Genomic DNA, 72,089 nt, shown 5'->3' with positions numbered 1-72,089 from the left:
AATTAAATCCTAGCAGGTGTTTGTCCCAGGAAGTCTTAACTTATAGACAAATTTTTGAATAAAGAAAAAAGTTTAGTTGGAATTTACTCCTGCTTATAATCACTTCAAATACAAACCATCTAACAAAACTAAGCCTGTGATCCTAATGCTTCTGTTTTTGTGTTTGTTGGTTGGTTGGTTTTTTGTTTGTTTTGTTTGTTTGTTTTTCTTTTTAGAAAGAAAAGCAATGTTCATCTTTAAATATTTAATAGTCACAAAATATTCATTTAAAATCTATAAATGTGCAAAGTGTAATGCCTTTATGGATCTGTACACACCAAGTAACATTAAACAAACAATGAAACAGTATCTGACATGTATGAATATGTGAGAGTATGTGTGTGCATGGTGTATGGAGAGTATGGTGCTGAACTCCATGATCATCCATGTCAAATCATGGTAATTACTATTAAGTATCCAATTATCCTGATCTGAGAGAGTGGCATAGATTAGTTTGATCTAGGTCCCATTTTGACTCTGTGAAAAAAGGCATAATATTTTTCCTTTTTTATGCTTACTCTACACATCAAACTTCAAAACTTTAGCTAAAATATTAAAAAGAATGCATTTTATTTTCCCTTACCTTTCCACTAAATTCACATCACTTTATAGAAATACTATAAGTTTTCTATAGAGACTGGACTCCCACTGCCCAAATTGGAGCTCCACTGCTTTGTTTGGAGTAGTTCTCTGTTAAGTATCTTAATGTCCTTTGCCTATGGTTTCTTATGTATGTAAAGGAAATGTTTAGAGATAAACAGGTTGGTCTGGAAAGGTTGAGATCAATGCATTATATAAGAACTAGCACATTAATAGAACATAAGTTGTCTTGTAAGTCAACTAATATAAATGAGTAATATCAAAATATATTTTTAACTATAGGAGAATAATAATGCAAAATAGTAGGCCAATAAGATGTCCCCAGTAGTGATAAGGATTCTTTGCTTGGCCAAACATTAATAATAGGTGATTAGTCTTCAGAAACTTCTTGTAGTCCCATCTCTGAACATTTTATGAAATCCAAGTTAAGCAAAGAATTCTGATGTATAAATTTAACGAGAACCTTCTTTATCATTGATATAAGATCACCTTCAGGATCTGATCAGATTCCTCATTCTCTTCTACCAAATATATAATGTCTAAATACTTGGGTTGTTTTTGGCAGGAATACTGTTAGGTCAGTTTAGACAGAATCCATCTAACCCTTGCCCTTGTTTCTCAGTAATTTCCTAACCACTGAATCCCTGATCCATCTCCTTATCTGTAAATTCCCACTTGCCTTAATTGTGTTTGGAAGTTGATCCCAATCTCTCCTCCTCACTCTAAGAGTCTGTTATAGTGGTCCCTGTATTTATTTCATTGGTGCTGGATAAATTCTTGATATGCCTTAACAAATAAAATCAGATGATTTTTCTTCAGTAGTAATGTTGAATAATTATTTAAAGACACTGAATCTGAGTCTATTTTTTAGGTTAAATACCATCTTCTTTTCCTACGCATACTGTGTGTGATACCAATGTTATGAGACATTTGTGAAAATAATATAAAAAATGCTGACCAAGATTGAAACCAAGGATTTCCCTGGGCAGAAATTGATACAAGCATCAAATTGCACAATACATTTATAATCAAAGTTCTATTTAGTCTTTATTTGTTTCCAAAAATAAATCTTGTCTTGCTATTTTAAGTTAGGATGGACATACTTGTTCCAGGTTAATTAATAAAATTTGTTTGGATTAATGGGGAAAAGCAATTGTAGGAGAAAGAGGAGAATGAGAAGAAGAAGTTTTCATAGGAAAGAAAGTTTCACAGAACCTGGAAATCAAAGCTCTATATCTATAGTAGATCTAAGGATCTCAGAAATAATCCTTTATGGAAATTCATCCTAATTCAGTATTCAAGTTATTGAATGTTAGTTATTATTCAGTTTCTTTCAACACTTTCATCTGGTTAGCAAAGAAACAGTAAACATTTGAAATGAAAAGAATGCTACAGCCTGAGTGACTGAATAAAAATATATACATATATTTATATATATATATATTTACTAAAAGGACTTTTTGTATGTGAAGATTTATTATACAGAATGGCAGTTTTATTGTGTCATATTCACATATACATAAAAGTAAAATTTAATAAAAATATTGAAATCATACTGTGAAAATAAAAGATGTTGTGTTTTGAGATATTGTATGTTATTAATTTTAAAAATGCATTACCATTTAATATTATGACTGTCAAATAATATAATCTTTATATATCAAACATTATAAGTTATACATTGAAATTAGTTATAGAATATTATTACTTATTCTACAAAATATCAAATAACTGAATTTCTGGGTTTTTTTGCTTTTTTTTTTATTGTTGGCTGTTCAAAACATTACATAGTTCTTGATATATCATATTTCACAATTTGATTCAAGTGGGTTATGAGCTCCCATTTTTACCCCATATACAGATTGCAGAATCACATCAGTTACACATCCATTGATTTACATATTGCCATACTAGTGTCTGTTGTATTCTGCTGCCTTTCCTATCCTCTACTATCCCCCCTCCCCTCCCCTCCCCTCCCCTCTTCTCTCTCTGCCCCCTCTACTGACATTCGTTTGTCCCCCTTGTATTATTTTTCCCCTTCCCCTCACTTCCTCTTGTATGTACTTTTGTATAACTCTGAGGGTCTCCTTCCATTTCCATGCATTTTCCCTTCTCTCTCCCTTTCCCTCCCACCTCTCATCCCTGTTTAATGTTAATCTTCTTCTCATGCTCTTCGTCCCTACTCTGTTCTTAGTTACTCTCCTTATATCAAAGAAGACATTTGGCATTTGTTTTTTAGGGATTGGCTAGCTTCACTTAGCATAATCTGCTCTAATGCCATCCATTTCCCTGTAAATTCTATGATTTTGTCATTTTTTAATGCAGAGTAATACTCCATTGTGTATAAATGCCACATTTTTTTTATCCATTCATCCATTGAAGGGCATAACTGAATTTCTTTATTTCACTAGAAATTTCTAGAGAGCTTCTACATAAATAGACTATCTGACAATTTCTTGATTTAAAAAATGGCATTTTATTTTTCAGAATATTATGGCACAAGAAAGGAAATTCTTCTCCAATATTGAGTTTGACTCTCGAGAAAATGTCTGCTAACATGGCAGTGACCTAAGTACAGAAGAGCAAGAGTGGCATAAGAGTAAAAGTCAATTTCCTGTATTTTTAAGGTAGAGTGGAGGAACTTCACCTTAGAATCACAGAAGCAGGATTTTAAAACTTGAGAAATAAGTTCAATTTTGAGAACATATGTAGTGTCTCCCAAATTGTGTATATCTTAACAACTGAAATCTTACTGTTCATTAGATGAACAATGAAAATAAAAGAAAAATTTATAAAAAATAATTATTTTGCTTAAGACAATGTTCACAGATTGTAGGGATAATATATCAAAATTATACTAACAAATATAGTTAACACTGATTGAGTTCTTACTCTGAGGTATTTTTAAAGCACTTTATAGATATAAATACATTTAAAATTCACAGAAATAATACTGAGGTAGATAATAATAATAGCCTCCATTTGCAAAAGGGAAAAATGAGTTAGAGGTAGTTTAATCAAGTTTTCCATAATTAAGAAATTAGAAAAATAAAGATATAATTTTCAAACTTAGAGCCTGTACTCTTACAATAGAGAAATATATGAAAAATCTTTAATTACATCCTGTACCTTCAGTGTTAAGGAGTTATTTATATCAGAACTAAAGAACAAGTTCTCTTTTCATTCTTATGTTCTGTGTATTTCACATTTCTTATGATTAAAAGGACAGTGATATGCCTATATTTTCCTTACTTCTTTTACTAAGAATTAAGTACTGTTACAAGATGACTATCTTCTTTTAAAAATCATAAGCACATGTTAAAATACTTAGAAATAATTTATTTTTGGAAAATATCTTTAAAAATTCTTGTGAGAATAATGTAGAAACTTAAGTAATATTTATTCTTCCTGGAGAAAATATTAACGAAGTTTACAGATTGATGAAGTGATGATTTATAGGACTGAAACTTCTAGTGTCAAGAAATAATTTGCCCAACTTTAAAATAACAGTTCAATCTTTTCTCAGATTATTCTACAAGAGTTTATTTAAAACAAGAGCATACTTCTGAATTGTAAGCATCTTGTAATGTAACTTCCAAAATCTGGAAATACCTTATAAATATACTCTTAATAAGCATTTTGTGAATAAGGACAGAGTAAGTAGGTGCATGTACTATAGTTAAAAAATAAATTTGAGTGGGCATTTGCCTGTAATCCAAACTAATCAAGAGGTTGAGGGAGGAGTCTCTCAAGTTCAAGGACTGCCTGGACAGTTTAATAAAATCCTATCTTAAAATAAAAAAAAAAAAATTAGAGAGAACTATATATGTAACTTAGAGATAATTTATCCCTGGATTCAATCTCAATTACTTTAAATAATAGCAAGAATAAGAAGGAGAAGAAAAATAAGTAGTTTGAGATAATCATTCAATTATTATAACTGGGGCTAGGGTTCTATCTCAGTAGTAGAGCACTTGCCTAGCATGGGTGAGGCACTGAGTTAGATCCTCAGCACCGCATAAAAATAAAAAAAAAAATAAAAATAAATGTATTGTGTCTGTCTACAACTAAAAAAATTAATTTTGTGTAACTGAAGTCAATTTTATTTAACTGCTAAGCCCTCTTTACCATTTTACCATACCAAATACTATTAGACTAATAGTATTAACAGGATTTAGAATAAAATATTGAAAGCATGTCTTTCAAAATTGTAAGTTTACAACAAAAAATTACAAGAGATAAATGAACTACTTGCTTGCAAACTCAATACTCACAATTTTTGAATATTTTTGCAAATTTACCCAAGTTGATGTTAAATTTCATGTAATATTATATGTAATATCTTGAGATATAATTGACCTACAACAAATGACATCTGTTTAAAATACACAAGTAAAAGAGTTCTAAAATATGTATATATTTGTGTAAACACAATTATATTTATAAAGCAAAACATGTCAATCTTTCCTGTTTCTTCTATATCCTTTTAAGTTTGGCCTCTTTCATTTAGCATAATGATTTTCAGATTCATTATCCATATTCCTTGTGTTATAAGTGGATATATATTTATTATCAATAGTTTTTTATTAAATGTCTATTCCATGCCTATAATCCCAGAGGCTCAGGAGGCTGAGGGCAAGAGGATCATGTGTTCAAAGACAGCCTCAGCAAAAGTGAGGTGATAAGCAACTCAGTGAGCCCCTGTCTCTAAATAAAATACAAAATAGGGATGGGAATGTGACTTAGTGGCCGAGTGCCCCTGAGTTCAATCCCTGGCACCCCCCTCCAAAAATGTCTATTCCTTAATTTGGTTATTATTTTATTTTTAACAAATATATGGTGCCGCAGTCTGGCTGGGCACAAAATCACGAGCCACTCAAGCAGGAACAAAGTTTATTTTTTGAAACTGCCGCCAATGTCCGGTACCGCCCGGGAAGATTTTTTCCACCCACGCGGCCTCCTCTCGGACCGCCGAGCGAGCTCCTCCCCCGGAACTCCCTCCTACTGTACTTCCCCAACCAATGGGAACTCTCCAGGAGTCCCGTAGCCGGCCTAGGTGAACAGCAGGAGTCCAATATCCATATGAATGCAAATCTTAACATAATCATATCATCTCAATGGCTAGCTGGCGTCACCTTTCAACCAAAAATGCCATGCATCATATACTTGGCTCTTAGCAATATGGGGTGTTGGAAGGTTTTATCAACTATGAATAAAATTATATAAAAATTTAAGTGAATATGAGTTGTCATTTCCCATAGGTCATTTGGGCCACATGGCAACTATATATCAACTTTTTGGAAACTGTCAAAACATTTTTCAAAATAAGTGAGCTATTTAGATGATAAAGTATAAGAATTTCAGTTTCTTTACATCATCATAAGCATTTACTAAAATTGATAATAATTTTAAACTTATATTTATATGCAGAATCTCTCTTCACTGTGAGCCCCCTTTACCACAATGGTGCATTCCTTAAAGTCAATGAACTATAGAACCACCTAATCCATAGTTTACAATAATGTTCATTCTTGGTGCTGTATATTGTACAAGTTTTTGTCAAATGTATAATGACATGTATCCACCATTGTAGAATTGTACAAAATTGTTTCCCTGCCCTAAAAAATCTTCTGTACTTAATTTGCTGAATCTAATGTAATTTCAATTTTGCACTTTCCTAATGATAACACTGAATATCTCTTTGTATCACTTATTTGTCAACTGTAAATCTTTAGTGAGGTGTTGCTCAGATCTTTTTCCCATTTTCTTTAATCTAATAGTTCATTTATGTTTTGTTGAGTTCTAAGTGTTCTGTGTATGTTTTGCATAACAGTCCTTATCAGACATGCCTCTCTGAAATATTTTCTGTTTATTTTTGGCTTTTCTCCCCGTTCTATTGACAGTGAACATAAGTCTTTAATTTTAATGAAGCCCAGGTTTCCAATTATTTCTTTCACAGATCATAACTTTGCTATTATATTCACAAAATCACTGCTATGTCGAAGTTCACCTAGGAATTTTTCTGTACTATTTTCTAGAATTTTTATAGTTTTGCATTTTTCACTTAGATTTATGGTTCATTTTGAGTTAATTTCAGTGAGAAATATAAGTATCATATCTATTTTTTTGGCATTGAATAGGCTACATTTGCTCTATATTTTTGCCTTTCTATAAATTAGTTGACCTCATTTACTTGCATTTATTTCTATCTACTCTACATTCTGTTTCATTTGTATCAGTCTAACTTTTTGCCAATGCCACACTTTCTAATTACAGTAGCATTATAGTAAGTTGTGATGCAGGGTAGTGGCTGTTGTCTAACTTTGTTATTAAATACTAAGTGATCTATTTGAGGTCTTTTCTTCCTCCATGTAAAACTATAGAATGTTTGTCAATGTCTACATTATAAATTGCTTGAGTTTTGACTGAGATTGCTCTGAAACTATAAATGAAGAAAGGAGAAATTGACATCTTGACAAAAATCTTCCTATCTGTGAGAATGAGAAATCTTTACTTTTACTTATTCTAAATAATGATGTTGTTTTTCATCAGATTTTTATAGTTTTCTACATGTAGATGTTCTATATATTTTCTCACTTATACATGAAAGTATATTTTGACATTTATACAAACATGAAGTATGTCTTATTCTAATTTCTAACTCCATTTTTTCATTGATGATAAGAATAATTGACTCTTCTATATTAACTTTTATTCTGCAGCCTTACTATGATCACTAATAGAAGAGATTTTTTTGTTGTTGATTTTTGTTGCTTTTTTTTTCACATTTTCTACATGTTCATATCATTGGTGACCAAAGGAAGTTTTATTTATTCCTTCCCTGTTTGTTGAGAGCCACCGCCAGGTCAAGATGGTGCCTGGCATTTTGCCGGAAGGAGTGGTTCCTGCTGCCTTAGGTTCCCGCTATTTTTGAGTTCTCAAGGAGTTCCTAGAGAGTTCGCGTGGGTGGAGTTCTTGGGTTGAGTTCTGATTGAGTGCTCTGCAGAGTTCCTGAAGTTCTGGTGGAGCTCTGGGAGAGTTCCTAGAGAGTTCAGGTGGAAGCCTGGGGCATGGGTTCTAAAAATAAAGTTAGTTCCTGCTTGAATCTTCAAGTGGCTCCTGATTTGTGCCCAGCCAGACTGCAGCATGTCAATGTAATTGTTGTCAAAATTATAGTATTTTATAGGACTTCTGGTATGATGTTGAGAAGCAGTGGTAAAAGATAGCACCCTGTCTTATTCCTGATTTTTTTTTTTTTTGCTTCCCCAGAGCTAGTTCTTTTTTTAAAATTATTTTTAAATTTATATATGACAGTGGAGTGTATTACAATTCTTATTACACATATAGAGCACAATTTCTCATATCTTTGGTTGTATACACAGTATATTCACACCAATTTGTGTCTTTATACATGTACTTTGGATAATAATGCCCATCACAGTCCACCAACATCTAAAACCATGCCCCGTCCCTTCAATCCCACCTCTTAACAGGAAAACCTCTGGTTTCTCACTATTAAATATGATATTTAATGTAATTTTTGTAAGTGTTCTTTATCAAGTTGAGAAATCTCTACTATACTACTAATTTGCTAAGAATTTTAGCATGAATGGTTCTTGAAATTTTCTCCATCAACACTTATTTTATATTATTTTTAAGTAGACATATGATTTTATTTTAGCCTGTTGATGTGGAGAATAAAAAAAATTAATAACAAAACCATAGGTATTGTAAGAAAATACAGAGAAATATCTCTCAAAAATAAAGATGTGACCCTACTCAACAAATCAGTAGCAAATGAAATCCCACTATATGAAAAATTAAGCACCATGAATAAGTAGTATTTAGACCAAGTATGTAAGGCTAGTTCAAAATTTGGAAATCAACATAATTCTGGCCTTATGAAATGAGTGAAGGAGCATGCCTAGTTCTTCCATAGTTTGGAAGAGATAGTAAATGATTGGTGTACTTTCTTTTTTAAATGTTTGATGGAATTTTCCAGAAGTTACCAACAGGTTCATCTGTGATTATTTCTTTTTTGTAATACTATTAAATATTGACTCATTGTCTTTAATACGCATATTTCTATTCAGACTGTCTACTTCTTCCATGTGAGTTTTAGATTCATCTTACAAAGAATTAGATCATTTAATCTTGCTGATCAAATTTATGGACATACAATTGTTCATAATATTTCTTTATTTTTTCCTTTAGTATTCGTGAGAAATTTATTGATGAACACTTTTTCATGTATGACAATATTATTTTTGTTTCTCTTTTTCTTTTCTTCCTTATCCTGGCTAGAGATTTATATATTTCATTCACGTTTTCAAAGTATGAGAGTTTTGTCTGCTTGGTTTTCATTTATGGTTTCCTGTTTATCTTTGATTTCTGTGCTATTTTTTACCTATTTTATTATACTCACTTTGGAATTACGTTGTTGCTATTTTACTAGTTTTCTAAGTGCAATATTAGATTACTAGTTTTGGACATTTCTTCATTTCTAATATATGCATTCAATGCTATAAATTTCACATAGCATTGCTTTCAAGGATTCCTATATATTTCTGAATAGTTGTGTTTTGAAAAGTAGTGTCTTCATTTTCATATGGTTAGAAAACTTTTAAACTTTTTTTTAAATTTTTATTGTTGGTTGTTCAAAACATTACATAGTTCTTGATATATCATATTTCACACTTTGATTCAAGTGGGTTATGAACTCCCATTTTTACCCCATTTAACACTTATTGTTGTTTGTATTCTTGGTAATTGCCATTCTGACTGTAGTGAAATGGAATCACAGTGTAGTTTTGATTTGCATTTTTCTAAATGCTAAAGTTGTTGAACATGTTTTTATATATTTGTTGACTATTCATGTTTATTTTTCTGTGAACTGTCCAGTTCCTTAGCCCATTTATTTATTAGGTTATTTGTGTGTGTGTGTGTGTGTGTGTGTGTTTCTTTTTTTTTTTCCTTTCTTTCTTTCTCTCTTTTTTTTTTTTTTTGGTGTTAAGTTTTGAGTTTTTTTGTTTGTTTGTTATTTCTTTAATTTTTATTGTTGGTTGTTCAAAACATTACATAGTTCTTGACAAATCATATTTCACACTTTGATTCAAGTGGGTTATGAACTCCCATTTTTACCCCGATACAGATTGCAGCATCACATCGGTTACACATCCACTGTTTTACATATTGCCATACTAGTGTCTGTTGTATTCTGCTGCCTTTCCTATCCTCTACTATCTCCCATCCCCTCCCCTCCCATTTCTCTCTCTACCCCATCTACTGTAATTCATTTCTCCCCCTTGTTTTTTTTTCCCCTTTCCCCTCACTTCTTCTTGTATGTAATTTTGTATAACCATGAGGGTCTCCTTCCATTTCCATGCAATTTCCCTTCTCTTTCCTTTTCCCTCCCACCTCTCACCCCTGTTTAATGTTAATCTTCTTCTCATGCTCTTCCTCCCAACTCTGTTCTTAGTTACTCTCCTTATATCAAAGAAGACATTTGGCATTTGTTTTTTAGGAATTGGCTAGCTTCACTTAGCATAATCTGCTCTAATGCCATCCATTTCCCTGCAAATTCTATGATTTTGTCATTTTTTTAATGCAGAGTAATACTCCATTGTGTATAAATGCCACATTTTTTTTATCCATTCGTCTATTGAAGGGCATCTAGGTTGGTTCCACAGTCTTGTTATTGTGAATTGTGCTGCTATGAACATTGATGTAGCAGTGTCCCTGTAGCATGCTCTTTTTAGGTCTTTAGGGAATAGACCGAGAAGGGGAATAGCTGGGTCAACTTGTGGTTCCATTCCCAGCTTTCCAATAAATCTCCATACTGCTTTCCAAATTGGCTGCACCAATTTGCAGTCCCACCAGCAATGTACAAGTGTACCCTTTTCCCCACATCCTCGCCAGCACTTGTTGTTGTTTGACTTCATAATGGCTGCCAGTCTTACTGGAGTGAGATGGTATCTTAGGGTGGTTTTGATTTGCATTTCTCTGACTGCTAGAGATGGTGAGCATTTTTTCATGTATTTATTGATTGATTGTATGTCCTCCTCTGAGAAGTGTCTGTTCAGGTCCTTGGCCCATTTGTTGATTGGGTTATTTGTTACCAACTGATGCATCTTTTTTTTTTCTTTAATTTTTATTGTTGGTTGTTCAAAACATTACATAGTTCTTGACAAATCATATTTCACACTTTGATTCAAGTGGGTTATGTACTCCCATTTTACACCGGGGTAAAACTTTTAAACTTTTTATTGAGATTTCATCTTTGACACTTATTATTTAGAAGTGCATCATTTATTTCCAATTTATCTTCAATCTCTAATTTATCTTTCATGTATTAATTTTTAGTTTAGTTCCATTATAAGATGAGAATAGCATGTTTTCTGTATTTTTAAATTTGTTAGTATGTGTCCCGCTTCCCAGAATGTGGTCTATCTTGCTGAATGTTCCATGTGAGTAGCCTGCTAGGTTTGGATTAAGCAGGGTATAGATGTTAATTATATTCATTTGATTCATAATGTTGTATAGTTCAACTATGCCTTTAAGATCTTCTCTCTGATGAAACTAGGTCTGATAAAGGAGAGTTAAAGTCTCCATGTATAATAATACATTTATCTGTTTCTCCTTGAAGTCCTAGAGAATTTTACCTGACCCAGTTTGACACTCTATTATTAAGCACATAAGTTGGTTACATAGAAATTTATAACAAAAATGGTAGTTATCATAGGCTGAGGGGAAAATGGGTAAAGAGAAAGAGAGAGATGGGAAAAGATTACTCAGTGGTTAAAAATTTACAGTTAAGTAGAACCAAGAATATCTGGTGTGCTATTGTCTAGTAGGATGACTATACACAGTAATAATATACTAAACATTTCACACTTAAGAAGAAAGGATTTTAAAGGTGTTATCCATAAAGAAAAGATAATTATTTTTGAAGGTAGATATGTTTAATCTGATAGGAACATTACACAATGTATACTTGTATTCAAACATCACAGGATGCCCCATCAGTCTATAAAATTTTTATGTTTTATGTGTAAGTTAAAAATAAATTTAATTAAAATTGTTATGTCTTCTTGCAATATTCAGCTCATTATCAATATTTATTCCCTTTCTTTATCTTTGTTAAGTATCATTCCTCTATTTGCCATCTGAAATTTATATTCTTACTTTAGGTTTCTTTTTTTTTTTAATTTTTTATGGGAAAGGGAAAAATAATACAAGGGGGAGAAATGAATGACAGTAGAGGGGGTAGAGAGAGAAGAGGGGAGGGGAGGGGGGATAGTAGAGGATAGGAAAGGCAGCAGAACACAACAGACACTAGTATGGCAATAGGTTTCTTTTGATTAGTGTTAGCATGGTATAACTTTTTCCATATCTACATTTAATTCATATATTTCTATATATTTAAAGTAGGTTTCTTATGAATGACACATATTCTGTTCTTGTTTTTTATACATTGTGACAATATTTATCTTTTAATTGGTGTATCTATGTCATTGAGATTGTAATTTTTATGTAATTGAATTGATATCTACCTTATTTATTCCTGCTTTCTCTTTTTTGTCCTTTTTCTTTGTTTTTATTTTTGTCTTTTGCACTATTTCACATTTTATGGTTATAATATTTTAGCATTTTTAAGATTTATTTTCTCTATTTTTATTATATATATATATCTATATATATATCTATATATCTATATATATATATATATATATATATATTGTGTGTGTGTGTGTATATATATATATAGAGAGAGAGTAATATATTTATGTATACACATGTATGATATGAATAAAACATTCTAAGGTGCTATCACACAGTAGGTTAACTATGCATAACAATAATGTCCTGGACATTTCAAATATCTAGAAGAAAAAACTTTCAACAAAAAAGAAGTGATAAATGTTTGAGGAGACAAATATGTTTACTCTTATAAAACATTATAAAATGTATACATGTATTAAAACACTACCTGTTACCCCATTAATATGTGCAGTTTTGATATTTTTGTACACCGTTCAAAATAAATTTAAATTACAAAGTCATTTAAAGTAAATTAAATCTATGTCAGGAAATTTGAATTAAAATAAAACTATTACCTTATAATTAAAAATATCATATAATTTACTACATTTGGGGGATTATTATATTGTATGAACTGCTCTGTAGGTTAAATTAGGTATGAGAAAAATTAAAAAAAATATTTAGCTTCATTTAATCCAATATTCTTCTGTATGGTATATATGTATCACAGCTTCTAACCTTTGTAATTGTCCTTCTCTTTAAAAAAATCCTTTTATTTAGGTTTACAAAATTATAATTTGCAAAGTTAAAATTATATATGTTTAAAATTATATGTTTAAAGTGTACAATCTGTATACTCATACAGTGTGAAATGATTCAATCAAGTTAATTAACATATCAATCACTTAACCCAGTTACTATTTTTGTATGTTTATGCAAATACTATATGTACATATTTTTATAGGGCACTACAGATACATAAAATTTCATTTTGCAATTTGAAATATGATATTAAATCAATCATTTTAAAATAAAGTGAAATAATATTCTCTTTTTAAAGGAAAATCTTATCTTCAGTTTAGCTAATTGCAATTAAATACTATAAAATATGTATGTTTTTGCATTCAAAGTTATGAAGAATTATACATTGTTCTAAGCCAAGCCATCTTATGAGAGTAAGGAAATAAAAGGATGAATTGACAGGCTGGCAATTAGCTCATTTCAAAGTAGGCAGGTGGAGAACTTGCCCTTTTGCAGGGTCTCTGTGGTTTTTCAGGGCTGTGGGTAAAGAAAAGAGATAATAATCAATTCCCATTTACCCTTTTCCTCATCTCTTTGCAGCTAAAGATCACAATTCTTTCTAAAATGTTTCTGAATATATTTGATATTTATAAATGCCAATATAATATTCTGAAACAATAAATACATACAAATATACTCAGAAAATATCTTAAGTATCAGTTAAGTTTTTTGATTTTGTCTTGTGAAAGTAATTTAGATTTTCTTTCAGCACTCTTAATACACCAGTAAAGAATCGGGTGGGCAGATGCAATCTTAGGATATTTTCTGAGAGTAGGGTAAAATATTACTAAAAGAGTAGGGATACTGCTGTGGCAAATTCCCCTAAGCAAATAATTATACTCTGGTTCTTCTCACTATGATGAACTCAAAACCTGTTATCAATTAAATCTATGCCTCTATAAAATTGAACCAAATGCCATTCTTATATATTTGGCAACTCCCTCTAAGATTATTTTGTCAATCATTTTAAAGTGATAGTGAAGTATTTCAGACAGAAATATAATTTTTTAAAATTATTATAGTTCACATAATGATCATTATATAGCATAGCTGCTTGGTATTCACTTGTGACTTTTTTAAAATTGAACTTCCAACATAGCAAAAATGTAATGATAATTGGTAATTAGTTAACTTCTTAACATTAATTCTCTTAATCCCTAAATGCTATATAATTATAGTAGCATATTCCATGGGAGTAAAGCCACAGACCCATTTGTCCTAAACCTTGATGACTCAATCATATTTCACTGTTTGTAATGTCCTTTATTGCAACCCATTTTCTACTTCTAGCACTTGCCTTTACCTTGACATTTAATTGCATTTAGCACTCTCTACAATAATATGTAACATGTGATGAATGGGAATATGAAAGACATGTTTACCTCAACATTGAGAAGTAAAGGAAAAGTTCAAAACATGTCAGCAAAACAAAAACTTCTGGAAAAAACAAGGAAGTAGAAAAGAGGAGTGTTTTCCAGGCATCTTTTAGCATGTTTCTATAAAGAGCTAAAAGTCGAGGTTCCCTTCTTTTGCTTCAAGAAATATGATATGTCAAGAGCTATGTAATGTTTTGAACAATTAATAATAAAAAAGAAGACATTTGATCTATATGGCTTTGTTCACTTAACAACATGCAAAGGAACCCCATGATAAAAAGTAAGAAAACATTGCATAAAACCTGGATACTTGAAAAAAGTTGTTATTTTTTGTTTGGTAATTTTAGGGAGTTTAATTAACTTTAAAAGTTGCTTTCCCATGCTCTTAACCTTAACACTGTCAATGTTGGAAGCAAACTATGGAAGCATTTATAAGAACACAGGTATCCAGCTAATACCCAGTAGTATCTGTTATTTAGTGCTCTCTTATCACTTCCAGGCACCATTATAAGTGATGCAAGCACATCTTCAGATTCCCTTATCATTTACAACTGAATGATGTTGGTATTTTATACTAATTTTACAATGGAAAGACTGGGTTTTAGAAAATTAAGGAATATTAGGAAATATGCCCCAGGTGATTTACAAATAACTGGCAGAGATGCAGCATTCTGAAGCTAGAGCCAGTTATCATAATCTCTCTTTCCTTTTGGGAGTTCAAAATAGAGAACCTTTGAAGAATAATTTGCATTGCTGAAGTTCATATTGAATAATATTATGGACTATCAGGATATTCATCTATGTATGTATATATAAACACACATAAAAATTTAAAACAGTATTTGGCATAATTATTTCTCCAATGATTTAGCCACATTCCAAATGGAAAATACACTGGTAAAAATCAAAACTATATTTCACATCCATATCCTCAGGCACCAAACATGTACCAGTTGCTTAAAAAGCTACTTTAGAATAAAAATGCATAAGTGAATGTAATAAAGAAAGAAATAGAACACATCAGTACTCAAAAACACTAACAATGTGCTAGCACTAATTGATGGTAGGTATTCTGGACAGAGGTGACTCAGGAGTGCCAACTGTCCTGAAATAACACAAATTTTCATAGGACAAATAAAGCAGGACTAATTCTCCTGTCTGAAAGGAAAGGTGATTATTTACCTCCTTCTTAAGAAATATGAAAACATTTACTGACAGTACTGTAGATATATATGGCAAATTCAGATGCATTAAGAATTAGCTCATGCAAAAGCATAAGTAGCAAATGATCTGGAAAAGGAGGAATCTAAGAATTTACCAGATAATGAACACATCAGAGACCATATATGTTTAACAAAATTTTTCCATTTGTCACCTTGTGTATTTTTATACAGTTGGAATTCCTGCTTAATAGCAAAGCAATACTACAGAAGCTTTAAAAATAAGAAGGAAAACAAAGGCTATGGCAGCTAAGGACATGGACAAGGACAATGCCTGGAGGTGGAATAATTTTCTTACCAAAGGTGGTATTTCAAGAATAGTTTTAGGTATATATAAATAAAAAGATAGACAGGTAGAAAATTGTAAGAGCTTTCTAGAATGAGAGAAATATAAAGGTTTCAGGAATATGTCCAGGAAAGCAATAGAACCATGAACACATGGAAGAAAGAAATTTCCTTATGTAAATTTTAAGTAGCTTCATGTGTATAAAAATAACATGACTTAATCATCAAAGCATTTACAACATATTTATTTGAGCCAAGCTAGGTGGCACATGCCTGTAATCCCAGTGGCTTGAGAGACAGAGGCAGAAGGATCACAAGTTCAAGACCAGCTTCAGCAACTTAATGAAGTCCTAAATAACTTAGGTAGACCCTGTCTCAAAAGAAAAAAGAAAAAGTACTGGCGAGGTGGTTCAGTGGTTAAGCACCTCTGGTTCAATCCCCAGTACAAATAGATAGATAGATAGATAGATAGATAGATAGATAGATAGATAGATAGATTAGATAGACAGATACAGATATAGGTAGATATAGATAGATATAGATATAGATTTAGATATAGATATAGATAGATATACATGCATACACACACATATGTTAGATAATTTGAAGGATAGTTTCTTCATGTGATTTTGGCAAGACTTTTTTTTCATTAAGTTTCATGCAATAAAAAATTAGTGGGTCCAATTTGTAGGCCTTTTATCTTTCTTTAATAATTAGAATTATAATATTAGTACAAGTGTGTTTTGAAAGTATTGAATAAATGAATTTTGAGGAAAAGATTTAAAGAACAAAAAAAAAGATCGTTACTTGCCACAGTTGAAATGAAGAATGTATCGATAAGTATGTTTTGGAATCCAATTAAAAATTATGACTTGTTTATGCCCAGTCAACTGAAAATATTGCAAAGAACAATGAGAACGACTTTCATGATACAATAGATGAATAAAGGATTACCTGGTTAAAATGATATATTAAGTGGAAAAATTAACTTTTACAAATGTGTCACAAACTGAAAAATTAATAAATTTGACTCTGATGTGAGAAGTCAATGATCCTCTCCATAGAGGTTTAAAATCCAGAGACATTCAGAACTAAGCTGTAACTTAAATGGCAAATGTCTATGAGAGAAAAAATTCGGGAAGTGATTATGGTAATTGACACAGCCCTGTCTTTATAGAAGCTCTTGGCAGTTCCTGGAATGATTTAACAGATGAAAGGGAAGTTATAAAATATGACATAGTTCTTGTGTCAAGAGTGGTATTCCTGTATTAGGAGAAAGGAAAACTGGCAAAAAAAAAAAATGATAAGTGATAAAGTTGTTCTCACTCACAGAAAAAATTATCCTGTTTGGCATTTTGCCTGATATGGTAAGTTAGCAGCACTGAAGCTATAATAAATCAGATATGCATATCAAGGAGAGGGTATAGATGAAACATTCATTGAAGTTCCCCTCAGTATTCACATAAGTGATATATACTCTTTAAAGTTTAAATAAAATCAAAAGTTTATACATAAATTGAAATTAAATGTTCCTGAGTAAAAGACTCATGAGGAATGGCAATAGCACTGTTTTTAGGATAGAAGCACCTGCTTCATATGATCTTGCCAATCACTAGGGCTATTTATCTCCTTGCATAGGTCTGTGTCCATTCGGTATTGCATTACATTGTCAATCTGTACCAGGACTTTCATTCTTAGGAATCTCTAACTTAAAAAAAAAATACACACTATAAAAACCATAAAATAAATCAGAACTAACAAGGGAATAGATTTGGGGAAGATCTAATACATGTAACATGGTAATACCTAAATTAATGTACTTCCTCCACAATACAGAGAATTGGGGGAAAAGCTATAATTGCCTTAGTATTGTGTGACTTCATAACCACCAGATTTTATCTTTTTTCTCACACTGCTATGTAAAATTGTTGTCAACTTGTTTCTTCCTTTTTTGTGTTTATAGACTGCACATATTTTGTTCTCTAGCCCTGATCATTCTTTATTTTATTCTTTACCTTCAGCTTTTCATGTTTTTCCTTGTCCAAAATATGGTTCCTTAAAGGGATTTAGTTCTGTTCTTCAACATTTTTTGTTGTTGTTGTTGTTAACATCCTTTACTGAAGTGCTTTCAAGTGCTTTCTTTATCAACAAAACTAAAATGGTCCTGTCCAGTTCAGACATTTTTCTTTTGTTCTAGAAACTTATTTTCAAATGTCAGTTTGTAAGTATATCTTTGTTCCCTGACCTTGACCAGCCAGCCTATCAATCAATACCCACTTCCTCCCTTTGATAGTAATATTGCCAACTTCTGAGTTTACCACCATCTTCTGTTAAAACCTTTGCACAATTTTTCAATTTCTTTTTCTTTTACTTCTCACCAAATCATGTTGTATATGTGTGTTTGTGTGTGTATGTGTGTGTGTGGGGGGGGTATGTGTGTGTGTGTGTGTGTGTGTGTGAGAGAGAGAGAGAGAGAGAGAGAGAGAGAGAGAGAGAAAGAGAAAGAGCCATTCATTATGGTAATAACTTCCTACATTTTCTCTGCCTCAATCTTCACATATTCAATCCATTCTTTAACTGATCCTAGATATTTGTTGTCCTAAGCCAAACACATTCCTATTCAAATGCCCTTTGTTCAACCTCACAGACTAATGAATATATTTCTAACAGTAATATTATAATATGGAGGAATTTCATATTGTTTCCAACTTTCCTTTTCAGACTTAACATCCTTAAACCAAATTCAAAGAAAACAGAATCTTTGATGTTTCCTGACAATATTATTTTTATGTTCAAACTATTTCTAGATCTTGAAATACACTGACATACCAAGTTGGTCTCCAGCTTAGGGATTACTTCAAGAAGCATAGTGTATAAATATACTTTAATTTCTCATCAGTGCTCCAACTGCTAAAAATTATGTTTTTATCACATTCTTCTTTCTCTTACTCACCTAGTCACAGGGATAGACCTGGAGTGTAATAAACCAGAGCTGTGGATGTAAAGAAGCAAGGAGGTGTTCATTCAGAACTTTGGCTTGCCAGGAAATGATATTGTGACTGGTCTAAGGAAAGTGGAATATATTCCAAATGAGACACCCCTTTTGGGGGGGCTGGATTAGAAAGGGACTTAGCTAGGTATGGAGTTCTCCCATTAAGTGAGGATGGCTTGATTATTGGGTATCTGTCCTTGTAAAACAAATGACAAACACACAAAGAGGGGTTTGGAGAAGATTGCTAAGACAGCAGTAATGCCAGAAAGGAAGTCATTATGATATGATTGTGGGAGGCACAATGTCCCTGGTTAACTGAACAGCTGCCATTTTCTGTGTGTGCCCATCTTTTTTCCCCATCCTAGACCTGTTTGCTCAGAAGGATGTATGTCTTTCTCAGAACAACCTCATGTTTGCTTTTGAGAGCATTTAGCATTGGCTCATGTGTGTGTGCTATTTCCTTTTCTAATTGAGGGCAAGGACATTAGTTTTCAAGGGAAATGGTATAATGAATTGGTCAAGAGGCAGTTGTTGGTTCTAGTCCTGAGTTACGTGGGTTCCATTTTTTAAAAATAATTTTATATGAGTAGGCTGTTTTTTCAGAAAAAAAATAATGGTATAAAATATCTTATTATTGTAATGAATAATGAAAGTAATAACTGATAAGTTGTTTTGCATGGTGATTAGGCTTTACAAGTCCTCAAAAAGCATTAGGTTATATTTCAATATTCCCAATATTACCAAAAAGCATTAGGTTAAATTTTAATATTTCAATTTCCTGGTAAAGAGACCTATTTTAATAGACTTTTATAATCTCAGAACAATAAAAATACACTCTGTTATCAAAACTCAATGACTACTACTATTTTATTGTGATTTAGTTACTTTCACATATATGATCAGATATGGTTTTCATATTATTTCTTTATAAAATTAAGTTAAAAGCATTTATGCTGAAAATGTTGCTTCTTTTTTCTATTTAAGATAATTTTAGGGGAATTTTTTTAGTAGTGAAATCATGTATGTGTATGTTTAAGTCACATAAAAGTGCCTTGTTCGGGATTATGTTTGGCTTTGTTTTTATTAACACAGTCCAAATTTATGAGGAAAATTAAACACATCAAGATAAATGAAATTGTTGGGCATGGGGATGCACACCTGTAATCCCACCAGTTTGGATGCTGAGGCACGAGGATCATGAGTTCAAAGACAGCCTAGGCAATGATGAGGTGCTAAGCAACTTAGTGAGACCCTGTTTCTAAATAAAATACAAAATAGGGCTGGGGATATGGCTCAGTGGTCAAGTATCCTGAGTTCAGTCCTTAGTACCCTCCCCCCCAAAAAAAGATAAATGAAATGAAAACTTGTATGCTTTTTAAATGAATTCAACTTGATGATTTTTAAAAATGTAATTATTTAAATATGTATATATGTTCTAACTGTTGTAGATTTTTTAAAAAATCTATTATTTAAAATATATATTACAATTACCATATATTTTTATATTTCTTAAACTTTGCCAGAATACTGATTTGGTACATGATTGGTGCAATCAGGTAATAAATATCATTTGAATAAGTAACTGAAAAAATGTACCACTGCCTTCAAAATGCAGTGAAATTTAGCAAGACTCCCCAGAGCTGATAAATAGTAGGCCTTCTATGATGAACTGGAGTACGAGATGAAATCATAGATCATTTTATAGAAGTTCCAAATTTTGTCAACAAACAAGAACACATCACATAACGTATTATCCCTAAATGTTTCAAACCCTTTCAAATTAATAAAGTTGTATCTAAAACAAGAAGAGAGTGAGAATGTGAGACTGTGTATGTGTGTGTGAAAGAGACAGAGAGAAGTGCATTCTCACCTTGGCAAGAACTTCATGGGAGTATGATCAATTGTATACTCAACTGATTATTTCTCAAATATTTCTTACTTCTGAATCATACATTTTACCTGATTTGCTAATTTTATTACAGTAATCCATGCACTATGAGATGGGGATTTACTCCTTTCTTATTTTCTTGCCTCACAAGGAAATATGAAAAAAAAGCTAGAACAACCTTGCCACCTATTACTATTGTTTTGAATATCTGAGGAAAGCAGATATGATATAATACTGATTTATTACCAATATCACAATTAAAATAAGTTTGAAAAACTGAAAATAAATAGAAACAAATCAACTTGAAACAACACCAATTTTTATTATAATGAAATCATTTTATTTTTTAAGGCAAGCAGTACTTCATATTAAGAGATTTGGATAAAAATGACTGAGTTTGAATACCAACAATCATGTCTACTACATCTACCAAAAGGAAATTATCATTTTTGACATACATCATTATTTTACATCATCCCCAAGACACACACGACCTCCATAAATGCCTAGTGTGATACTGTTGACTTCAACAAGTACATGGAGATCACAGATACTATGAGAAAATACAATTAAGTTGATGAAATATGGCGGTGGACATAAAAAATTACTTCATCTACACAAAACTGAGTTTCTTAATTTCAACAAAGAGTTAATAAAGTACCCATCTATTTAAACTAGTTTGGTGATTGAATCACAAAACTCATACAAAACACTTAGAAAAATTCATGACACATGTTAAACTTATTTCCTGGAATTAAAACTTCAACCAGTATTGTATGTTTTAAAAAGCAACATTATAAATTAAAGGAAGCAAATAAGCATATTTTTTACATGACAATTTTTCTGGAAGGTAGAAGTCAACTGCTGCGAATAACAGACATGGCACACAGTGGTTCTCAAAGTAGGATTCCATTAACAAGAAAGAAAAAGAGAACAGAGAGAAGTACCAATCTCATAGACCCAGACTCAATATGGCACACCTTCATGCAGTTCCCCAAGGGAAAATTTAATCATATAAGGTTATGTGTACCTGCAACATCGACTGAGAAATGAGTTCTCTAGCTTGATGTCTCATGCCTAAAATAAACCCTATTCCTATGTAAAAAATAAGAGAATGAAGTAAGTATAAAGCTAAAAATATTCTGCCAGTACATGTGCACATTCAATAAATGTCATTTATCATTATTACTTTAGAAACAACAGAGAAGACTGAAGAAAAAAAAATCTTGCATTAGCTTAAAAAAATTATACAATACAGAAGTATCATTCCTTCCTAAAATATAGAAAAATCAAAGTTACATTTGTGATGTTTTAAATGTAATGTGCTTTCAGGAATTTATTTCTAAATAATTAATGTAATGATGAGATCACTGTAATTGCATTCTTTTAAACCCCTACATGATAAGAATAAGTTACATGTTCACAGGATTATTTGGTCTCTTTCATGGACAGTCATCTAAAAGTAGGACATTATGCCTCTTAAATTTTCCATAAATTATTAGGAATACATTAGAAAATTTTCAGTAATATTCTTTGTGGTTAAAATTCATCTTACCTATACATTTTATATAAATAGTATGGTCATGATAATTTAATAACAATGGAATCATAACATATTTATTTAATTAACAAATAAACTCTTCCTTTTACAGATATAGGACTCTTTCTCTGTTTCTGTCTTTGAGACCTCACAGAAAATTGGAGCAGCCACTTTACCAAGTTTCTATAAAATAATATTTTAAATACTTAAAGAATTACTTCCTTGCATTGCAGGTGATTATCAGCAAATACCTTTTGAAATCCTGTTTCTCTGCATGTAGTTTACATTTTCGTTAATCAGTGGCATCTAATACTTAATTGAACCTGAACTTTATGCTTTGCTGAGCTTAGACTCATCGTCAATCCTGAGTAATTAATTTTATATACATCACCAATTCCAGTTCTCAAGCAGGTTCTTCTTAGTAAGTCTGTCAACCAAAATAATCTGTGTAGAACATAGTAAGTTGTGTAAAAACAGATGCACAAAAAATAAAATACCATTGGCAAGAAATACAGTGTATTTTACAAAAAAAAAAAAAAGAAAAACACTAGACAATATTGGCTTCTAGATCATTCTCATTCTTTGTTCTTACTCTTTTTAGCAGTATAAGACATGTCAGTTAAATGTATCTGATTTCTCACAGTACAGAGGACGAAAGTCCTCTAATGATAGGACCATGCCCAATAAAAGATTTTGTACATAAAGCAAACCATTAAAAACAGATCATTTCTCATAGTTCCTTACCTCACTGAATAAATGTATCCAAATTGCAAAGGTAAAATGGGTTTCGATTCCAAGGTCACCACCTTTCTTCTAATCTTGTAATTTATACCTTCATTGCTTACTTTCAGAAAAAAGTGGCTTTTCACTAATGACAGCAGTTTCAAGCATTGTTAAAGTAAGAAAAAAATGAGGAGGTATACTGAGTCAGTTTAAGAAATATACAAAGAGAATAAGAAATAGCATAGTGAGAAGAGCAGTTATACAAATACTTAATCCAAAAACTCTCTCTGGGTATGATTTTGCTATTTTGTTCATGAAAAATGGTTGGACTAGATAAAGAATCATACCAGGGCTTACGTTTGTCTTTCAGCAAATGATATCCATGTTTCTATGGTACAGAATCAGAAAAGTATTTTTATATAGTTTCACTAAACTGCTGTGTATAAAATAATTTACAACAGGAATCAAAGACCAGTGATTTTTTTGTTTGTTTGTTTGTTTAAAGAAAGAGTCCTGTATCCTGAAGATGGGGAGGTGGCAATTAATCATATAATTAAATGTAGATTAATACCAGAATAAATACACAAAGATATAGATTTTTCTAAATAAGAGTCATAAAGCTAAAAATCTTATGAATCTATTTATCTGTCTTGAAATGTATTTATATGTAAACATATTATTATACAATAAATTATTCCTCTTTGTTCTCTATATACATAAAATGAATTATACATAATTAAATTTAAAGTTATACATGTACTTTTACTAGAATATGTATTACACATAAAAATGTGAAAGTAGAATGTACTTGAGGTTAAATCAAGATAAAATCAACATATTGGCCAACTCTGGGGTCTGACTAATTTGCGCTTTGAACCCATGATTCTTCTGAGTCAGCCTTCTAAGACACTGGGATTTATTTGATTCATAATTCTTAAGGAGTATGACAAACTTAATATGGAATGTTAATATTTATGTCATGTATATGCAGTTAACCCACAGCTAAAAAATAAACAAATCCAGAAAATTTCCCCAAATAATACATTAGGTAAGTCATTAAATTTCCAATGCTTGAAATGGTTTAATAATTTTATATAATAAGTCTGAAGGAAGAAAGACAAACAGTGTATTTTTGTTTGTTTGTTTTTTGTTTTTTTTTTTTTCCCTAACTGGGATTTAAGAAATGACTTGAGGGAAAAACACCATATTCAGATATTTATTGCAATATTGTATCCATCTGTAGGAAAATGTGCACTTAACTCATACCCTGTTAATGTTGTAATTCATTACAAACCAATGGGATTGTTAAGTAATATTATGTCATGATCGATTTTTTCATGAGACTTACTTTCATAGTTAATCATTAAATATGGTTTATGTTCACATGTATGATTTACTAGATTAAAATCATTCACCTAGGTTGAAACACATCATGCTTAAAAGGAACAAAAGATAAATATTAAATATTGTTTTTTTTTCAATTTTTTCAAGAGATTCTATTTGACTTTGTACTCATGGGTACACTGCTTATAGGAAGGCTCCTTTTTTCTCATTCAAGATTTTTTTTTCCATATTTTAAACCACGGCTCCATTCATACATATTAAATTAACCTAAAACTAAAGACAGCTTTCTGAATAAACTAAAATGTTTTTGTAATTTAGCTTACTCTGAAACTGGCAATTAAACTCATAATCTGTTCAGGAATTAAAGTCAATATGAATCTTTTAGTTTCCTTGTTACTTAATTTTCTGTTCATTTTTGTTTTTATAACATTTTCATTTCCTCTAGTGAAATTAATAAAATCCATGCATGGTGGAGCATTTGTACTCTGTTGGGCTAATTAATTTTGAACTTTAAAGTATGGAAGTAAATGAGTACTTTTATTGTACTCTAAGTAATTGTATTTTTATTCTAAAAAAATCCTCTTGATCTTTAATAGTAAAATTTTACACCGTTATGTTTTTAATCAATGCAAAATAATTGGCTTGTCAGTCAGGCTAGAAATCAACTGTTTTGAAATAATTGTCAAATAAAAAAAATTGAAAAACTTTTAAGTACTTGGCATATATGTAAATATTTTCATCCTGTGATTATTATACAAAATCTGTTTGAGTACAAAGTTACCCTGATGATGAGTACAGTAAATGAATTGATTAATATGTAAATGATTAACATTAAATGAATGAATTAACAGTAATAAAATTAATTAATTAGTATTAATTGCCATGTATAAGATAGATATCATCTGGTTGAGAATATATAACTGTTGAAATAGTTGTTCTATTGTAACTTTTAGCAATATTAATTGGAAATGAATATATATGTATGTATATATATATATATATATATATATATATATATATATTCCCCCCCCCAGGAGATTGAACCCTACAGTGTTATACTACTGAACTACACATCCTGCCCTCTTATATTTTGAGTCAGGGTTTTCCAAAATTGTGACCAGGCAGGTCACAAACTTGTGATACTCCTACCTCAGACTCCAGATTAGCTGGCAGTAGACAGCATACCTAGTTTCTAATTCTTATTTTCTTACATTAATCTTGACCAAGGAAAGCTACCCAACACAGTTATGTGAAATTAAAGGTCAGAAAACTGGGTAATTTTACTCAAAGGAAACATAAATATGTGATCTGACTATTGTGAGCAAGGGAGGTTTTAGTCTCAAGGACACCCTGCAAAGAGCAATGCATTGAGGTGATTTTAAATGACATAATTTATATTCTTTTAATGCTACTGTTTCTTTGAAGATTTTTTAAAGTGGTGTTTGACTTGCACAATTTCTTGATATTCTCAGTTTTTGTTCATTTTTATTTACTTTTTTTCATTTTTATTTTTGTTTTAGTTTCTTGTAACTTATCAGGGGTGCAATGAGACTAAATTAATAGGGATGATGGAAAATTAAGTCAGGAGATTCTGATATGATAGCAAAATATACTTCTGTCTCTTAAGTTCCATCTTGATGGAAGTATAATGTTTAATAAAATCGTAGCACAATGACAGTTAAGCCCTCCATTTCGAAATTGATACAGTATATTCCACATACAAATGTTCATTTTTTTATTTTAGTTATGAACTGGCATATTCTATTACCACACTTCCAATATCTAGATATTGTTGTCGGACACATGAGCCTGGCCACTGAGGAATTAGCAGGAAGAGGTTTATTGGCTACTCCCAGGTCCAGAGGGGAAAAAAGAAACCTTTCACTACAATCAAGTTCAGAAAGTTTTAGAACTTTATACCCAGTGTGTGTCAGAAATGTGATATATCAATTGTAAAATTGTATCAATTGTAAAAAACAAAACAAAACAAACAAACAACAACAACAAAAAAAAAAAAAAAACACCCAAGGACATTCTCTGTGAAAATCTGTGCCCAGGAAAGGGAGAGCTTCCCTCCCCCTTTTGCCCACCAGCTGGCTTACAAGGATTTAACCACTGTCCTCTGAAATGCAAAAGTCTGTGAAGGCCTTGTGTTGGTGGTTCTTATCTCACTCTGCTTCTGCAGGCATAACTCCCACCTAAAAATTCTTTTGCAGAAATTTTGCTGAGAGTCTAAGAACAATTATGGTGAGGGTCTCTGGAGACGCTAAGTAAGATTTCCTGTGAAAGAGGGTTGTACTGTATTGCCACAACAATATCATGTTACAATGTTGAGGGAACATGAAATATGTGCACTGGTGTCATTAGCAGGGGTCTCAGGGGTAAGAGGGAAATGACTGTGACTGAAGTGGGAGGAAATGTGTTTTCATCTACATCTCCTCTCCATGTATGTATATACAAATGCCACAGTGTCACTGAAGATAAATGTATTCAAATCCTCATGTCTATCGTTTGATCTGTTACATTATTAATTGGCAACAGAATTACATTATTAATTCCCATTCCTCCATGTATTCCTTCATTTGGTTATTCCACAAATAGTTCTCAACCATTTTCTCCTCTGTATCATTGTAACTTAGTTACAAAAGGTTAAACAAAGAAATAGCACCTGCCTTCATAGATCTTAAAACTGAGGGAAGAGACAAAAACACGATCAATGATGCTCAAATTTAATATAAAACTGGGAAAGGAAAATATTCAGTGTAAGAAATAGCAGAAGGATATTTGGCCTACTCTGAATAAGAAAGAAAATATGCTCACTGATGAACAGAAGTGCCTTTGATTTATGGGTGTTGATTCTATATCTAGCTACATTGCTGAATTCATTTATTAGTTCTAGGAGATTTCTGGTGGAATGTTTGGGGTCTTGTAGGTGTAGAATCACTTCGTCTACAAATAGTGATAATTTGAGTTCTTCTTTTCCTATTTGTATAAATCTGCTGAAAGTGAAACTAGGAAAACCACCCCATTTACAATAGCCTCAAAAATATATATAATAAAATAAAATACTTGGGAATAAATTTAATGAAAAAAAAGTGAAATACCTCTACAATGAAAACTACCACACTCTAAAGAAAGAAATTATAGAAAGATCTACATTGTTCTTGAATAGGCAAATTAATACTGCCAAGATGACCATACTACCAAAAGAACTATACAGATTCAATGAAATCCCAATCAAAATCCCAATGGCATTCCTTATAGAAAGAGAAGAAAATTCATGAAATTCATCTGGAAAAATAAGAGACCCAAAATAGCCAAAGAAATCCTTAGCAAGAAGAGTGAAGCTGGTGGCATTACTATTCCAGACCTAAAACTATACTACAGATCAATAGTAACAAAAACAGTATGATATTGGCACCAAAACAGACCTGTTGGCCAATGGTACAGAATAAAAGACACAGAGTCTAACCCACATAACTTCAGTTATTTTATATTAGACAAAGGTACCAAAAACATACCTGGGAGAAAAGATAGCCTCTTCAATAAATGGTGCTGGGAAAACTGGAAATCCACATGTAACAAAATGAAATTAAACCTCTATCTCTCACCATGCACAAAACTCAACTCAAAGTGGATTCAAGGACCTGGGAATTAAACCAGAGACCTTGTGCCTAATGGGAAAAAAAGTAGGACCAATTCTCTATCATGTCAGATTAGGCCCCAACTTTCCTAATAAAACTACTCTAGTGCAAGAATTAAAACCAAGAATCACAAATAGGATGGATTCAAACTAAAAAGCTTCTTCCTGGCAAAGGAAACAATCAGTGAGGTGAATAGAGAGCCTACAGAATGGGAGCAAATCTTTACCATAAGCACATCAGATAGAGCACTAATCTCTATCTAGGATATTTAAAACATTCAAAACCTTAACACACACACACACACACACACACACACACACACACACAAAATCAATAATTGGGCCAAGAAATTGCACAGACACTTCTTGGAAGAAGATATACAATCAACTAACAAATATATGAAAAAATGTTCAACATCTCTAGCAATTAGAGAAATGCAAACAAAAACTACTTATCTCACTCCAGTCAGAATGGCAGCTATCAAGAATACAAACAACAATAAGTGTTGGCGAGGATGTGGGGAAACATATTGCTGGGGTTTTCAAATGGGTGCAGCCAATCTGGAAAGCAGTATGGAGATTCCTTAGAAAACTTGGAATAGAACCACCATTTGACCCAGCCATCCCACTCCTTTGTTTATACCCAAAGAACTTAAAAACAGAATACTACAGGGATATAGCCATGTCAATGTTTATAGCAGCACAATTCACAACAGTTAAACTATAGAACCAACCTAGATTCCCTTCAGTAGATGAATGGATAGGGAAACTTTGGTATATATACACAATGGAACATTACTTAGCATTAAAAGTGAATAAACTCATGGCATTTGCAGGTAAATGGATGCAGTTGGAGAATATAATACTAAATGAAGCAAGCCAATCCCAAAAAACCAAAGGCTGAATGTTTCTTTGATATGAGGATGATGACTCATAATGGTAATTGGGTTGGGGGAGCATGGGAGGAATGAAGAAACTTCAGATGTGAAAGGAGAGGACAAGGGGATAGGAATGATGGTGAAATGAGTTAGACATCATTACACTAAGTACATTTATGAAGACACGAATGGTGTGAAAATACTTTGTGTACAATCAGTAACTTGAAAAATTGTGCTCTATATGTGTAATATGAAATAAATTGCATTCTGCCATCATGTGCAACAAATTAGAATAAGTTTTAAAATGTATTCTCAAATGAGATCTGAAAAATGATTATGTAGACTGAGTTAAATAACAAGGTAAAAAGTAGAAGAACATTTAAATAAAGAGAGAAGAAGAAGTATATGCTTGTGGCAATGGGAGGAGGTCAGTGTGTTTGAAACCCACAGAATGAAGATATGGAAGGAGAGGTGGCTTGAAATAGCAAGAATGGGTAGGTTGTCTCAACAATTATAGTTGCATAGGGTTTGATACCATGCATTCATCTGCAGATTTAATTAGAGGAATCATACTAAGATTTCTTGATGACTTCCTGATTTCTTGTACAGGCATGTTGCCTAAGTCTTACTTTCATTTGCCCTGCAACTAACCCTTGAGTGAGTACTTGGGATCCAGTATCTTTCAGAAAATTCAAATTAGTCATCCCCGGGAAAGCAGATAATTTAAAAGAAAGAACCAGATTTACTTTTTTCTCAGCAGATATTGAGAGGCCTGCAGTATAATGCATCCAAAAGGCAATGATTCATAAAACATCAATACTAATTGAGAAATATAGCAAAGTGAAGATTTATTCGATCTTAATTTCATGAATTTGAAGGAACTGAGAGTCAGATCATTTACAGTGCTTCTTTATGGTGACATTATTTTAATGGTGTCATTTAAATCCATTTTCAGTGCAATACAGTAATTCTTAAATGATAAATTGCACTATTTAATATTTCAATTGAGACATTGGTTAGATATAGAGGTTCAATTTTCTTAATGAAGAGTTTAAAGATTTGCTTCCATGTTAAATTAAAACCTTGTACTAAATTAATAATTTGTAAAGAGAACATCTTTTTTGATTTGTCAGAAATGTGATATATCAATTGTAAAATGAATGCTATATGTTGTTTTTAGCATCACTTAACTTTCAGTGTTGGTCAACCCCAAGAAAAATGCACAGCTTGCAAAGATTATAAATGATGAGCCAACTGTTACAGAGTTGTATTCTTAGTCTCAAACAAGTAAGCCTTTTGCCCTTTCTCTCATTTATCACATATTTGGTTTAGGGAGAAAATGTTAAATAGGGAAGCTCATTTTTAAAATATTTACCACATCTTTCTCTTGTTCCCTTTGTATGTACAAACAAAACAAAATGATGGTTGGAACAGAATAATTTTGAGTAGATAGAATACAAGTATATATGAAAAGTCCCGTCCTCTCTTTTTTTAAAGTAGTCCTACCTAGTGAGTTCACTAAGAGCCAAATTCATATGAATTAAGAATATTTTCATTCAACTCGTATTTCTTGAGACTTCAGTTTGTCAGGAGATGGAAATATTTAAGGAATCAGAAATGGGGACACAGTGATTTCTTTGTGCATCTAAATGTTAATGTTTTTCTTGCTTTCTTGGGGGAAAAAAGATTAAATAGTCAAGTAGAAATGTCAGGCTTACTGAAACAGCATTTATTGTTAAAAAGTTGCTGAGATGAAAAATCAATGGCAAGCATGCATTTCCTGTTGTCTTGTCATCTTGAGGAACAGATAGTGGAAGTGATTCCAAATGACCTGCAAAGAGACTTAGGAAACAGGGTAGTCCTTTGCCTGTGTCACTTTAGGAAAGATCCCTAGTGCATGTCCTCTAGTGTTAGCGAAGCTACCTATGAAAACAACAGGTTGATTTGGGTGCTTGAATCCAGCCAGCCCTCTATTGCCAGCTCAGTATATGGACTGAGGTTTGGAGGAGAAAATTCCCTCCCCTGATATATTTAAGAAATAAGGTCAGAGAACTATGGTGGCAGTTGTACCATGCAGCAATTTTCTTACCACATCATTGGTCATCAAAAAGTCAGGACAGAGGTCCAAGATTTGAAGTTTAGTTTGCACTGAGCATTGAATTTGGAAGTGACCTGCCTTCTCTGGGTGTCCATCCTTCAGAGGTTCAGCATTGGATAGGTTAACATTTACTTATAACTTTCATGTATCAGAGGTAATGTTATACCATTTGGAGGCTCAGAAGGACAGGTATTAACAATCTATAATTATCACTATAGTCAATTACCCCCTTCAGGCTCTACTTGCGTGTCTCTGGCAACTCAAATCCCAAAAAGCTATTCACTGTTCCCTCAGAATCTTTTACAATTTGAAACCATTCCATACAGGTGTAGTAGAAGATACGAACTATGATTAGATGAAATCTTTTTTAAGCCATGACATTAACAAATGTCTCCTAATTTTGTAAAGAAATAGTTGCAACCAATATTTTAAGTTCTTTTTCATAGCTAAATGCTTTTTTCCTTAAAAATCATATTACTATTGCTTGGTGGGTTACAATAAATGTTTTTCTATTTTATGTGAGGGATAATAAATGTGTAGACTAATAATGTTTTAAATATACATAATCATGCAAAATAATATGTACACATAATATATCAATAGGCAACATTAAGCCACAATCTTGATTTTGTTGTAGGTGAGAATTTTGTGATGTCTTTTTAAGAATGCAGAATTTACTTTCTATTACATTCTACTGTTATCTAAACATTTTACAATGGAAAAAATATAAATGCTGCTCTTTTCAACCCACTTTTTTCACCTCAGGATATTTTTGTCATGTTCATAATTGGTTTACTATATTCGCATTGTCAATAGAACTCTGCTTTTCAACATTTAACACCTGTGAAGAACTGTGACTTTCCTGCAAGCAATAGGCATAATTGGTTGCAAAAGAACCAGCTCACTAGCAGGTATGTTGGACTTAAGAGCACATGTCTCACTTCAAAGAAATCTCTGAATCCATACTTTATAGTTTTCTTTCTTTCACAATTTCTGGCATATTATATTTGCTTTCAAATTCCTGATAAACTCTGGCAACCTTTGGATATGTTTCTTTAGCTTTCCCCAGTATTCTCTATTATCTTATTTTCATGTTTTTACTTCTTTGGCAATTGTTTGCATTTTTTTCTTGTGAGTAAAGAAACTATATGTTTAAACACTTAACCATCCTTTTCTCTTTCAGACTTCTTATCTAAATGTTCACTAACTTCTTATCTAATCTCTCCTTCAGACTTCTTATCTAATTGTGCATGTCTAATTTGTGGAAGAAAACAAGACAAACACAAAAATAATAACAAATAAGAGCACACCTTTATAAGTTTTTAGATGCAGTTTTCAAATTTAATGCACATGACATAAAAATGACCCAGAAATTATGCACACATGCAGTAAATGTGTAATTTGAGATGAGAGAGAAGTAAGCTTATATAGAAAAGTCAATGAAATATATATATATATATATATTTTTTTTTTTTCTCTTAAACCGTATGACTGGCAGAATTTGCAGATGACAGGTGGTACTATATATAATGCCAAGGAACTGGCCTACTATGTAGCTATGTATTGAGTAAGTGTATATAGATTCGTGAGGAGGTTCTATTTCAAAATTTTGTTAGGTCTTTTCTTGGGAATTTGGATGTTTCAGTATGTTAATTTTTATTATAATTATTTTTGGTTCCAAGATGCCAGATCTGAAAATATACTTTTAGTTCAAAAGTTATTCAGATAACTTTGTAAAAGTTAAGGTATTTGAAGCCAGTCACAGCCAACAACCATTTCTATCACTCCTGTCCTCTTTTACCACAACTTTATTTTTTCTCTCACTATGCATCTATACATATATTTACTAGTGTTTTCTTTCCTCCTGTAGAAATGATCTTACCAAAGGATACTGCTTGAAGAAATGAAGAAATGTTTTTCTTACTCAATTCAAGTGGACAATATGAAGATTTGGTAGATATGGATATTTGTACCATTCCATGCCCCACAAAGAGCCTGATATCACTTATTTGTTATATGTAAACGTAGTGTGTGTGTGTGTGTGTGTGTGTGTGTGTGTGTTGTGTGGGACCTGTCTATCTATAAGGATCAGTAAGTAAAGTATAAAAATGCCTGTGAAAGTGACAATGAATATTTGTATGACTGATTAAATCTTTATTTTTGGAAGGTGTGTTTTAGTCAGCTTCTTTGTTGCTGTGACCAAAAGACTTCACAACAACAATGTAGTGCAGGAAAAGATTATTTTGGCTCATGATTTCAGAGGTAATAGACCACAGATGGACAACTCCATTGCTGTGGACCTCAGGTGTAGTAGAACATCATGGCAGAAGGGCATGGTGGAGAAAGGAGCTTAAGACATGGCATGCAGGAAGTCAAGAAAGCTCTGCTCACTGGGTACAAAATATGAACTGTAAAGGCATATCCTTAGTGACCTATTTTCTCTAGAGTTATCACCTTGGTAATGAATATCAGAGGATCAATTCACTGATTAGGTTACAACTCTTACAATCTAATTATGTCAATTCTGATCATTCTCATATTGTCTCACACATGAGCTTTTGGAGCATGCTATATATCCAAGCCATAACAAGGTAATATGAGACCCATTTTTTAAGAATCAATGGAAAACCTGGGAGATTTTCAAAGTCTATACTTCGTACAAAAAGAGTAATATAAGGTTCTCTAAATGTATATACACATTTCTCAAAATGTTCTAACAGGTTTCAGAAGAAAATATATATACTCTGTACATGTTGGTATTCTTTCACTACTCATATAATTGTCTCTGTGAAATCATTTATTTCTAGACTTTACAAATCTTCAACTTTGTGTTTTTAAAAATATTTAATTATTAACAAATTCCAATATTTTGATTTTTCATGAAATTTCCTCCAACTTATTTCCCTAAATGAAACCTGCTCCTGCTTGCGTTCACTATCTATTGTTGCAAATGAACACAAATGTTTGGTTTAAAATAAAAAGTATTTTTTGTTCCATTGGATGTACACAGTGGATGTTCTCAAATGAATAATCTCACCTCAGAATTTAAACAACATGATATTTTGCTATCAGAGCTCTTCTTTCCTGACTTCTTCTGCACCTTATCTTTATCCTTGAGCTGATATCTTTTCCACGAACCTATCAAAGTAAAATTAAGGGCAGAAAAATTGAGAAAAGGTGTTATTTTTTAAAACAGAAAGTAAACTTTGCAAAATACAAGAGAATCAATTTAAGGAGAGGGGTTCACTAAGTAAAAAAAAAAAGACAACAATGCTTAATGAAAAGGAATTTGAAAAAATATTATTAATGTTAACAATTTTTTTTAAATTCTTACCTTTTAATGAAACAGGTTACCTATGTTCTTCTGGACCTCCTGAGCTCAAGCAATCCTTCCACTTCAGCTTCCTGAGTAGCTGTCAATAAAAGGTACTACACCAGGCCATGATTTATTTATTTATTTATTTTAAGAAACAGGGTCTCACTACATTTCCCAGGCTTATCCAAAACTCCTGGGTTCCTCCTGGAATACTCCTACTTCATTCTCCTCCATAGATGGGAATATACTCAGGTACCCCTGCTCCTATCTTAATATTATCAAATTTATATGAGTATATTCATGGTAAAAAAAAATATCAGCATTATTCATAAATGTAGAGAAGAAGATTTCCCTCTGCTTTGTAAGAGTTTAATAATTGAGTCTATGAAATGAACTAACAGAAAAGCAGCTGAACAGAAGAAAATCATGCAATTTTATGATATGTACCGATGAATCATAGGAAAAGAAAATGAATGCCCCAAAGTCGAGTCATATTCTGAGGCTTATGTACACTTTTTATGGTGGGGGTGGACAACTAAGTGGGAGGAAAGAAAGGAGTAAATGAATTCTGTGCAAGATAATTTGGCCATTGGAATAAATGTGATAGTCTGTGAGGAAGTTTTTTGTGTTCAGTGGCAGAGTTTTAGTTTCCTCTCCAGGGATAGAAGATGATCATTCACAGTTTATGAGATTCGTTGGGAGCATGCTATTGACAACTGAGCTCCTTTTGGAGGCTCTGCCTTTAGGCACAAAAGGAAGAGAAGGTAGAGCTCTCCTGCCTTTGCTATGGCTCTTGTGCCTTTGGTTTGAAGTAACCAGCAAGCCAAAATGTCATATTTGGGGATACCATTTCCTGAACTGCTTTACAAAGATGATGCCATAACTTTAAATATTATAATAACAAAAACAGAAATCATGGGGAAATTATTTGTAGTAAGAAGTACAGTTTATTTTGGATACAAAATGTATCTTCCCCACCTGCCAATGATTATGCAAAGTGTCCTTAGTGATGATGGAAGGAGGGAAAGCTCTTTGATTTTGCTTCCATAATGCTAGTTTATTTCTGGTCCACCTGACCTAACTCATGGTTCATGACATCAATTGCTGGTTCTCAAGGTCTCTAAATAGTCTTTGCAACTTATATCTTCAGAGTCAACCACAAGCCTTTCCTTCCTCTCAGAAAATACCTACCAAGTATTCTTTAGTTATTTAATTTACCTGTTTGGTCCTATTTTAAGCATGTGTGGCACTGGGTAAAGTCACATGACTATACACATTAGTTCCCCACTCTGCTGCCTCCACTTGCTAGATCATCCTCTTTCCTTCCTCCTTTATACCAACAACAAGAGTAAATGATTCAGAATTCCTCTGTTCTTGCTCTCCTACATTTATAATGAATACTCCTTGCTACATGTGGTGGCCAAAGAGGAATGTTCCTAGGCCTTATCTCCAGAAAGGAAAGTTTAATTTGCTAAAAGACATACATATTCTGGAAGCAGCAGCATATTCAGGACATCCTGCAGCATTTGAGGCAAAGCCACCCACTTGTTATGTAAAATTATGTCAATGACTGAGCTGTTTTATGTACATTAGAGCATATTCATGGTTGCCCAAATATAGATAACTAACACTTGTTTTGTGTTGGCTAAAACTGAAAGACCTATGCCTCCTGGAGGATCCAACTAGAATTCAACCTCAGTAAGAAAAGTCCACTAGACATGTTTTTCTGCTTTTTTTTTTTTTAATCCATAAACCTGCATTTATTTCTAACATTTTTAATTTGATCTGATTAGTTTTACATGATAGTAGAAATCAGTTTGACACATCATGCATAAATGGACCATAATTTCTCATTCTTCTAGTTATACAAGATATAGAATAACATCTGTTGTGTAGTCATATATATAACATTGGGTAATAATGTCTGAATCATTCTACTATTCTTCTTGCCCCCATACTGTCTTCTTCTTTTATCCCCCTCTACCTAATTTAAAGTAACTCTGTTCTCCCCTAGCTTCACCCCAAACCTTATTATGAATTAGCATCCGCATATCAGAGAAAACATTTAGCCTTTGTTTTTTTCCAATTGGCTTATTTTGCTTAGCCTGATATTCTCCAGTTCCATCTTTTTACTGGCAAATGCTATAATTTCCTTCTTCTTTAAGGCTAGCAATATTCCATTGTGTGTATATATACCACATTTTCTTCATCCATTCATCTGTTGAAGGGCATCTAGGTTGGCTCTACAGTTTAGCTACTGTGAGTTGAGCTCTCTAAACATTGATGTGCTGTGTCACTGTAGTATGCAGATTTCAAGTCTTTTGGGTATAAACTGTGGAGTGGAATAGTTGGGACAAGTGGTGGTTCCATTCCAAATTTTCTGAGGAATTTCGATACCGCTTTCCATAATGGTTGCACCAATTTGCAGACCCACCAGCAAAGTATGAATGTACATTTTCACCCACATTTATTGTTGCTTGCTTTTTTGATAATAGCCAGTCTGACTAGAGTGAGATGAAATCTTGGAGTAGTTTCGATCTGCATTTCTCTAATTGCTAGAGATATTGAACATTTTTTTCTATATTTGTTAATCAATGGTATTTATTTTGTGAAGTGTTTGTTTAGTTCCTTAGCCAATATATTAATTAGGTTATTTTTTTTTCTTTTTTGTTGTTGTTAAGATTTTTGCATTCTTCATATATCCTGGAAATTAATGCTTTATCTGAGGAGTATGTGGCAAAAATTTTCTCCCATTCTGTAAGCTCCCTGTTCGTGTTTTTTATTGTTTTCTGTATAGATTTGATGCAATTCCTATTAAAATCCCAATGACATTCTTCATAGTGATACCGCCAGCTATCTGTGAGGAGTCCTGCTCAGTCCCACATGTTGAAGTTGAACATTAGAGAAGCACGCAGAGGCAAGCATATAAAGCAGGGCTTATTTTAAAAGGGGTAACATAGACTTCTCCGGAGGGTGAAGGGGGCCATAGCTGGTATCCTGGTATCCCCAGAGGGAAGGTCTTCTGCCCTTTTTATATATCCTAGGCTTCCTTTGTTCTCCTGCGGTTTCCTCCTTATCTTTCTCCTTTCTGCTTCTGTGCCTAGGCCCAGGAATGCTTGGTGGGATGGCCCAAAGGTGAGAACCAGGTGAGCTGAAGGAGGAAGGGCAGGATGGAGCAACCAACCAAAGACACATTAATTAACAAATTTATGGCTCCCTGTAGGGAGGGGCAATTCCTGGGACTGGTTACCTTAGTAACAGGTTGGAGCAGCTGCAGGTTCTTGATAAGGGTGAAGGAAGGGCTCTGAAGGAATTAACATTTCAATCCCTCAGGGGACAATCTCCAACTTCCCAGACTCACTCAAAATTGGCCTCTGAGATCTGACCTGACTTGATTGATTTACCTCTATACTGACTGCCTGTCTAATTCTGGATTCAATAGAACTAGAAAAGCAATCATGAAATTCATTTGAAAAAACATGAAATCCAGAATAGCCAAAGCAATCCTTAGCAAGAAAAGTGAAACAGGAGGCATCATTATACCAGACCTTAAACTATACCACACAGCAACAGTAACAAAGACAATTTGGTATTGGCACAAAAACAGACATGTAGACCAATGTTACAGAAAAGAAGACACAGAGACAAACCCACATAAAAACAGACAAAGATGCCAAAAACATTCACTGGAGAAAAAAAAAAAAATAGCCTATTCAACAAATGGTGCTGGAAAAATTGGAACTCCACATGTAACACAATGAAATTAAACCCCTATCTCTCACCCTGCATGAAACCGAACTCTAAGTGGATCAAAGACTTAGACACTAAAACAGAGATCCTAAGCTTAATAGAAAAAAAGTAGGCCCAAATCTTCACCACGTCAGCCTAGGATCTGACTTCCTTAACAAGACTCCTAAAGCACAAGCAGTAGAATCAAGAATCAATGAAAAGGTTGGATTCAAACTAAAAAATTCTTCTCATTTCTAACATGTTAATCTTCAATTTTTTCAATATCAAAGTATGAGTTGATTCATTCTCCAGAAAAGAAGATCCCTCTGCATAGGCTTATATTTGTCCCATTTCTCTTTTTTCATTATCCCTTCTGATATCTACATCAACTGCTTCTTCACTTAGTGCTTTAATGCATTCCTTGTCTGCCAGTTCTTATTTAAGAGTGTGCAATAACATGTTCTGTAAGGAAAGAACTGAACGAAGGAAATTAAGGGAGAGGAGAAGAAGCTCAATAGTAAAACAGGTTTACTGAGGACAAAAGTTTGGAGGGGAGCTCACTAGAGACTGAGACCCACTGACCCCTTACAAACTAGGGTATGATACAGGAGAATGAGGGAGGGGGAAATTTTTGTGGTTACACCATTGTTAGGGGATTGTCAGAGAAGGGTCCTAGTGGTGTCACCTTCATGAGAAATCAGGCATTTTTAAGATTTCAGTCTCAGATAACAATTTCCTTTCTTATGCTTATGGAAAGTTTGGGGTTTCTTTGCATGATTATGGAGTATCCTCTAAGGTTTTGATCAGGCTAAGTTAGAATGGCCATGAGGTGACTCTTGTTCTAGGATAGAGGACATGTTTCAAAACGGCACTGCCTGTGTCAGGTTCTGCCTTACATGTTCTATTCTGGAAGAATAGAATGTAGAGTAGGTCGAATTTTAACCCTCAAAATATATGTTCATGAACTAAACTTTGGAACCTGTGAATGTGAGCTTATTTGAGAAAAGATCTTTGCAGATGTGATTAAGTTAAGGTTTAAAGATGAGATCATCCTGGATTGGGACTCCACTTAAATCCAATGTTAAGTATCTTTATAAGAGAAGGGGAAAAAACAGACACACAAGGAAGGAAGTCATGTGAGAAGGGAGGCAGAAGTCAAAGAATGCCTGGAGTCACAAGAATAGGAAGAGGCAAGAAGAAGATTCTCCCCTAAAGTCCTCAAAGAAAGTTGTCAATACCTTGTTAACAGACATATGGCCTCCAGAATTTGAAGATGATAAATTTCTGTTGTGTTGACCTACTAAATTTGTAGTAGTTTGTTGTAGCATCCCTAGAGATTTAGAATGGAAAGGGGGCTGTGAATGAGGAGTATCAAGTGGGAGGATTCTAGCAGCTGGAAATTACTTAAAATCTATTTTAAAATGAACAGGTCTTTGTAATGAGTAGATTCATTCTCTGTTGCTGACTTGTTTTTCCAGACAGGAATTTGCAACCCCTAAGGAGTGAGACAGAACTTATATGAATGTCAGAGAGTATCCTGGGCTCAGAGTTTCAGGTTATTCTGGAAGGTCACAATATCTAGGGTCCAGATTTTTATTTATGCATTTATTTTTTATCTGCTCCTGTGCCACACATTCTGGAGTCAGGAGCATTCTGCCTCAATATTTCCAGAGAATAAATTTTTTTAAGGCCTGTAGGATAGAACAATGTTGCTGTTCACCATTCTAATTTCAACCCTTTAATTTTTAATTGTCCAAGTCCCACCAGAGACCCTCAAAACAGACACTTCAAAGACTTAAGGGGATTGAAGCAGTTTTATCCCTTTCATCACCTCTTTTCACTTAGGTTCTAACTTTCTCTGCTCTCTTATGGTTACCGGCAGGAGTTGGCATCCCGTTCTTGTTCCATAGAGTCAAAGAATGAACACTGTGAATGCCACAAGGTAAGCAAGTGAACAGAAATTTTACTAAAAAGGAAAGTGAGTGAGACACTCAGAACTCCTGGTACAGCATGCCTGGTGTTACAGAACTGGAGTGATCTGAGAAACTGAGCCAGTGCAAAGACCCCGCACCCTCTTTAAGACCTGATTCTCAAGATCAAGTCAGAAAGATTTCAGACATATTGCTCAGAGTAACAGGAATGAATTAGTAGAAGGGAGGGCACACTCTCAAGGGAGAGAGTGGTCCTGTTGGAGAGGAGAGTGTCAACATGGTGTTTCTTCAGTGTTTTATTTGAGGATCCCAGGAGAAGTTTCTAGAGCCTCTCACCCAGTCCACTTCTTGGCTTTTGACTGATAGAAAGATGACATCAGACTTTCAAGTCCCCACTCTAACATGAGAATACTAGGTCACTGTGGCCCACGCTGACCAGTTCTAATTGGATTTTTAACCAAAAATTCTTATAGATTTTATGGTTAGGAAGAATTATCTTTATCTTTCTGAGTTTCAGGATCTGGTCTATATAAAGCATCACAAAAATCTCTCCCTTTAGAGTAACTTGAGTTCCTTTTGTCAATATTATTTTGGACCTACATTTCTCCTGCAGTTAACAGGTAGTTTGTTGTGGAATGTGACATAGCCTGTCCACTTAGGCCAGGCAGGGCTGCAGGTAAATTGCTTCCTAGAAAAGAAAACATGTGGAGGTCAGCAAAGTGGAACCATTTTATAGAATTATTCCCTTAACCTTGTGTTACCACTATTCATTACCACTATTCATATCTGTCTGCCCCCTAACACTGCGAGGAGCAGGAGTGCAGTTTAAGACTTTCAGCATTCCTTCTTTTAAGGGCATGTGAAGAGAAGTTGATAGACTTCTTCTAATTGTTTGTTTTTTCTTGTCATGAAATGATTTTTTGTTGTTGTTTTTTAGATATACATGTTATAGGGTGTATTTTGACATATTATACATACATGGGGTGCAACACATTACAATTTGAATCCCATTCTTGTGGTTGAACATGATATGGAGTTACACTGGTCATGTATTCACATATGAGCATAGGAAACTTATGTCCCATTCATTCTACCATCTTTCTTCTTCTTGACATTTCAATTATCCCTCTCATGGGTGCTGGCTGAATTGTGAATTATGCACTCGTTTTCACAAAGATGGAAACTTCTGTTTCAATGTCTTCCCTGCCTCCTTCTACTGAATATCCCAACTCAGATCAATTTCATAAACCTCTCAGTACAGGAAGGTGTTATTTTAAAATGATCCATCAGAAATAATGGTATTCAGGGGGCTGGGATTGTGGCACAGTGGTAGAGCGCTCGCCTAGCATGGGCGGGACCCAGGTTCGATTCTCAGCACCACATAAAAAAATAAAGGCATTGTATTGTGTCATCTACAAAAAAGATATATTCTCCTCTCTCTCTCAAAATAAAAAAAAAAAAGAAAGAAAGAAAGAATGGCATTCAGAACTTACATCCTTTTCTAGCTGCAGTGGTTAAGTGGTTAATTTTCCTACCTCTTCTAGAAGCTTCATCACTATAAGTAGTAAAAGTAAGATGTTTCCCAGAATTTAAGAATGGAGTTATGATAATATCATCTGCCAATGATTGACCTAGCTTTGGGTAAAGTGCAAAACTTCCAAGCAATAACACACAAATGAGTGATTAAACAGCTTTTCTAATAAAGTGATCAGAATATTGTTTCAGAAAAGGATGACCTATATTGTTAGGTTAAAGTCTGTTGCAGAATTAATGTCTAAAATGAAGAATATTTTAGTTAGGAACAAATTAATGATAAGTTAAGGAAAAAAATATTAAAATCTGAATTTCGTCCAGAACTCATGGGGGGAGAAGGCAAACTAAGCATTATAATCTTCCAGCCAAATTTTCAGGGAATACACATATCTTCCCCCACCCTGTTTCTAATATATGCTGAGGGAACTCATTAATTTTTGTTTGGTTTGTGTAGCTCTTTCTTTCAAAAACCTAAAAAAGTAAACTTGATGTTTTCTTCAGATACCTAAACACACATTAACTGCTATAGAATTTAATTATGTGAACCTACAATATTCTAAACACAAGCATATGTGGTAGATTAGTTATAGATCTTATTTATACAGGTTTGATTAGTTTAATTCAATAATCAGATTGTGATTATATAACATTTATAAGAAAATACATTGATAATGAGATTGCCTGATTTTTTTTAACATTATTTTTCCTTTCTCATTTTGATCATTATTGTGTAGTCTGGGGTAGGACTTAAGGAGAAGTATATCCAGGGATAATGGCATTATTAATCTTCTCTTCTTTCAAGTTGAAGTGTACTGAACCGGTTGCTAATTTTTTAACTATGAAAAAACATGTCCTTTTGAGCTTTGGGGCATCTTGTTATTCCTACCTTTTTGTTTTGTTTGCTTTTTGTTGTGTAATCACCCTTGACTGATTATATTTCATTATCTTAAAACATGATGCATCAAATATTCCATGTCCCAGAAGGTCACGTATTTAACATGGGAGATAGAAATATTCTTTGAAAATGAAACAAAAACCAGACCAAGGAATTGCTTGGGAATTGAAGATGTCCACACAATTACCTAGTGTAACAAAAATAAGCTATGCATATATTTTTCCTGCCTTCTTTCTTTATATTTTATAGAGTATAGCTTCATGTCTCATTTTCTCTTTCGGGGTTATCATCTTCATGAGCATATTATGTGCCAAATGTGAATATGTCTAGTAGATGCAGTAAAAGATGATTGCCTTCAAACTGTATTCCCTGCACAGCATTAAGACTCCAATCCTTTAGTACTATAGCCTATTATTCTTGCAATGTTGTAAATGGAAAAGAAATAAAATGTCCAGGATGGAAATTATAAATTGTTCAAACTAGCGCCCCCCAAAAATAAGTGCTCAAAGATGAGAAGAATATTTTATTTGGGTTTCAATGTCAAATGTAGCACTACTCCTTACAGTTTATTCTAATAAACAGAAATAATATGTTTAGTTACCTATAATTGGGAATTTGTAGACCTATATCACTAAAAATAATAAAAAATCATTTTTGCAAATTATGAATCAACATTGGGAAATAGTCATTATACATCACTAGAAAAATGCAATTCAAGAAGGACAAAAGAACAAATCTAATATAGGGTCATAATTCAAATCAAAGGAAGCAGAGCAAAGACTTGCACTAAGTAATAGCCTTGTTTACAAAAATTTTATCACTGTGTTCTACTTGCTTTGGTCTCCTGTTTTTCTAACCTATTTATTGCTCTTTTCTCAAATTTATATTTCTTGTAATTTTCTACAAAATTACTTAATTTTTCTATTTAATAAACCTTAAATGGAAAAGAAATGGATTATTTAAATTTGAAAACAAAAGATGCATAGATAGATTCAAATGGCTGGTAATTCAGGGAAAGATGAATTACTGATAAGAGGCCATGAAAGGGAATAAGCAACAGAATACTTGCAAAATAAGTATGTTCCTCCATTTGTATTTCTCATTATTTCTCATTCTCTGCCCTTCCCTGCCCCTTTGTTTTAGTTAGGTCTTTATTTTTTCCTTTTTATGCCATGACAAAAAGACCCAACAGGAACAATTTTTGAAGAAGAAAAATTTACTTGGGGGCTCACTTTTTCAGAGGTCTCAGTCCATAGATGGCCAAACCCATTTGTTGGGGTCTGAGAGGAGGCAGAGCATCATGGAGTAAGGGTGTGGCAGAGGAAAGCAACTGGGAGCATGTCAACAGGAATCAGAAAGCAAGAACTCCCTTTCAAGAAGGACAAAACATAAACTCCAAAGACACACCCCAGAGATCTGCCTTCTCCAGTCACACTCTACCTGCTTACTGTTACCATGGAGTTAAACCCTACTATAGAAGGAACACAGTTTAGATTAAGGCTCCTATATTGGATCATTTCACCTCTAATTGTTTCACACAAGAGCTTTGGGGGGATACCCAATATTGAAACCCTAACACTCCCTACCTCTGTTTATCTGCTTCTTCTCTTTCTCAATCTGTCTCCACTTTGAACATCTACCTTTATCATCCTTGTTCATGGTCAGTATTTGCTTCCCACAGGAAGTACCAGCTTTTTCAGTGCTAACTGTCATCAGATGACTGAACTGAGTTTCTCAAATCCATGAAGGAGCATCTAATTTGTGCAGCTTATCTATTCAGTGAAAATCACAAATCAAAGGTAGGTGACTAGACTACTGAATGATTGTCATTGAATAGAATATATAGCTCTTCATCAGTTATCTATAGCTGGAGAGGGACTGGGCATAAAGAAGAATGTAGATTTCTTTTAAGATGGCTATAAAAATTACTTGTATGCTCAGAAATCCATCACTGCTTTATTATTTTTTTGTATATATTTGGTTCTTAGTCCTCTTACCTTTTTCTTCTTATTCAATCAACAGAGAATATTGACTGTTTTATTTAAATCAATCATTAGTTTCCTTATTCTCATATTTATTTGAGACTATTAAACTGAGTTTAATTTTGATATCAAATGAAATTTATAATGTTCTTTTTTATATTTTCTTTTTTTTTCAAATATTGTTCTTAATACTGCTTTCAAAACAAATTATTCAGGTTCAAGGTGTTTCTTGCACAAATAGTTATTTTTAAAACAAATTGATGTTGTCTTATTCTAATATCATATACAATCTTCATCTTGAGAACAGCCCACCTATTTTTCCCATTGTGTTTGTAACAATGGCCACTTCATTTCGAGTTGTCCTTGCTATCTTAATTCCCCTCCATTTGTCTGGCATTCTAAATTCTAAAGAAAAGCAAAACCTAAAGGATTAAGATACTAACCATTAAATGATCTTTTAGAGTTACAGAACCTAGAACATCTGGTGACCTTCAGATTATAGTACAATGTGTAAGATAATGTTTAGCTTGCCAAAAGTAATGTTTTTCTAAGGAATTGCAGGAATTAGCCCCAGGAGATTCAGGTCAATAGTGATGTTCTGGCCTTAGAAAACAATAGACACCTGCCCTGAATGACGGAAACCCTGCTCAGCCAGTAAGTCCTACTGCACCTCCTCTCCCTTCCTCTAAAAGCCTTTTTCTGTACCTGAGTTGTCCAAGATGATCTTTTTGGGGAAAGAGAGCTTCCCCTCCCCTATCTTGTCATAAAAAATCAGAATCAACCTGATTCCTTTCCTAGCAAGGCTCATGTTCTGAATATTGGCATTCAGGTAACACACAAACCCATGTGGGTCCAGTAACCCAGTTAGTTATTTGATATTTATGCAACATCTACTTTTGCTTTCTAGAATGGATCCTCCTAAGGTAAGACTCCATAAGGCTACATGATTACTTAATCCCTCCCCTTGCCCTCACCACTGGATGTACATTTCTGGATAGGTATCTGATTATTTACCACTTGGAGCCAACATATATTTAACCATCAAAAAGCTACTCAGAGACAACCATGACAACTATGTAAATACTACACTTTACCTAGGAGGTTGAACCAAATCATCCCCAAGATACTTTTCAGGATTTTGTATGATGGCCCAAAATAATCAATGAATGGAGTCAGCACTTTAAAAATAACAAACTTTTCCCCTTTTGCATCTTGTGAATATAGAATGTTTAAAATAAAATGCGTAATTCCTGATTCTTTATAGAAAAAACAAGAGATATTGTTATGGGAACTAGGTCAAAGTCTTGACTCTGTGGATCACAACAGTGCAAGTACAATTAGGTTAATCATAGGTTAATTGAAGGGATGAAAGGAGTGAAGTCAGAAAAGTTTATTCTCAGGTTTCTGCAGTGGGAAGAACATAGAGGAATTTATCTTCAAGGTGCTAAGTGCTAAGAATAGTCTTAGTGTTACACAGGAAAGGAATGAAGTAAAAGGTTAGGATATTGCATTGACAATGATGTTGTCTAGTTGATCATTCTCTCAGGATTAGTTGAGTTGTGCTGCTTATAGGATAATTTCAACTCCTGTTACCAGATATTAATCCAAAAGACCCGAGGTTCATGAAATAAAAAGTGAGAGAGAATAAGTTTGAAAGGCAAGAGAGTTAGTTAGGTCAGTGACTGTGTGTCTTCCTTCAGATTTAGGAAAATGATTGGAGATGTTTGGGTACTGTTCTGGTGGACTGGACCAGCACCAGTATAAAAGCAGATGATTAACAGTCTGTCGATCATGAAGTCCATGTGAATTTTGAAAATATCTTATTTTTATCTTGGTGTCTTCATCCTTGAAGGGGAATTGGAGAGATTAGGTAAATTCAGAGCTAATCCAAATACTTGTTAAAAGATTAACATATTCACATGCAGAATTGAGCAGGATTCTGACCCAATGTTTAAGTTGGCAAAAGAAGACAGAGGCAATGGGAAGGCAGAAATGTCAAGCTTTCATCCTGATTTTAGTTACCTGTTGTACATTTGCAGGCGAAAGTGTAGAGTCAGCGCTTTTTGCAAAAGTAGTCTTTAAATCCCTGTTACAATATAATTTTATTATTAAATATAATTGCTGAAAAACAGATATATTTTCTATATATGCTAATTAAAAATGGATTAATATTAAATTAAATATAAAAACATTAAAATTTTGGTTTTTATAATCATATAAATACATTCTCCTAACCTTAATTTCATTGTTTTAAGCAATTAGCAAAACACTAATGCTATTTTTCCCATGGATTATTATAATTTAATAACCTGGAAATTAAGTAGAGATAAAAAGAAATTATAAAACTAGGTTTCTGCTGCTCCATACTTATTCTGTTATTTAAAAACTTTGTTTTCAAAGCTGTTAGAATTTTTTTGGTGGGGAGGACATCTGGAGGTTTCTATAGCACTTCACTTATGTCTTTCTTTGGAATATTTTAGAATTATTTATATACTTATAAATTTATAGTTCATGAATTCATACTATGTTCTTATTAGAAAATAAATCAATAAATAAAAGATTTAATTCTCATCTAGCTCCACATTTTAGTACCAGTCTTCTCTTCTCTTTTACAATTAAACCTTGTCTTAATAATTCAAAGTCTTTACCACCCACACACATAGTGTGGCTATCAGGATTGTCCCACTCGTGAAAGTTGAGCCTTAGCATTATGGCATTGATAGCCACAGGATGTGAACTGGCCATTGAATTAGGAGATATGTATCTTTTGGTCAGATGAAATCCTTAGGAACGACTCATTTGAGCCAGTAGTTGGCCTCAGTGGTCTAGGAGCTGACCACATTCTTGATAGCCAGATGAATGAATGCTACATTTCTGAAGGATAGTCTAGTGGCTCATCAAAGAATCCATTACAGGCATGAGTCAATCCCAGCTTGGGATAGGTTCTCTAAATTTCTTACTGGCTACTTTGCCATATGGAATTAGAAGAACAAAGTTAGTGGAAAAGAGAAACGCCACCACTGGTACAGCAATTCACGAGGGAGCACTTAATACTGAAACACACTGAATTTGGGTGCCTGATCTGAAATTGGGGATGACTTCTTCATGCTGACAGGGGAGACCGGGGAGGCTGTGATTTCTTCTTTACTGTTTCTCGAATCTGTTCCGCCAGCTCTAACATCCTCTTCTCGTAATCTGAGTTCTAAAGAAAACCTTCTGTAACACATTTTCTTCTTAGTTAAAAAGATAACATGTTTATCTAAAAATGAGACACAGATGCTGTCTCCATTAAGTTCCAGCTCCTTCAATTGTTTGTTTTTGTGTGGTGCTGGGGACTGAACACAGGGCCTGTACATGCTAAGCATGTGCTGTGTCACTAAGCCATGTCTTCAGACCCTCCTGGTTCCTTCTGATACAAAAAAGAGACCCCAGGCTGGAACCTGTGGAACTACTTTTAACCAAAGACCACCTGAACCTGTAAAGCTCCTATCTTTTGTCTTAATACACTCTTTCACCTCTTAAAAGTCTTCCTCAGCCCAGAGATTTTAGAAAATAGAATTTTTGAAACATTGAAGTTTCTTCCATCTTCCTTCAAAGCTAGCTTTAAATAAAAACCTCTTTTTCTAACAACTGGACTCTGCACATTTCTGCAGAAAATGGCCCAGCCTGTTTCTTCCCAGGTGGGATCTGTGTGGCCCAGTAATACAATTCCTGTCTTGTCCAGATTCTTTACACCCTCTCCTAGAGTTTGTTAGCCTGACTATAGAGTAGGGTGAACTACCCATTCAGCCCAGAGGTGCTGGGGATGCTCCATTTTCAGCATTTTTTTCCCCTCAGGATTAATATAATTGTCCATTTCCAACAAAAGATAGACAAGGGAGTAAGAAAAGGCTCCCTAATGTTTCACTTGAATTCCAAATTAATTCTTCTCTGCCTCACTCTGCAACATTATCCCTACTTTCTTCCTTGCTAATGATGACACTCTTCAGAGACATGAAGAAGATCCACTCACCATATAGCAGCTGTAAATTGATATTCAGTGGTATTCTGTTTCCTGCTGAAAAGTATTGCTTCTTGGACAACCAGGAAAATCTAGACTCACACCATTAATGCTTTGAAGATCAGAATTTCATGAAGTATGAATTTCCCATCTGGACAATAATAATTGATGGAATACTTCCATTTTCTTTCCTGAATTCCTACACTGGTATATTCTACCTATTGGAAAACAGCACAATAAAGGATAATTGATTTAAGATATATGCTGCATTTTGGAGCAAGGAACCCCATCATTTCAAAGTAACATTTACAAAATGTATATCACCTGTAGTGTTAAAATTTGATTTGCTGTTCAATCAAAATGAAGATATGGATCTGAATTTTAACAAACAACCTGTAGATCCTGTGACCATGAGTTTCCTGTCATTTTTTTGTTTGCTATAAAATGATTTCTATGATCTAAATCAATTTTATATGAGATTACCTGTTTTCTAGCTTCTGGATTTTATCTTGGACAAAGCTCTGAGCAGGAAAGAGAAACTCTTAGTAAAATATATATTCATCTAAATCAGAAAGAATCCCTATTCTGTAAGGTTGAAAGTCATTCTACTTAATGAATGTGCCAACAGGTTTTAGAGTTTCAACACTGTTTTATTTTACTAGATGTTTGTACATTGGGCTTGGTGAATAGGATTCCATGTTTTGGGGCCATGTTTAGCTATAATCTCTACTATCATGGCTTTCCTGTTATGAATCATTGTGTCAATACTCAATGATAGAAGTTTGTTGATGCCAGTTGACTATGCCATTATGCTCATTTGATGATTTAGTGCCTTTTCTATGGAGTATGCTCTCTGGTGATTGCATTTAGAAGTATTCATACTCTTTTCCTATTGTCACTGATCCTCCCACATCTGACTTATTGGAACCACCTTGTCCTTGAACACTTACTCTTGCCCATATTTATTAAAAATAATAATTTACAGTTTTCTGAGCACATATTAAACTATTTCCCAATGTGGGATCTGTGTGGTCACTAGACCAGGCCATACAGATCCCACCTGGGGAGAAAGAAGCTAGGCTTATTTCTGCAGAAATGTGCAGAGTCAAATTGGTAGGAAAAGATGTTGATGAAGATATCAAGATCTGACTATTGTTTATGTCAAAGAATGGGATAATTAATCAGGCAGGGAAGTAAATAAATGCTTTCACCATATAAATAACTGGTTGTGATGTTAACTACTGACAGGGAGAGAAAAGAAGGCATTTAAAAAACTATGCTCATCTGTTAAAATATTATACTAGCCATAACAGAAACAATTGAGACACAACCATTTAGTAAAGTGCTCTTCTGCCACCATCTGCTTTGTATGGGCCAGGTTGATTTAATTCAGTGTGTCAGAGATCATTAACTTTATGTCTTTTAAGGCTACCATAACCTTTTCTCCTATGTTCCCTTGTCTGATCTTACAGTCCTCATTAGTTAGCCATACTCTCAGTATAGTAGGAAAAAAGTGCCTCTATCCTAAAAGGTAAGGGGAGGTGTTAGCTTCATATTCCACAGAGAATGATTCAGAGAATGGCATCTCCAGCAAACTGGTATCTCACCTTCTAATAGTTGGAGACATAGTTGACTATTTCCACAACAGTCATACACAGTTCATCAAATCCTGGTCATTATGCCTTCCAAACATTTCTTGAAGTAATTAATTTTAGAAATTAATAGAATAACAAAGGATGTTCACAATCTCTATTATAGGAAAGGTCTTCATCATCTTTTATCTGGATACTAGAACCATTCTCCTACCATCACAACTGTGGTCAGTTTCAACAATTTACTATGGATAGACTTTTTAACATCATTATTCCACAGATTAAAGAAATGTTAAATTTTATACATATTTCATAGTATAGTGTAAATTTGGTAAAAGTGTTCAGTAATTTTTTATGACATACATGATTTATATTTTTAACATCAATTAATGTTAAATTTACTTGCTAGGGTTGTCAGGATAAAGTTCAACAGACATTAGCAGTAGAAGTTTACTTTCTTGAAGTTCTTGAAGTTCGCAGACCAAGATCAAAGTATCAGCAGGCTTGATTTCTTCAGAGAGTTCCCTTTGGTTCTCTTCTACTTATGCATTCACATGATCTTTCTTCTGAAAGCATATGGGCCCTAATCCCTTCTTTTTATAAGGATACCAAATCATATTGGTTTAAGGTCCTTCCTCAGTCATCCAATTTTATCTCAATTGCCTCTTTAGAGATTATCTCTAAATACCATCCGAAAATATTGAAGGATAGGGCTTCAACATACAAATTTTGAGGGGATGCAACACATGCTCATCTTTAAAATCTGTTAAAATATATTACTTATCCAAATGTATCTTCTTGTTATTAATTTAAGCTTATCTATATGATTACCTGGTCTTAATATTTTTATTATTTCTTTTCCCCATACTTCAGGTTTAGAAATGAATGTTATCCTCATTTTCCTCATACCTATAAAATTGAAGTAAGTGGCTTTTCTAAATATCCACTGTGTGATTTATTTATCATAATAACAGATGTTATTTTAATCATGTATTTGCTCATTTATTTACCCATTAAACTATTAACTCCAGAAAGAAAAAAAAAAACTGCTTTGTCACTATTTCATCCCCAGGGTCTAACGTAGTATCCTTCAATATGTAGGGTCATCATAAATAATTTTGGTAATATTTATTACATGTAAGCAGAATCTATGCTTTATTCAACATTGTATCATATGTAGCATCCAAATATCTTATGTATTTGATAATAAATATACAATTCTTTTTAAGTCAATTATATTTAAGTGATGAATGAGATATTTGGTCCATTGTTGAAATGTCGGTAGAAATGTGATCACTTTAGGAATTACATAAAGCACAGTTGTTAATTCTTTGCTAAAATTTTAATGCCTTTCCAAATTTCATGAGAATATTTGTCAGTTTAGCAGTCTTGAGACCATAAAGAGGATATGGCCAAGGGGTCATCATAATGAATAAATAAGGCCATTTTCACAAGAGTGGTTTAGTTATAATGGGAATTGGCTATTGATAAAAGGGTAAGTTTGTCTCCCACTCTAGGGAACTTGCTCTCACCCTCTCACCACGTGATGCCTTCTGCCATGTTATGACACAGCAAGAGACCCTCATCAGATACAGCTCCTAGCCATTAGAATTCCCAGCTTATAGTAACATGAGACAGCTCATAAATTTCCCAGTCCATGGTATTACAGTGTAAAAACAGAAAACAGACTAAGATATTCAACTTCCATGTATACTTTCAATAATTTTGATTATGCCTAAGATAGATATTAGTAATATTGTTTTCAAAACTGGATCTTAAATGGAAGGCCAAAGAAATAGTTGCATTTCATTTTTTAAAAATTCTTAAGTAGTAATTATTTTTTTCAACAAGTGCAATGAGGCTTAATAAGTTAATTCATTACAACCTGTCTAGGCTGTTTTCTTCATTACATTTCAATTGAGTTTGAAAGACACATTTGAGAGTCGTATGGGAAAAGAGTAGCACAGTTTACCTGAAAAATGATTTTAGTAAGATAAAATGAGATATCCAAGAAGGCTAGAGGAAAAAAAGTAACTAGAAATATAAGAACAGGTATCTTTGAGCATAATTCTGAGAAATGAACCATAGAAATTGAAAGGTGGAATGAAATTTAGAGAAGATATAAATGAATACACTAAATTTCAGAGTTGAGTATTTGACATGGAAAGATTTAAATGTGTTATCTTCTGAGCCACAGGTTTAGTAACAGAACCACATATTTTACATAATGCTATATTCTCAAACTAAATAAATCTTGCATTAAATACACATACCTTAGTACATGCACACATCTCACATGTGTATGTATGAGATGATGCAAATTTATTTCATCCTTAAAAAAAAAAACTTTGTTCACTGCCAGGTATTGGGGACTTGAAATAGATGTGATTTTCATTTAAAAAATGAGATTTTTTTAAACCCAAGTATAATAGATATTCTAGTAGAAACCCACAAATGACATGGTTCAAAGAGAAAATGTTTCTAATAATTATTAGCTTACAGACATTTTTATCTTTATTTTTTAAGACAGAGAAAAAGCATCTAGATAAAAATAAATAAAAACAAAGTCCAAATACACAGTAAATGTTTATGTAATAGAATTAATTGGTAACAAGAAAAGATACATTAAATGTCAATTATTAATAATAATAAATGGTATATTACATCTGTAAAATTTCTTACTAATGTTGAGAGACTGTTTCATAAATCATTTTCTATTTCAGTCTTAGGTCAAATAATATCACCATTTTTATATTCAGAAACTAAGAGGTTTTGTGATTTGTCCAATTATATTTAACAAAACTGCATCCGGTCAAATCATCAATGATATCCCCATTGCTACAGCCAATGATCAGTTCTTATTCCTAGTCTCATAAACACACCAAGAAGCAGTGTTTATCTGCCCTTATATTTACTCTCCTGTCCTCTGAGCACTGTGTTTAACTCCTGCAACTCCACTTGTTTCCCGTTTTATTTCTTCTTCACTAGCTTCTTCCCCTTCACATTCCCTTGGTTTCTTTTTGTGCTTCTTTATTATTTCTTAGTGTCAAATATCCTTTTTGCTTCTTCAGATATACTCTTTTCCTTGTTGATTTCATTCTGCTTCATCAATAAAAGTACTAATACTACCTCTCCAAAATGTTTCTAACTTGAAGAATTCTCCTATACTCTGGATTTATTTAACTAGCAATACAATATGACATTCCTAGAGACAGGTTAAACATGGCTGAAATGGAATTCCTAGTTGCTTTCACCCAACCTTTTATACCCAGTGACTTCTCTACTACCAAATGGTTGAGGTTTTAATTAGGAAGTAGATTCTTTGAGATGGGGATTGAAATTTGACCTTTGGCTTTAACAATATGCAATTCATTGTTGAAATTGACAATTACTTATGTAAGGGTGTAGGTGTTACAAAAAGACAAAGTTTATCTAAGTGCACATAGATAGATAATTTACAATGATGTTCAATACCATTACCTTCATTTTTCAAAACCTGGTCAAAGCTATAGTCAAATCTCCTGGATTATTCTGATAAACTCTTACTAATTTAAATTCTGATTTCAACCTTTGTCTATTTCTACCCATATTATTTACAACACAACCTCTCATGTAATTCTTATCCACATTCCGTCACTGTTAATGAGAACTCTACAAAAATCTTTGTCTGCTTTTTCTTTCTGATTTTTGTCTAAATGCATATCATTTTCTTTTGGGGGGGTGGGTTGGGGTTGGGGGCGGTACAAGGATTGAACTCAGGGGCACTAACCACTGAGCAACATCCCCAGCCCAATATTTGTATTTTATTTGAGATAGGGTCTCACTGAGTTGCTTAGTGCCTCATCATTGCAGAGGCTGGCTTTGAATTTGCAATCTTCCTGTCTCAGCCTCCCGAGCCACTGCGATTACAGGCAAGAACCACCGTGCCTTGCCTAAATGCATATCATTTTCCAACAAATGGGGTGGTTTATTTATATTGGCTTATTGCCCCTTCATTATATTTAAGCTCTAAGAAAAGACAGAGTCTTGTCTGTTTCGTACATGTCTGTAATCCCAAGGCCCTATTACAACACCTAATATAGGTGAATGAATGAGTAGTAAGTAGCAGAGTGGTCTAATGATAGAAACCAGAGTAAGAAAAAAAAAAAAAAAAAGAAAGAAAAATATACACTTCATCTGGCACCTTAGGAACCACTAATCAAACGTAGGATAAAAGCTGATAAGCAAATTATTTGTCCATTAATCATCTGAAGTTTTATAGACAGGATGTGAGAAGATGTTGGGATAAGCTGTGCATAATAATTACACGTTAGGGCAATGACTAAGGGACTATTAAATAAATATTGGCATATATATCTAAATGGAAAAATCTATATCATCTCATATCATACCAAATTAAATGATGCCATTAGAAATTAAAATGAAAGACTAGAAAATTTAGAAACTTAAGTAAATAGAAATACACAAAGGTAATATGTTATGTAATTTTTTTTTTTTTTTGGTAGTAGGGATTGAACTCTGGGGCATTCAACCTCTGAGCCACATCCCCAACCTTATTTTGTATTTGATTTAGAGACAGGGTCTCACTAACTTGCTTTGTGCCTTACTTTTGCTGAGGCTGGCTTTGAACTCACAATCCTCCTGCCTCAGCCTCCTGAGCCATTAGGAATCCAAGTATACAAAACCGGGCATGTCCATGTACTTGTTGGCAAGTATTATAATCATGAATTTATAATTGTTATAAATTGTCAGTCACATTATGTAATAAATAAAGATCAATAATTAAGAACAAAATATCTGAAAAAAATATATAGGTAAAAAAATCATTTCTTATATATAAGAAAGCAGAAGATACAAATAGTTATTTCATCCTTTTTTCAACGAAAGAGAAACTAAATTTCACAAATTAGAGTAGTTTAATCTGGATGAGAAAGAGGTATCAGTCTATGAAGTTTATTTAAGTACCACCTAAAGACCTACAAAGCCGACAAGTACATATATTATGGATGAATGTGAAAATTATGTCCATCAAATGTGGCAAAAAAGTAATGAGCATAAAGTCTTGAGAAATAAAGAAAAAATAATAATAAATATCTTGTTACTTTGGAAAATTATTTTCCAATAAGTAAGAATAGATCCCAAAGCTGCATGTGTTATAAGGCTTTTATAACAGAATGATACCATAAAATCTAAAGGCAAGTATTGAGAATGGAATAAGGTATTATGTTAATCAGCTTTAAGTTGTTGTGACCAAATACCTGAGAAAGACAACTTAGAGGAGGGAAAGTTCATTGTGACTTATGGTTTCAGAAGTTCAGTCCATGAATGGGTCAACGTCATTGCTCCGGGCCCAAGAAGAGGCTGAACATCATGGCAGAAGTGCATCCGGGAGGAGGTTGGCTGGGAAGAAGAGAGTGGGGAAAGGGCTTCAGGGAAAATACACCCTTCCAAGTCAAAACTCCAATGACCCACCTCCTCTAGCCATGTACCCCCTGCCTACAGTTTCCATCCAGTTAGTCATTTGAACTAGGATGGACTGAGTGGGTTATGTCTCTCATAGTCTAATGATTTCACCTCCTTCATTAAACAGGAACTTTTGGGAGAAACCTCATATTCAAACCATAGCAAATATTCTTCATCCCACAGACATCCTTTAGAGGTGTATATAATGACCATTCCTGTTTAAGAAAGTAATTTTTAAAAACTTAAACAAACACTGAAGTTTATGAATGTGAATTTAAGTACAAGAAAACATTATTATTTCCTTAATTTCAAAGAGAAAGGCAAGATATTTAAAATCCTTTGTTTTACATTTACCATAAGTTAAATTTAATTACCATGTACACATTACTATGATCTATCTAGATGCTATTCTAAAACTCAGCTTGTGAAGTAAAAATATCAACAAATAATCATCTATTTGGGTCTTAGAAAAGAATAGTTAATGATAACTTCTAGTTTGTATAGAAAAAAAACAGAGAATATTTCCTTAATAGTGTAAACAGTATGTTTAAAAAAAAAAGTCCACTATGAAATGCCTGGGTAATTATCTCCAACAAGGGATGTATCAATTGGCTTTATTACTTTTTTCCTTCTTATTTGAGTAACATCTAGAACTTGAAGAGTATCACTCTGACCTCTGTGAGATTCTTGGCAGAGATATAACCTAATGGATGAAGGACCATAAATAGCTTAAACTAAACAACATACTTAACTAAAAATATGAGAAGCAGAAGAGGGATTTGGAACTTGTATTGACATTACTCCCTGTATCCAGATGTATCCATTTTTCTCTCCATTTTGTAGTTAGTGTAAAATCTATATTATATTTTAAATATAATACTGGATTAACAATAACTAAAATGGATTATTTCTATTTTTTTTATATTTTTCAAAAAGCAACTTAGAAAACTCCTAAAATTTAAAATTAAAACACAATCACTGCAGGAGTGATATTATCCAAATTATAGTGTCATATTGTGTATTGTTCATATACAAATATGTAACAACAAATCCCATCTGTGTGTACAACTAGAATTAACCAATAAAAATAGTGGGAAAAAATATCCCCACTGAAGTGTTGATTAGTGTGTCTCAAAACTGAAGTCTTACCAGGAACCTCAGGATGTTACCTTATTTAGAAATAGGGTCTTTGCATATGTAATTAATGAAGACAAGTCCCTTAATCTATTAACTGATGTCCTTATCAGGAGAGAAACTCTTCTCTTTCTATAAAAACACAGAGGAAAAGAGCCATGCTAGAAGAAATACAGAGATGGAATTTTGCTGTTAACAAATCAAAGCATACCTAGAAAAGTCAAGAGCTCTTTGAGTTGGAAGAAATAAGATAGGATTCTTCCCCAGGTACTTCAGAGGAATCATAACTCAGCCAATACATTGATTTCAGAAGTCTAGCCTCCACAAGTGTGAGAGAATAAACTCCTGTTGTTTTTTAAGTCAACCAGGTTTTGGTAATTACTTATGGCGGGCCTAGGAAACTAATACACATTTTATAAACAAAATAAGGATACATAATAAGCATAATCAATGATCGCTAACAATTATCCAAGTAATATTATATATGAAACACTCAATTTCTATGTGATCTAGAAGCAAAATGTAATAAGTAAACTCATATCTAACCAATGACATTGTCCTCCTTCAGAATAATGAACAACACAACAGACTTTGAAAATCAGTCAAGTGCCGCGTCCGGCCAAGGGAGCCAAGTCCGGCGAGGGACGGCGAGGTTAAAAGACACAGGACACCAAGGTTCTTCATCCAGGAGAGAGAGAGATTTTATTTTCCCCCCCTTTTATATATCCTCCCATACTCTGGGTTAAGCATACACACACATACACACATTCTTTACTGCAGGAAGCGGTTTCAGGCAGCTTTAAGCAAACTAGGTCTGGTTTTGCAGGTTGCTCATGCAAGGCTCAGCTGTGCCAGCTAATCAGTAGGTACAATCTGTCCCAAGTGCTCTATGAGGGCAGATAGACAGGAAGCCCACAAGGCTGATTCAGACTTCGGTGGAAGCCCACAAGGCTAATTCAGACTTCGGTGGTTTTCTCGCCTTTACATGCGAAACAAGGGACAGGGAACTTATTCTTTTCCCTGTTTAGGGCCAGGGGCTTCACCACAGTCAAGTTCAGCAAAGCATGCACCAAAAAGCAAATTTCTATTAGGAAATTCTTTGTAACTTCAATGATTGAAGACACATGGATCTGCTAATTTTTAGCATATATTTAACTGGTATTTGATAAGCTGACAAAAACATTATACCATACTAGAAAGTAAAATTGTTCATTGTAAATGAATTAAAGACTACAAGACACTAATGTGTCCTGAATATATATAGGATTATATATTAATCATTTCTGTATACATTAACAACTTTGATCCTTAAAACTAGAGACTGATGTCTAGAACATGGAATGTAGTAACTGAGTTTCATTATATACTTCAGTAACTTAGCTAGTTGGTTAATTAGTTGTCAGCCAGAGAGTCGAGTATTTATTAAGCAGCTCCTTTATTAGCCAAACAAACAAACAAACCAGTAAAAAAAAACTCTCACAATATTTCTCTGGTTTTCTCAGTGACTTTTCTAGAAATTATTCCCATTGTTATTCTGTCAAATTGCAGCCAACACAATTGTCAGTGCATCCAGTTTTCCTATTCTCCCAACTTCATTTGAACTTCCTTGTATCAGTCAGTGTCCCATCAAGAGACAGACATCAGAGTTAAACTTGAACAGAAATTTCATTTCAATAGTTGTTAACAATGAGAGCAAGGTGGCTATAAAGATATAAAGAAAACTTTAAAATATAAGAGGAAGGAAGGATGAAGTTGGGAGAGTGTGTTCTTTTTAAGGCTGGGATGCAGGTCTCCTTTGGAGAAATGTGGAAAGCCGCCCTTTGAATTACAGAAAATTTCACTGGTCTTTTCCCAGCCAGAGTGAGCCACAATTTCTCCTCAGTCTGGAAACACCTAATTTGGCCTGCAGGTGGGTGAGGCTGACGGAAAGGTTCCCAGGAGTAGGGATTTCAGGAATCTGAGTGAATGGTGTGATATTGGTAGTGCATAAATCCATTCTTTTACCTTCTTAGGTACTGGCTGACTCCACAGGGGGTCCAGCATTGTGAAACTTGACTGACAAAGCAATATGGGGCTGAGATGCAGGGTCTGTTTCAGGAAGGCTGCAGAAAAGTGATCACAGAAAGATGATAACCAGTTGAGTGCTTGAGTAAGCTGCAAGCTTACTAAGAAACTGCATGAGCTAGGCTTTAGAAGAGTTCCTTGTATAGTTGTGCAACAGCAGCAAAAAAAAAGGAACAAAAAGGGCAACAAAACACTTAGGAAAGAAGCTCTTTACTATTCTAATGTCTCTTCATTGCCCTCTACTGGCAAAGATTAATATTGTGCTTGCTAGAAAGCTTTACAGAGCAGAAAAAGAGAATTTTAGAACCAAGAGTGACACAGTTGATAACTAGACCACTCTCATTTTGTTCTCTAAATATTTTTTAAAATCACAATCGAAAGCTCCCATAAGCCTAAACACTATGAATAGGAATCCTTTTCTATTGCCACTGCAGTTCTGACAAGGGCTTAATTTAGCAGAATTATCTTCAAAGCCACCATTTTGCATACTTTACAAGTAGTCATTTATATTGGTAACCAATATGAATTACACACATCCCTTCCAGTTGTAAAACATGTAAAAACAGTTTTTACATGTCAATTTGTGTGACAGAGTCCTTAACCTTCATATATATTTCATCTTGTCACAGAATTTGTAGATATGCATCACTTTCCTTAAGAACAATGTTGTAATTACTTAAGATTTTATGCTATTCCTTTTTTGACCAATATTCAAGTGATACATCAAATCATCTTTTTTTAAATTTTCTATCATATTTAATGCATACTTTAATGTAACTTCTACTAGTTTCTGTTGAGTTTTGATACATTTCCCCAAAACTAATTGTTCTTATTTTGTATTTATACTGTACATAGTCTTAATTTCACACAAATCCCATGTCCTTTGAAGAGTTATGGAAAATAATATTTCTACAAAAAGTGGAGAGACAGTGCAGCTCAGGAGGAGGGGGGAGAAACAGCCAAGCATTAACCTCCCAGTAAATCCTTTCCCAGTAACAATGGACCCTAAAGGAAGGGGTGGATGCTGAATGTTGGGCTCTGGATTTGACCTCTTTCATTGCAAATTGGTCCTAAATGGAGACATAGTAAATATTGAAACTCTGGGAAACAAGGAATCCCAGAGAAAGAAAAGCAATGAGCAAAATTTAAATACTCATCCCTCCAAATTTGGGCTCCCATCTCTCCAAGTAACAATGAGTTTCAATTTCTTACAACTGCCCTCCTGTTGTTAAAGTTTTAACCTACACAGCTAGCCCCTGACTCTCTGAAAGGTTTGTCCAGAAGTTCCAATGATTATACCACCCTAATTGTATGCTATAAAACTAAAATCCCCTCTCTAACCAACAACCATTTTATATCCAGAAAATGAGCCCCTGTGGTGCATGGGTTCATGAATTAATAAAAGGCTTCCCTGAATCTGTTGAGGTCTGCATCAGTCATTTTGCACTCACATTCTTCATTTACTGAAACAGAAACATTCACTCATGTTTGGGCCACAACTCTTTTATTGTAAGTTCTTTACAATGTGTGCTTGAATTTCAATAATACTTGGATTGTGTAATATCAACATTAAGCCATCTGCCTTTATGTTTATTTGCGATAAAAAATTATGTATAAATTGTATAATATTTTGGATACATATCATTTATTTAAATCTGATAATCCATTTTTAATAGACTTAAACAGTAAATTTTAAAAATATTAGCTAACTTTTCCATGTAGTTAAAATAGAAGAGAAAAAAAAAATACCTGTGTGTGTGTGTGTGTGTGTGTGTGTGTATTTTAATGTGTGTTTGCTGACATAATCTATTTCCACCTGTATGTGGTTTGATGAAAGCATCTAAAAACAATCTCAGTTTGGAAAGCAGTATGGAGATTTCTTGGAAAGCTGGGAATGGAGCCACCATTTGACCCAGCTATTCCCCTTCTCGGTCTATTCCCTAAAGACCTAAAAAGAGCATGCTACAGGGACACTGCTACATCGATGTTCATAGCAGCACAATTCACAATAGCAAGACTGTGGAACCAACCTAGATGCCCTTCAATAGATGAATGGATAAAAAAAATGTGGCATTTATACACAATAGAGTATTACTCTGCATTAAAAAATGACAAAATCATAGAATTTACAGGGAAATGGATGGCATTAGAGCAGATTATGCTAAGTGAAGCTAGCCAATCCCTAAAAAAACAAATGCCAAATGTCTTCTTTGATATAAGGAGAGTAACTAAGAACAGAGTAGGGTCGAAGAGCATGAGAAGAAGATTAACATTAAACAGGGATGAGAGGTGGGAGGGAAAGGGAGAGAGAAGGGAAATTGCATGGAAATGGAAGGAGACCCTCAGGGTTATACAAAAGTACATACAAGAGGAAGTGAGGGGAAAGGGAAAAATAATACAAGGGGGACAAATGAATGTCAGTAGAGGGGGCAGAGAGAGAAGAGGGGAGGGGAGGGGAGGGGAGGGGAGGGGAGGGGAGGGGAGGGGAGGGGGGATAGTAGAGGATAGGAAAGGCAGCAGAACACAACAGACACTAGTATGGCAATATGTAAATCAATGGATGTGTAACTGATGTGATTCTGCAATCTGTATATGGGGTAATAATGGGAGCTCATAACCCACTTGAATCAAAGTGTGAAATATGATATATCAAGTACTATGTAATGTTTTGAACAGCCAACAATAAAAAATTAAAAAAAATAAAAATAAAAAAATAAAAACAAATAAAATAAAGGTATTGTGTCCATCTACAACTAAAAAAAGTATAAAAATAAAAAAATAAAATAAAAAAATAAAAACAATATCAGGTACTTTTACTATGAAGAACAGTTTTTACATGTCACCTTTTTTTAAAGTGTAGAATCAGAATCAGCCTGTAACTATTTCAATTTAGACTGTAGCACTTTCCAGAAAAGTGGCCTTGGAAACTTAATAAGTTCTATTGGACCTTATTCTCCTCATCCATCACTCATAGATGATAAGATCCTATTAGTCTGAAGACATAGTATGTAGAAATATCAAGTCATAAATGCACGTGTACACAAATCATTCTTTGTTAATCTATACCTGGATATTTAATTAATTAAATTACTCATTCTGTTCACTGATAAAATCTCCCTTAGGTTGTTTTCTATTTATTATTTCCTGAGCCATTGTCTTGCAATCCTCGGCAAGACAATGAATGGAAAAATCAGAAACTCTCATGGCAAGGACTTCTGCTTGAGTGCTGGGGGCAGGGGTATGTCATTCCTGGTTCTTGTCATCACTTGTAACCTGCTGACATATGCTTTGTGAGGTATTCATATTTCAGGCTGCACATTTCAGTATGGAGAGAAGCAGTTCCCTGCCATGTCATCTTCTTCAGGTTTATTTTCTCTCAGCATTAGCTTCTAGTGGGTTTTGGAACAAGTAAAACATCTCTGCGAGTTCTCTTTGGCTTTAAATTCCTCAGTTAATTTTGAGACTCTTGAGTCTTGGTAGATGGAAGAGAACTCTGGAATCTTAATACCATTTCAAACAATGAGAACAGAAATTTCCTTAGTTTTTTGGGCCCCTCTATATCAGGATTGTCTTTCCCATTGATTATCACCCAGTTTCAGACTCAGATCAGTATGGCTACAACACTGCTTAACTTTACAGAATCCACCAGTGACTAAGTTTTTGTTTAACTCTTCATCTTCTTTCCATTCCAAAATCAAATGAAATTTTTCTCTCTCTCTCTCTCTCTTTCTGTGTGTGTGTGTGCGCGCACGTGAGTGTGCATGAGAAGTGTGATATAAGGAAATTTAGGACAGAGAGAAAAACCTTTGTTTTCTAAATACCTTCTTCTGTAGTAGTGTTAACACCAGTTTTAGAATCTTAACCAAGCAAGGCATGTGATCATTTTCAGTTAGCCAAAGAATGCAAAAATTACAGCTTCACAATTACAACAACAAAAAAGAATAAGTGAAAATATTGAAAGTTCATTGTTTTCTTGTATAAAATGTTTTATTACTCAATAGAAAATTGGTATATGGAACTAAGAACAGTGGCCAAAATATTGAAGATTTTGTTGTTACTTAAAATCTAAGCTTCAGAAAGAAAAGAATGAGATGCTAAATATAATGAACATAATGGAAAATTACTTCACAATTCTTGTACTTCCTGTTTTTAAAATCAGAGTTCAAAATTTGAGATATCTAAATTCTCCAAATTAAAGTTATATTTTGCAATTAAGTCTAGTAGAAATGATATATCAAATGAAACGCTGTAAAATAATAAAAGGAAATGGAAAACAGGTAGGGTTTATAAAGAAAACTGAAACAAATGCATGTAAAAATATAGTTTTGAAAAAGTGGAAATTAAATAGACCGATTAAATTAAATTAAAAAGCTAAAACAAATAAAATTGTACAAAATAAAGCTAAAGATTAAAAAAAAAAACTTTAAGAACTGAAAAAAAATTTTCATCAAAAATAACTCTGTATGAAATTAGAAAATTAGAAAAATGTTCTTTTTATAAGGTTTTATCATTACAAAATTTTATATAATGTCTCTTTATTGTACTATAGTGTTTCTTTATTGTAGTTAGATATGATCACCTGTTTTCTACTTTGCTAATACCAGATTGCAAACATTACCTTATTGTATTTATTATAGCTTTTACTGATGTTCATTGTCATTAAAATAGGAGACTAGAGAATTTTTAACCTGATGTAGTTAACTTGAGTGTTTTCAGTTAAGAATTAATTTATTTTTTCAATTTTAATTTTTGTTCATGAAATATTTCCCTAATGTATTATAACCAGAATGATAAAAATATTATGGGTGTATTAATCTAATATTTGAGGGAATCACACTCTTATGGCTAAGTATAGAGATTTTTAAAAGGATTTAATTGGATTATTTAACCTGAATACTGCTTTATATCAAGGACTATTTAATCAGATTGAAAGAAAATAGAAATCTATCTTACAGCTAGTTCCAAATATATTACATATAACTTAATGCTTATTCCAAATATAACATGTAATTTATAATTAGTAAAATGGATCAGTTGTTTAAAAACGGAAGTTCAATAAATTAAATTAGCAAACAAATTAAATGCAGATTTTATCAATGCAAAGCAATAGACAATTGAAATATTAAAGATTTTATTATTGTTCCCTCCCTTTTTAAAATTTTCTTTTTAATAGTTTTTTTGTTTGTTTTAATTAGTTATACAGGACAGTATAATGCATTTATGCACTTTGATATATCATACATAGATGTATATAATTTCCCATTTTTCTGAGTGTACATGTTGCAGAATCATATTGTTCATGTAGTCACATATATACATACAGTATTAATGTCAGTTTCATTCTACTATTTTTCCTATCCTCACATCTCCTCCCCTTCCTTCTCATTACTTCCCTCTACCTAAACTAAGGTAAAGCTATTCTCCCCTAGTGCACCCTGCCTTATTGTGAATTAGCATCTTCATATTAGAGAAAACATTCAGCCTTTGATTTTGTGGGATTGGCTTATTTCACTTATCATGATATTCTCCAACTCCAGCCATTTACTGGCCAGATGCCATAATTTTAATCTTCTTTAAAGCTGAGTAATATTATTGAGTATATATACCACACTTTTTTTATCCATTCATCTATTGAGGGACACCTAGGTTGGTTCCATGGTCTAGCTATTGTGAATTGAGCTCCTATAAACATTGTTGTGGCTGCATCACTATAGTATGCTCATTTTATGTCCTTTGGGTATAAACCAAGAGTGGGATAACTGGGTCAAATGGTAGTTCCATTCCCAATTTTCTGAGTAATCTCCATACTGCTTTCCATAGTGGTTGCACCAATTTTCAGTCCCACCAGCAATGTATGAGTGTACTTTTTCACCACATCCTCGCCAACATTTATTATTGCTTGTATTCTTGATGATAGCCATTCTGACAGGAGTGAGATGAAATTTTTCATTTTTCTAATTGCTAGAGATGTTGAACCCTTTTTCATATATCTGTTGATCAATTGTGTTTCTTCTTCTGTGAAGTGTCTGTTCAATTCCTTAGCTCCTTTATTGATAGGGCTAATTTTTTTTTTTTTTTTTTGGTATTAAGTTTTTTGAGTTCTTTATATATCCTAGAGATTAATGCTTTATTTGAGGTGCATGTGGTAAAGATTTTCTCCCAGTCTATAGCCTCTCTCCTCACTTTATTGTTTTCTTTGCTGAGAGGAAGCTTTTTAATTTGAATCCATCCATCCCATTTATCAATACTTGATTTTACTTATTGCATTTTAGGAGTCTTGTTAAGGAAGTCAGATCCTAGACCAACGTGGTAAAGATTTGGGCCTCTTTTTTTTTTTTTTCCTATTAGATGCAGGGATTCTGTTCTAGAGCCTAAGTCTTTGATCCACTTTGAGTTGATTTTTGTGCAGGGCCAATACCAATACAAAGCAATAGACAATTGAAATATTAAAGTATTTATCATTGTTCCCTCTCTTTTTTCTTATTTGCTTTTTAATACGTTTTACTTTTTTTAAAAAGAGTGTTCGATTCATAAAAATCTTGAGTGAAAGATACACAGGCTTCTTGTGTATTCCTAATTCCACTGCTACCTCATTAGCAGTATCCCTCATTCAAGTGGTACATTCGTTATGACTGATGGACAGACATTGACTTACAATTGCTAAGTCCCATGTTTATATTAAGGTTCATTGTTGGTGTTGTTAATTCCTCTGACTTTGTTCACTGCCAAGAATTTGAAATTTGTTGCCCACAAATAGTATCCCTTTTTGATCTCCCATTTATTTTTCAGGTGATATTTTATTATCATTTAAAATAATATTGACAGTTTTGTTTATAAAGCTAAGATTTTTTATAAAATTAGATTGTTTTAAAGAGGGAAAAATAAGATTTAAAAGGAAAATTATTATTACATTCATCACCCATATGTAACAATTTTTACATTTTGTTTCTCTTGGTTTCTCCGTGCAGTTGGTATCATGATGGTCATATTATGAAACATTTTAATTTTTTTTTGTTAGAGAAAATAACGAGGTTGTTTTTCATATCATTAATATGCTTTGTCAAATAATGAAACTGTTCTATTCCACTTGCCTGCACATGTGTTATTATATTTATGCCACAGAATTTTAATTATTTCTGCTTTCAAATGATCCATAACATATGGCTACATAGTTGTATAAATTGTTTACTTCCTCTTTATTTCTTTGGTTTTTCAATTATTTTAATAAAGCTTCATAATATTCTTTCTGATTTCTTGCACTCCTACTTTAGCTTCATTCCAAGTTTCATTATATTTTATTGTTGTTGAAAACTGTATCTATTAACGTTTTTTGTTAGATATTTGTCACCAGAAAACAGATATTCAGGATTTTTAATGTTTTTCCTGTGTATAGAATATTGTTTTATTCAAACATTTGACTCTTTTCTTTCTATGTATTATCTGTGAGTAATAGTAGATTTTGAATAACCTCTTTTATTCCTTAACCATTTGTTTTTTAAAACATTTAGTATGCTTATCTATTAACTTTAAGTTTATGCTTAAATCATTTTAATAGAGGTTTTATTGCTCCTAATAATGTTTTAAAATTAATTAAAATTAATTTTTATCTGATACTCATGTATCTATACAAGATTTCACCTTTTTAGAATTTGCTAGTTGTGTTTTTTCATCTGCTATTACAATTTCTTTCCTCTTTCATATCTGTCTTTTGTACAAAAGTCAAATATTTCTAATCTGTTCTGGTAAATTTTATATTCAAGCCAATAATTCGGACCACTTATATTCATTATTATGAAAACATATCTGCCAATCAACTATCAATCTATCTTACATCTTCCTATCTACTTGTATCCATTTTTTTTATTATGTAATTCTTGCCTTTTCTATATTTCCTTTTAACTTTTTAAAAATACATTTTAGTTGTAGTGGACACAATAACCTTTATTTTATTTGTATGTGGTCCTGAGGATGAAACCCAGTGCCTCATGGATGCTAGGCAAGCGCTTTACCTCTTAGCCACAACCCCAGCTCTTCCTTTTAATTTTTTTCTCTGTTTTGCTATACTTTCTTTACCTTTATCAATCATGTGCTTCCACTCTACTCTTTAGAACAATACATCTTGAATTTCAATATTGAGTTTTTATACATCCATATTTTAATTTACAAATTCTTAGTTTTTAGTTATGTATGCATTCACTTGTCAGTTTAGATCTGATTCTTGTAGTTCTGATTACTTCTTATTCTCAATTCTGGCAATTTTTCTCCTCTCAGGATATTAAATGCGTGTGTGTGTGTGTGTGTGGGTGTGTGCACTTCAGTGTGTGTGACATGCACATATATATATATATATATATATATATATATATATATATATATATATTTCTATATATATAGACAGAGAGAGAATATGTGTTGTGTCTGTATTGTTGAAATATATATGTATGTATTATCTGTGAGTATATATAAATATGGAGAGAGAGTATTTGTCTGGGTGGTGGATATATATATATATATATATATATATATATATATATATGTATATATATATATATAATTTTATATATATATATAAAACACAAATATAATTTTTCTTCAGATTCATCATCTTTCTGATTTCTACCAATACTCTGGATCATATGTCTTCAATTTTACCAGTCTTCATTGTAATATTTTCTTCTACATATTCTACATGCATTCAGTAGCCTCCATTAATATTGTTTTTTTTGACCAAAGCCAATCTATTTTCAGTCCTCAGGGATGCCTCCCTATTCCTCATATAAAATGCTTTATTTCCTGATCCTTTTTGTTAATTGGTAGCCAGCAAAGCAAGATATCAATATACATTTGTGAGCATTTTTGTTCATTTTTCTTTGTGTTTGTCAAACTGATGCCTAAATTCTCTCTCTTTAAATAAATCAGCAGCAGCCTGGTGCGGTATCACATGCCTATAATTCCAGTAGATTACAGGCCATTTAATTACTGTGTGATCTTGGACTAAGACATGAGGATTATAGTTCAAAGGTAGCTTCAGCAATGACAAGGTGCTAAACAACTCAGTGAGACCCTGTCTCTAATTAAAATACAAAATAAGGCTAGGGATGTGGCTCAGTGGTTGAGTACCCTGAGTTCAATCCTCAGTACCCCCCCCCAATAAATCATCAGCATTTATATTTACTTCAGGTTCTGTTTAGTAGAGGATATAAGCTAATAAATATCCTGTCTTCTTGTAGACCATCACATAGTAAGTATATAGATATGGTGTGTGGCATATAACAAATGCGTAAGAAATTTTTGTCAAAAGAATCACTAAAGATGTATTTTAAGGTTAGAAGAATATGCAAAAGTTAAAAAGAGCATCTATTTTGCCCAGGGATGATGTTTCTATGTGCTGATTTACACACATACACAACAGTATTAAAATATTGTTTTGGTTAATCTTCGTAACAATACAATGGAGGTGATTTTTTTAAATCTCAACTTTATGGATGAGAGTTGAATAGCTTAGAGAGGTTAACATGACCTATATAAGGTTATACAACTCATGATTGATAGAGTTGGGAATTGTGCACAAGAAATTTCATGTTCTTCTGCTGTTTGGTGCTGTTTTAGAGGCTTATCTTTATTCCTTATGACTTTTGGTTGGAAATAAATGGCTGAAAATTTTTCATAGACAGTGACACAAAATACTCCCATGGTTTGGGGAAAGTCATTTCCCCACTTCTGCTGTCCTATACTACTTAATTTGACATATTAAAAGATGAATCTTTGGAGAAAAGAAGAAATTGCTTGCCGTTTACTTACTGTGTGACCTTGGGCAAGTAACTGAGACACCCAGGGCCACTGTTTTCTTAAATCTAACAAGAAGAAAATAAAAACTACCTCAGAAATTAGTTGCCAAATTTTAATACCCAGTATAAATCTTCAATAAGTACTTCTATTCCATTTCTGTATAATGCATTTCTTGGCATTTCTGAAATAAAGGAGGATATAACATTTTTTTTTCAACATGAAATAGCTTTAGAACATGTTGGAGTGTAACTTAAAACAGTGTGCATTTCAAAGGGTATCTATAAATGATTTTGGAATTCACCACATGGTAACATTGCCCCCAAATGTATCTTCCTAGTAGGGTTTTAATTTATTTAAAATATCTTTGCCTTCTCTAAATACATGCATTCATTAAAATCAAATTACAAAACTTTAAAACTGCAGTGTTAGGAAGTGATTATTGCAAGATGAGTGAAGCAATTCTTCCTTTGTGAAGCTCAGAGACCTGTGCGATGAAGATCTGCAGTAAGGTGGAGACTCAGATCAGAGTGAGTTGCTGTGGGACCACAAAATGAATCGCCAATTAAATCAGGAATGCCTTCCACTTCCTGCAGCTTGATTTTTCCCATCCTTCAGTATTGGCTGAAAATGTGCTATGAAATATACCTGCTGATTGAGACGTGTGAAATATTATATAACTGTATGAATTTTGTAATACACATTATTTTCCCACTCATCAATCCAATTTTTGTATATTTTTTCATGTATTATTTTGTCTCTTTATTCTTAAGCTTTGATTTCTGTGTGATGTGTGCACAAATTATAATTTAACTATAGTTACCAAATATGTATCCCATTCCTTATAGTATGTTTATTTTTTACTCCATATGTATGTTTTCAAAATTTATATGATGGGAAAGGTATATCTTATACCTTTTAAACTTATTTTAAACTCATAATTCTCTACTTCTATTATTGTGTGTGGCCATTCCTTCCTTCTTAAATCATAAAAGCACTATTTTGTGAAATAGGGCACATGTGGTGTTTTTCAACAAGCTTAGGTAATAATAAATTCCAATACTTTGCTGACTTTCCTCAGCAATTGTCACAATAAACAATCAAGAGAGACTCTGAAATACAGGGTTGTTTAACTCAGAACATTTCCATGATTCTTATCATTAAAGCTTGGAATGACGCCCTTTACAACTGATAGGGAATACTTTTGTGGCACTTTTATTCATTTCTTCTTTTTCTCTGCTCCACATGGTCCCATATAACTCAAAGTTTATGCTTATGACTTTCATAATCATAATATTGGCAAGTGTGACCACTCTTGTCTTTATCTTTTTCTAAGTCTTACAGATTATTTTAAGACCAATCTTTGTAACTACAATCTATTTCCACCTTTCCCATTGATTCATGTGTCCAATCACATTCAACATGAATGCTATATTCTATGCATTCCTGGAGATAAAAAATATAGATGGTAAAAAGTTTACTCTCAAGGAAGTCACATCCTAGTGAGGAGTGACATGGGGCAAAATATAGATTAAATAAAAATGATACTTTTCACTATAGATGAAAATATTGTCACAATGAGAGGATGGGAATTTTAGGTTTGGAGAGATGTTATTTTAAATAAAGTCTTCATAAAGCTTACATTATTTATTCTCTATACAATTAGTTACAGCTCTAATTTTTAAAATATATAAATATATTTCTCTAGCTATTACATAAATACTTTAAGCATATTGATTGATACAGTAGTCATTTATTTGGAAATGTAATCCTTTGTTGGATAGTGGGAATATTGGTAATTTTTATATTATTAATGCACTTTATTTTTGTAATTTTTTTTTTAGTTGTAGGTGGATACAATGCCTTTATTTTATTTATTTATATGTGGAACTGAGGATCAAACCCAGTGCTTCACATGTGCTAAGTGAGTGCTCTACCACTGAGCAATAACCCCAGCCCTAAAGTGCTTTATTTTTTTTTAATTTTTTATTGTTGGTTGTTCAAAACATTACATAGTTCTTGACATATCATATTTTACACTTTGAGTCAAGTGGGTTATGAACTCCCATTTTTACCCCATATACAGATTGCAGAATCACATCAGTTACACATCCATTGATTTACATATTGCCATACTAGTGTCTGTTGTATTCTGCTGCCTTTCCTATCCTCTACTATCCCCCCTCCCCTCCCCTCCCCTCCCCTCCTCTCTCTACCCCCTCTACTGTCATTCATTTCTCCCCCTTGTATTATTTTTCCCTTTCCCCTCACTTCCTCTTGTATGTACTTTTGTATAACCCTGAGGGTCTCCTTCCATTTCCATGCAATTTCCCTTCTCTCTCCCTTTCCCTCCCACCTCTCATCCCTGTTTAATGTTAATCTTCTTCTCATGCTCTTCGTCCCTACTCTGTTCTTAGTTACTCTCCTTATATCAAAGAAGACATTTGGCATTTGTTTTTTAGGGATTGGCTAGCTTCACTTAGCATAATCTGCTCTAATGCCATCCATTTCCCTGCAAATAAGGCACATTTAAGTTAACTGAAAAATTCAATACAAAGTAAGAAGAATATCCAACAATTTCCAAGGTTGTGGTTCAGTGGTAGAGCACTCGCCCAGCATGTGCAAGGCACTGGGTTTGATCCTCAGCATCACATAAAAATAAATAAAGGTACTGTGTTCAACTACAACTAAAACATAAATATTAAAAAAAAAAAATTAAGTACTCCCTCTCTTCCAGAATCATGCAGATTTCAGAACTGTTTGTTTTCATTTAGCAGTACAGATTTAATATTTCATGCCTTTCATTGTTGGATGGTTTCCTTTTCTTTGCCATAGAATATTACTCTGTTCTGTGAATATACAATAGTTTGCTTATTCATTCACCTATAGAAAAATCTTTTTTCCTTCCACTTTTAGGCCATGATGACAAGCACTGATTATAAACTCTTGTGTGTATGTATTCTTGCAGACTTAAGTTTTCAACTAAAGCAGTAATATACTAGCATAAAAGCACATGTCAATTAATCTAAAATAATAGAGAACCAAAAATTAATCCCGTTCTCATACAGCCATCTGGTTTTTGACAAAGGCTCTATGAACCATATAGTGGAGAAAGACAATCTCTTCAATAAATGGTGCTGGAAAAAATTACATTGCATATGTATTTGTTGGTCACATGTAAAAGATTAGACTAGATCCCTTCCTCTCACCATAAATGAAAAGGACTCAAAATGAATCAAATGCATACATCTCAAATTAGAAACCTGAAATTACTCCAAAATATGGAAAACACTTCAGAACATTGGAGTAGGCAATGTTTTTTGTTTGTTTGTTTGTTTTTGGTTTTGTTTTGTTTTTTCTTTTTCTTTTTTGATAGTAACCCCAAAACACAGGAAACAAAATTGAAAATAGACAAATGGAATTAAATTGAAATTAAAAGGCTTCTGGTATAGTGAAGCAAACAACCAACAGAACAAAGAACAACTTACAAAATGGGGAAAATATCAAATAGTACATCCAACAAGGGATTGACAGCTAGAATATATAAAGAACTCCAAAACCAGAACACCAAAAAACAAACAATACAATAAACTGGGCTAAAGATCTGAAAAGATACTTACCCAAAGAAACATGCAAATGTTCAAAAATGCATAAAAATGCTCACTTTCATTAATCAGCCAAAAATGCAAATTAAAA

Source organism: Marmota flaviventris, chromosome 8 (assembly GCF_047511675.1).
Source record: "Marmota flaviventris isolate mMarFla1 chromosome 8, mMarFla1.hap1, whole genome shotgun sequence".
Classification (NCBI taxonomy): domain Eukaryota; kingdom Metazoa; phylum Chordata; class Mammalia; order Rodentia; family Sciuridae; genus Marmota; species Marmota flaviventris.
The sequence above is the reverse complement of the archived record's forward strand: the minus strand, read 5'-3'. Positions refer to the sequence as shown.